The sequence below is a fragment of the Arachis hypogaea genome, chromosome 20 (genome assembly GCF_003086295.3).
Source record: "Arachis hypogaea cultivar Tifrunner chromosome 20, arahy.Tifrunner.gnm2.J5K5, whole genome shotgun sequence".
Lineage (NCBI taxonomy): Eukaryota > Viridiplantae > Streptophyta > Magnoliopsida > Fabales > Fabaceae > Arachis > Arachis hypogaea.
In genome coordinates, this window is record NC_092055.1 from 14673653 (window position 1) to 14736059 (window position 62407).

A 62407-nucleotide genomic window follows, 5' to 3' on the forward strand; every position below is an offset into this window, starting at 1 on the left:
AAACTCTTGAGCAACATCCTTGACCACATTCAGCAGAGTGGATTTCTTCCCAGTGGAAATGGAAGTACCCTCAGTGGAAGGAGCAGAAGAATCCTCAGGGACATAGTCATCATTTTCATCATCTAGGACAACTCTTTCAGATCTAGTGGGTCCTTTGTTCTGTTTCACTGAACCACCTCCCTTTAGATATGAATGTCTATTTTCATATTTCTCATTTGTCAAGTCAACACCAAAATACTCAAAAATACAAGTTAGAAACATGCCATAAGGAAGAGCTTTGTCCTTTTCACTTCTAACAGAGTCAAACATGTATCTAACCATCAAATATGCAAATGAAATTTCAGTTTTGGTGAGAAGGGCATATAAAACAAGAGTATCAGTGTAGGAAACCCTTTGATATGAGCCGCTTTGAGGCAGAAGAATATGATTGACTATTCGGTGCAGTTGAGCACGCTCATATCCTAGGGCTTTGTGAGTGGGTGTAATGCCATCTATTAAAGAGATATGTTCACAAATACTAGCCAGGGCATCATTGTAAGAAACACCAACTCCTTCATCCCACTTAACTGACGTGTAGGCACAGGGCCCAACATCAGTATACTTCAAAGCATCACTGATGGTCTCATTGTTTAAAACGATATCTCGACCCTTGACATACGAATGAGCAGTGCCCTCATGATAAGTCATGTTTGCATAAAACTCTTTGACCAACAAGGGATAAACAGGTTTTTTGATATAAAAAAGGTGATTCCAGTCCAGAAAAATCAAGTTATCAACAAAAGGAAAACCTTTTCTTTTCAAAGATGGCAAATCAGCGAGAAAAGAGGGACATAGGGTACGATACTGGATAACCTTCTCATAAAAATCATTGTTCATGGCAGATTTGAATCTATAAGGGTTATAGTTCGAATGAGAAGTCAAAAAGTGAGCTTTGTGATCAAAAGGTCCAATGTCTGGTTCTTTAACATTCTGGAGAGGGACTCGAGTGTTACCTCGTTGAGATCGCATTGGAACCGACCTGGATTTTGGTTGTGTTGGTTCGGTTATGGGTTCCTCTGTCGCCTGACGTTTGCCTTTGGAGGAGCCAGGCTTTGCTGAACTTGGTTTTGAGGAGCCAGGCTTGGAAGGTGTGGCCTTTGGTGGTGGCGTCGGCTTGGCAGAGGCAGGGTACCTTGGTGTAGTCTTGGTTCGTGCCATGGATGCTGTGCGAGGAGGAGAGGTAGGAGGAGAAGGAGAAGGGGTAAAGGTGCGGTCTTGAGAGCGAGTGGAAGGCTTTGTGGGTAGCTTGAAGATCTTTTCACGAGGAGGCCTTTTAGGAATGGTTTTCTTCCTCATTTGGTTAGTGTCAGTCTTTTGAGGGAAGAGAAGCAGTAAAGTGAGTGGGAAGAAACCGAAGAGTGTGTGGAGAAGTTATGGAGGGAAGAGAGGGAGTGTTGGTAACCGTACCCAAAAAGCAATTTTCCAAAACCATGCAACTGCATCACCATTTGAAAAGACTTGAAAAGACATGACCTCATTCAAAAAGATTTTATTTGATTTTAAAAAAAATAATTTTAAAATTTTTAAAACAACAATATTAACCTGAAACACCCTTTTGGGCCAAAATTAGATCCTCTTGAAAAACTTTTGGGCCACAAAACCTTTATTGAAAACTTTTCATGAAACACATAAGTCATCAAAAAACTAACACACAAGATTGTAACATTCATATTTGGGCCTTGAGGTGATTTAGATTTAATGAAACATATAGGACAACCCAGATCCGAATTGAGGTTGGTCCAGATCAATTTTTCACTTGAAGCAAGCCCAGAACACGTTGACATGAGGGAAACGTTCATCACCTGCCCAGAATTGTCTCATATCTGTTTATGAGACAAAAAGCTCCAGCAAATACATTAGCATTTTTCAAACAAGGAATCATAACTCAAAATTCCTAAACAAGTCCTAAGCATGCAGAATCTATCCTCAGCTAATGGTTTTGTAAAAATATCTGCTAATTGCTCCTCTTATTTAACAAATTGAATACTAATATCCCCCTTTTGGACATGTTCTCTTATTGAGTGAAATTTCACTTCAATATGTTTAGTCCTAGAGTGCAAAACTGGATTTTTGGAAATATTAATGGCACTCATATTATCACACAGCAGGGGAATATTTTCAGCCTTTAATTTGTAATCAGCAAGCTGTGTTTTTAACCATAAAAGCTGAGAACAACAAGAAGAAGCAGCTATATACTCAGCCTCTGCAGTGGAAAGAGCCACTGTTGGTTGCTTCTTACTTGACCATACATTTAAGGACTTCCCAAGGAAGCAACATAAACCGGAAGTGCTCCTTCTATCAACTCTATCACCAGCAAAATCTGCATCACAATAACCAACTGCAGAAAAATCATCAATCTTAGGATACCAAAGACCAAAATTGGATGTGCCATGAACATATCTAATGATCCTTTTAACTGCAGAAAGATGTGACTCTTTTGGTTTGGATTGGAACCTAGAACACAATCCAACGCTTTGCACAATATCGGGTCTAGAGGAAGTTAAGTACATAAGAGAGCCAATCATTCCTCTATACCTAGTCTCATCAACATCTTTCTCAGTTTCTCCCTTATCTAATTTAGAATTAGGATGCATGGGAGTTCCCATGGGTTTGGCATTTTCCATACCAAATTTCTTAACTAATTCCTTGGCATACTTCTCTTGATGAATGAAAATACCTTTTTCAGTTTGTTTAATTTGCAGCCCAAGGAAGAAATTAAGTTCACCCATCATACTCATGTCAAATTCACTTGTCATGAGTTTTCCAAATTCAGAACAAAGGGATTCATTAGCTGATCCAAAAATAATGTCATCAACATATATTTGGACTAGGATAAAAGAATCATTAGAATTCTTGATAAATAGAGTTGTATCAGTGGTGCCTCTTTGAAAACCATTTTTCAAAAGAAAAGAGCTAAGTCTCTCATACCAAGCTCTAGGAGCTTGTCTTAAACCATAGAGAGCTTTAGATAGTTTGAAAACATGATCAAAATGCTCTTTATTTTCAAAACCAGGAGGCTGCTCCACATACACTTCTCTATCTATCACTCCATTCAAAAATGCACATTTCACATCCATTTGGTATAATTTAAAACCACAAAATGCAGCATAGGCTAAGAGAAGTCTTATGGCTTCCATTCGGGCAACAGGGGCAAAGGATTCATCAAAGTCGATTCCTTCTTCTTGGTCATATCCTTGTGCCACCAGCCTTGCCTTGTTCCTTGCAATGCTACCATCTTCTCCCAATTTGTTCCGGAATATCCACTTGGTGCCGGTCACTTTCTTTCCACTTGGCCTTGGAACCAACGTCCACACTTGGTTCTTTTCAAACTCAAGAAGCTCATCCTCCATAGCTTTAACCCAAGAAGGGTCACTAAGTGCTTCCTTGACGTTTTGAGGCTCTATTTGTGAAAGAAGGGCAATGTTTGAACCTTCATTTGCCTTTCTAGTGGAGGACCTTGTTTGCACCCCATGAGAGACGTCCCCAATGACAAATTTCTCAGGATAATTCTTCAAGAATCTCCATTCACGAGGTCTGGTGGACTTGGAGGCAGATTCAGTCACCAAGGGATTCTGTGTGCTGCTGTCTGCAGAATTTCCTTCAGATTCATGAGACAAAATGGAATTGTCTCTTGAATTATCATCATTTGCTGTTTCTGGTTCAGCTTGTCCAGAATTCTCTTTTCCATGATTCTGAGCATTCTCATCCTCCTTTTGAGCTTGATTTCCTGCATCAACATCTTCCAAAATGCTTTGCACCAAGTTAGTATCACAGAATGTAACATGTATGGACTCTTCAATAATTCTAGCATCTTGATGATAAACCCTATATGCTTTACTAGTTGTGGAATATCCAACAAACAAACACTCATAAGCCTTTGGATCAAATTTTCCCAAATTTTCTTTGTTATTTAAAACAAAACATTTGCATCCAAAGATGTGCAAGTAATCTAAGTTTGGTGGGTAGCCTTTCCAAAGTTCATAAGGGGTTTTCTTCAAAAAATTCCTTATGATTGTTCTATTTAAAATGTGGCAAGCTGTGTTAACCGCTTCAGCCCAAAGGAATTTTGGAACATTGCTCTCACAAAGCATGGCTCTTGTCATTTCTTGTATGCTTCTATTTCTTCTTTCCACAACACCATTTTGTTGTGGTGTTCTTGGACAAGAGAAGTTGTGAGATATTCCAAATTCCTCACAAAAGGATTCAAACAAATTATTTTCAAATTCAGTTCCATGATCACTTCTTATAGAAGAGATTTTCAAATCCTTTTCATTTTGAATTTTCTTGCAAAAAGGTTCAAAGGCCGAAAAGGCTTCATTTTTGTGTGCAAGAAATAAAACCCAACCAAACCTAGTGTAGTCATCCACAATTACTAAACCATAATGTTTACCACCTAGGCTTTGAGTTCTTGTTGGACCAAATAAATCAATGTGTAGCAACTCAAGTGGTCTTTTAGTAGAGATGTCTTCCTTTGGTTTAAAAGAACTTTTTGTTTGTTTTCCCATTTGGCAAGCATCACAAGTGATGTCTTTGTCAAACTTTATCAAAGGAAGACCTCTTACTAATTCTTTCTTTACAAGTTTGTTTATTTGAAACATACTTGCATGGCCCAATCTCTTGTGCCATAACCACTTTTCAGATTCTTTAGAGTGAAGACAAGCTACATTTTGATTCTTTAGTTCATCAAGAGTAAGTCCATACATATTATTGAAACGCTTGGCAATAAACATCACTTCATTTGTCTTTTCATTAACAACACAGCATTCAAGCCTTTTGAAAACAACTAAATATCCCAAATCACACAGCTGACTTATACTTAAAAGATTGTGCTTTAAACCACAAACTAAAAGTACATCATCAATGAAAGTAGATTGCTCGTTACCTACTTTTCCAACAGCAATGATTTTACCTTTACCATCATCTCCAAAGGTCACAAAACCTCCATCATACTTATTTAGTTTGATGAAGTAGGTTGACCTTCCAGTCATGTGCCTTGAACATCCACTATCCATGTACCACATGTCCTTTTTGTTCTTGGATGCTAGGCAAATCTGCATGATGAGATTCAAGTAGCCTTAGGTATCCAAATTAATTTGGATCCTTTGAAGTTAATCCATCTTGGTTGCCCAAGTGCATTGAAATCACAAACAATATTGTAGACTTTGTTTCCTACAACTCTCTTTTCAATGAAGCATTGTGCATATGAGTGACCAAATTTCTTGCAATTAACACAATGATTTTCTGGTGTGTGTTGCTGAAACTGATGTGAGTTATATTGCTTGAAATGATTAAAGCTTTGAAATTTTCTGGTTCTTGGAGGAGATGCATTTCTTTTGACAAACTGATTTTTAGTAAAGTTATTCCTCTTTGCAAAGACATTTTCACCAGAATTTTTTTGAATATTTTTGCCTTTCGAAAATGAGGTTTTGTTGTAAAAAGTTGGTTTCTTGAAAGCAGCCTCATTTTTCGAAATATAACCCAAACCTGGCCGGTTTGAACTCGGTTCAGTTTTTGGTGAAGGGTCAGTTTCACTTGTGTATACTTCATCAAATTTTTCTTCAAATGTTGGAGCATTTTCAATACCAGATTTGTTTGGTATGGTTTTGGTATTTGATGAAGAAGCCACAAACTTTATAGAGGAAATATTAGAAGATGCATCTTCCTTGGCTATGTAGCCTAAACCAGATTTTTCAAACAATGGTCTTTGACTTGCAAGTAATTTGTCCAAGTTACTAGAACCTTGAGCAAATTTTGCTAAGTCACTATTCAGCCTTTTAACCATATCATTTAATCTTTTATTTTCAGCAATTAACTCATGTGAAGGATCCACAATATGCTTTCCTTTTAATTTTTCAAGTTCAGATTTTAGAAATCTGTTTTCTTCAATGATGTCCAAAGCATATTCAGTTTCCTTCACTTTTTCTTTTAAAAATTCATTTTCAGCTCTTAACACATTTCTTTCAGATCTGCATTCATTGTATTTATCAAGCAGTTTTGATGTGTTTAAAGTGAGATCATCAATAATAACATGCAAGTCCTCAATGGTCAAATCATAATAGTTTACCTCATCAAGATTGTTGTTTCCAGCCATGAAGCAGTCTTTGTCATCTCCTTCAGATTCTTCTTCTTCATTTGAGTCATTCTCAAGATCCTCCCAAGCTGCCATGAGTACTCTCTTCCTTTCCCTCTTGTCTTTGTCCTCCTTTTTGAGCTTTGGACAGTTTGACTTGAAGTGTCCAGCCTCCTTGCAATGATGGCATGTCACCTTGCTCAAGTCCATCTTTTGCTCCTTTGAACTTGAACCCTTGTATTTGCTCTTGCTTTTCATCATCCTTCTAAATTTCCTAGCAAAAAACAAAAGTTCGTCATCTGAAATACCATCACTAGACTCACTCTCTTTTGGTTCTATTTGTGACTTGAGGGCTATTCCCTTTTTCTTTGAGTCTGTGTTTGTGTGTGTGGCTTCATAGGCAAGGAGTTTTCCTCTCAGCTCATCATAGGTTATGGGACTTATGTTGTTACTCTCGGTTAGGACAGTGGCAGTGTTTTCCCACTCTTTTGTGAGGCTTCTGAGGAGTTTTCTCACCAAGGTTTGTTCTGCATAGTTTGTACCCATAGCATCAAGGTTGTTGATTATGATTGAGAATCTCTCAAATGCTTCATCAATGCTTTCTCCATCCATCATGCTAAACATCTCATACTCTTTTCGCAGTATATCAATCCTCGTTTCTTTGACTTGTTTAGTGCCTTCGTGTGTAACCTGGAGTTTTTCCCAGATTTCTTTGGCTGTCTTGCATCTAGACACCTTCCGGTACTCTTCAAAGCTGATAGCACAGTGAAGAAGGTTGATTGCTTTAGCGTTCAGCTCTATCTTCTTCTTGTCATCTTCATTCCATTCAGCTTCTTCTTTCGGAGTCACCACTCCATCAGCACTTGTTTTTGTTGGGATCTTGGGACCACTCACAACGATCTTCCATAAGTTGTAGTCAATGGATTGGATGAAGATCCTTATCCTTTCTTTCCAGTAGGAATAGTTCTTTCCGTTAAAGAAAGGTGGCCGGTTGTTTGACTGGCCTTCAGTGAGGGTGTAGGCAATTGTGGTTGTGCCCAGATTGTTCGCCATTGGATCTTTGCTCCAAGCGGTTAAGCTTGATTCTTGAGACCTTAGCTCCTGATACCAATTGAAGGTTGTGGTAGGCTTAGAGAAGGGGGGTTGAATCTATGCCTTCCTTTTAATTACTGTTGTTACCCTTTTTAAAACAGATTTGCAATTCTGATTCTGTTGTAACTTAGCAGCGGAAATTTATGAGACAATTTATTTTTGTCTCATGAATATCAGAAAACAGAACACAGCAGAGAAGAGAAAAGCTAACACCAGCATGTATCCTGGTTCGGTTGCCTTGTGCTATGCAACCTACATCCAGTCTCCTCCACAACTGTGGAAGAATTTTACTATAGTAAACAGTATTACATACACCAATAACACAGGATTGACCCAATCCTTTCACACTCAAGTTCTAACCTAACTTGACATTGGCTATGCTAATACCTAACTATACCTCTTAGTGCTAACCCAACTAAGAAAGGGATACCATTCAGATACTAGATACAAGACACTTAATCAACCTAAAGAAATCAGAAAATAACTCTAGGCTTTTCTCTCAAGTGTATCTCTCAGCCTTTTTCCACTCATGGCTTTTTCTCAAGCTTTCTCACAATGCCTTTTCTCTCAAGAAATTACAGAAAGATAAGCTTAGAAAAGTACATTACAATCAGTAAAACATGAAGGAGATTGACTTCATTAACAGCCTCTGTGCTATGCGAAAAACCAGATTAGCAAGCCTCTGATTCAGTTCTTCATACTGGCGGAATGCACCTTTGATTAGGTTACACTGTCCAGTTAGTTGAACTTCTTCAAAGAGCTCTCTCAGAACAAACACCTCAGGTTCACTGGTTTTCTCTCCTTGCCTCTGAATGAACAGCAAGCTCCTTTTTATCTTCATGCATGTTCTTTGGTTCTTCATCCAAGGTCAACACCTTGAGCCTTGAGCTTCACCAACCCACAAGCTTACTTTTTCTTCTTTAACATCAAAGAGTAACCTTTGCTTCTGACTTTTCCAACTTGACCGAAAGCCATGAAGAGGTAACCGAAATTGTCTTCCAATGGTCAACCAAATCTGAACCCTTGAACACCAGCTTGGTCCCCAAGTTTTGATTAAGACCGTAGATACACAGCAGAATAGGGCAGAGAACAACTTTCCCTTCAAAGCCATTTTCGGATAGAGCAGAGAGTAGGGAAGAAAGGATGAAGATTTGATGCATGCAAGATGAGATGGATTACCTTTCTTAAGCTTGATTTAGCTTGGGATTTCTGTTTTAGCTTCTGTGCTTCAAGCTTCAACTCTCTCTCTCTTGCTTCTTTGGTTATTGGCTTATGGAGGAAGCTTTTCTTCTCTTTCTCTTTCTTACTTTTCTGAAGTCTTGATGTGACTTGATTAGAGAGGAGAGGAACGTTGCCTTGGTTAAGCAAAATGGAGGGAATTGTTTGCTGAAACAAAATTGGGCTTGGATCGGGTAGAGATATGCTTGGCTCATTTTAATTTCTTAAGCTTGCTTCCTTTTGGGCTTTGCTTGATTTACCAGCCCATCAACCTTGTTTTGTTTCTCATTCCATTTGGGCTGTAATTCACATTTTGGCCTGCAACATATAATAAATAATTAGTTAATAAGTAGATATAATTAATCAACACTAATTATTTATTTTGCTCAAAAATAATGTTTGTCATCATTAATTAATTTAGTTAATTTCTTAACTCAACATATATATAGAGTAAAAATAGTAGAGAGAAATAGAAAAATGGAGAGAGGTAGATGAGAGAATTTAGGAAAGGAGTTTATTAATTTTGAAAAAAAAATATTTTCTCTCAATTTTAATAAGAGTGTCATGTGACACATTTGATTATTAAATTAGATAGTAATATATGATACATATAGAAGCATAATGAACTAAATTCTCAATGACCTATTTGTCCTTCGAACTTTATTCTCCTTCCAGCGTGGCACCGTAACGGACACCTGGACACTATTTCAGCCACGTCAGCCAATTTCGTTTGGTGTATGAGAGGCAAATAGACGGAAAGACTAAATTGTCCTCCGTTTATTAAAGTCAAAACTTTTTTGTATTTAAATTTTTTTAGAGATGTATTTGTCAAAAATTTAAAAAGTCAGTGACTTATCTGTCTTTTTTCCATACCGTGTATCACATTCATCAAGTTCTATCTCTAATTATATTTGTTGATCTACGTATATTTATCAAATATTTACTTGTACCTAAATATTTTAATAAATTTTAATATATTTTATAATTTCTTTATTTTCTGACATTTTTCTTGCAACCTTGATATGATTTTGCTGTGTTCTTATTTTGTTCAAATTTTGATATTTTGCTCCTGAAAAAAAGATCAACCTCTTTTTCTATAAAAAAAAATGAATGCTAATTTATATAAAATTGTTTGAGGTGTTTTATTCAATTTTTTATACTAATTTTAATTTTTTATTTATTATAATAAACTATATTTACTATTTTTATTTTGCAGATTTTTGTAAATCTTTCATTCTTTTCATAAAAAAGTAATAATAATATTTTTTTATATTTCACATTCTTTTATTCTTTTTATATTTTCATTATCCTTAATATTTTGCATATAATTTATAAAATATTTATTTTTTACTCTATTATATATAAATTTTCTTTTTTTTTTTTTGTAAATTATGTTTAGAGTTAAATTTTAGATACTATAGTATTATGCATGATTAAAACTTATCTATTTTTATTCTTCGTTGTGCATGTTGTTGATTATTGCTTATATGAATAATTTAAAAAAAAAATGGTGATATCAAAAGGGAATTTATGTGGTGTAGTAGTCTAAATTTTTAATAAATTGAATTGTATAGTTAATACCTAAATTTTAGATATTTGGATATTTTATTATTCCAATTCATTGTAGGAAATAAAAAATTATATTATTATACTCAACAAAAAATGAACTTTTATTTATTTTTTTAAATAATTATTCAATAATATTTCAAAAATTATTAAATTATGCAGTCTTAAAATAATAAATTAATATGAATATATATTTTTTGTTCCTCTCTATTAAATTTATCTAAATTATTATTTTTCAATAATACATCACCGTTTCTTACTATTCAAATCAATAATAATAATAATAATACATATTTTTTTATTAATAAAAATAGCATGATAAATTGTATAATGTCTTTTGAACCACTAATTTAAAAGACAACTTTCTTCTGATTTTCAAACTATTTGCCATTCAAGTATTTTTTTTCTTTTTGCTCACAATGCCATTGACATGATGGTAACTTTTTCACAACTCACTTATTTAGGGTCTTTGCATCTAATACAACATGATTTGAATTTTTTTAATTTTCACTATACTGTATAACAAAACAAAACAATAAACCAAATTCACCTTAAACCCATATGCAATTGGCCTACAGAAACCGAAATAATGATTGGATTCACTGTCAAAAAATGAAGCCCAATACTTCATAATCCCGTTTGAGTTTAAGCATTCCACTGAACGTTAAGCCAAGCCAATTTATAGTGTTGCGCCTTTGAAGCTGTGCCCCAATTCACCGACAGGCGACAACCCACCCACATGTATCACGAGGACGTCAGAAAAAGAATATCTGTAAATCTGCTTCTGTACCATAGAACAACCCAAAACAAAATACTTAAAAACTTGTGGTTTTATTCGCCTAAGTCGAACTAATATAGATGCAGATTTTTAGATTTATATTTGACTCAATTTGAAGAGCAAATTATTAACTCTCTTTACCAACTCAAACAATAGATTAAAATAATTTTTGTGTGATTAACTCTCTTTACTTTTTTCAATATAAAAAGGAAACAATCTAATTATTTGTCAAAAGTATTATAAAATAAATTAATTTTATATTTTATAATTTATATGTGTAACTAAAAATTATTTTTTAATATGAAATTTCTAACATTATAAAAAATTTTATATTATAATTGATCTCAATAAAGAAAAAAAAAATTATATTCTTATGTAGTAATATGATTTATATTTATTTATTTAAAAAAAAGTTACACTCGTCTTTGTAAAATATTGTATAGTAAAAAATATTTTATTTATTTATATACTGATATGTTCTATATTTATTGAAGTTCATTAATATTTTTTTAATAGCATTCTTTGATTTTTATTTAATAAATTTAATGGTTTATTAAAAAGGTGTTTGCTACGGTACGATGATAAATTAATACGTACCGATACATTTAAAATATGGACAAATAACAATTAAACAAGTGGAATTTATTTTCCACGTCAGCATTTAATTTTTTCTTTTTTAAATATATAATATATCACCACTTTTACTAAAACACCCTTTTAATTAAATAAAAATAAAAAATAAATTTTATTTAATTTTAATGAAAAGACTTAAACATCCTTCCTTTATTTGATTAGACAAAAATACCCTTTGAATACCTCTATCTTAACAGCTTCTCCCCTAAACCCTAGCTTCTCCACCACCGCCGCAAGGACTGCCGCCGTCCGTCGCTCTCAGGCACTACCATCGTCGTCTGGTCGTCCGTGCTTCTTCCTCCTTCAAGAATCGCAGCTTCTTCTTCCTCGACCTCGGCGCGTCAGTTCCTGGTATTCATCTGCTCCATCGCGCTCTTGCCGCCGTCCGTCGGGCGCTCAGTCACCATCGTCTTCGTCTGGTCGTCGCAGATTCTTCCAACCCACCACCGTCTTCTGAGTTGTGTTCGTCGCCTGGCCTCTGTCTCCGTCACGATTCTGCCCCCTCTTCTCAGACTGCTCAGTAGAAAAACCCATCTCCATTCCAGTTTCCTTCCTTCGAGTTCAGAGAGCAGAAGCTCAACCAAGAAAAAAACCTTAGACTTCGACGGTCAGTATGTACCCGAAGCCATGCATCATATCCCTCCAACTCCTTCCATGGCTGCTGCAAGAGAAGAAGCTGAGAATGTTATGTTTGGTGCTTTAGATAATCTCTCTGCTAATACAAAGATTAAGCCTAAGGATATTGGTGTTCTTGTTGTGAATTGCAGTTTGTTTAACCCAACTCCTTCACTTTCTGCAATGATTGTGAACAAGTACAAGCTTAGGGGTAACATTAGAAGCTTCAATTTGGGTGGTATGGGTTGTAGTGCAGGAGTTATAGCCATTGATCTTGCTAAGGACATGCTTCAAGTTCATAGGAACACTTATGCTGTTGTTGTTAGCACTGAGAACATTACTCAGAATTATAGTCATTTATCAGCTATATAATCACTGCAATCTTGTATAAATCTGACTATAGTTACTGTTTTTCTAACTATGGCTACTGACAATGTTGCTTCTTAGGCTTATCTGTGGATTACGGCCACATACAGAGAGAGTAGAAAAGGTGGTGGGGATTGGCTTTCAACCTGGACTAGACCCAGGAAAGGTAAGATGATCTTTACTAATTTTTGCTTTCTTTTTCATATAATGGTGTCCGTCTTGGTAGGAATTCAATAACAATCTATGGATTTGATATGAAAAGGATGATGAAATTATGTTGTATTTGTGTTCCTCTTTAGATTGTTAGTGCTTCTCAGGCTGGAGATATTCAATTCCTTGATATAAGAAATCATAGTAGCGCCTATCTTACCATTGAAGCTCACCGGGGCCCACTCACAGCTTTAGCTGTACGTAGACACGCTCCAATCATTGCCAGTGGCTCAGCCAAGCAACTTATTAAAGTTTTCAGCCTTGAAGGAGATCAACTAGGCACTATTCGATACTATCCTACCTTTATGGCTCAGAAAATTGGGTCTGTCAGCTGCCTTAATTTCCACCCATACCAAGTCTTGCTTGCTGCTGGTGCTGCAGATGCATGTGTCTGTATCTATGCATACTGGTAAGGTGAATTTCTGCTGAATTGCTGGTAGTGTATGCAACTCATTCATTAGCCTCCATGTTAGAAGGGATGCACCTGACTGGGAGTAATCATGCGTATTTATTGGAGGCTTTGTCAAATAATATGATCTTCGTAAATGTGTGTAAATAATTTTGTTTATTATTATTTTCCATTCCAATGTTGTGTTATATCCCAATCCGCCTTTAATTTGTAAATTTGTTAGCAGAATATGTAATTTAGTTTGCTGTGGGTGGTGTGACTGCTGAGAACTGAGGCATATTCACTCAAATATAATCTTCGAATTGGGGGAAACCTTGCCATGGTGTAATTTCATTCAAGTTTGAGCCAGTGTGCTGTTTTAGTACGAGACTAAAATTTCAGAATTTTTAGCTGCCGTGTTGGCATCTTCTAGTACCCAAAATCTCACTGTTTACACTGCATAGAGAATCGATAGTCTAATTTAATTTTCATCTAGTAACATTACGGTATGACTATAAGTAATCTAATAGCATGTCATTACACAATAGATTATAGATTTTTGTTTATTGTTTTGTAACCAAATCAGCTTACCAACCAACGAGTCAAATGTGTCAAATTTCATTTCAGTTTAAGCTTTTAAAGATCAACTTACTGAGGTGTTAATGATCGAGTTTGAATTGATACAATAGTACAGTTAGCCTTCACTTGGTTGTTGTTAATTAGTTCATGGTTACCTACCATTGACCGTTGTGGTGGCTTTAGTTGTGTAGCCAGTTATTGGAGCTACCTGGGTCCATGTCAGCTGACAGACAGATACATGACATGGAATTGCACAATGGCAAGTCGCAACTTGTCAAGGGTAGCCTCTGCCTTTGCCTCTAAAGAAGTAACCTTAGCTGAAGTGGTGAGTTTGACATAGCAATGGTGAGCTTCAAGCACTCGCGCAGTGTATCAGGATGGCACCGTTGAATGATTTGTTGCTTATTCAAAATGTTGCGTAGCAATTCTAACGAAAGTTAGAAAAATAAACACGTACAACAATTAGCTGTGTATAGAAAGAATGTTATACGCACGTAATTAGCATCTGTTCAAAACACCCAAAAAGAATTCAACACATTTGAGATTGAAATTAAGGTGAATGCTCTCAATATGCACAAATGTTAAAAATTTCCGTGCCAATTATAGTGGTCAAAGATCAATAAATCTTAAAAATGAAACCACTACCAGAAAGAAATCTTTTATCAAAGAATGCTCCGAAGTCTATCGTCTGAGGGAACACTCAAAACTAATGACTTTATGATCTACTCATAAGTAGGAAACTGCAGCTGAATCAATCTAAATAACTTACATAACCTTAAAATAAATAGGAAAAAAAAAAGGTATAAACCATATCAACATTGCATGCTTTTTACAATAATAGAACTTCACTTGCGCCCTCCAACCATGCCAGGTCCCATTGTACCTGACATGCCGGATGACGTTCCACTACCAGTCATCTTCACCCTTCCATCTGTGTTTCCAAAAACATTCAAATCTTCAAATAGTCTGTAAGATGGAATAAAGGGCCGTTGTCCGCTGCCGGTACTGCCTGGGCTCCTTTGGCCGAAATTTGCCCCCACAGCAGATTCAGCACCATTGGAAGGAAATGTAAAAGGCCCTGTTGTGTTGGCTTGAGGATTGGAGAACAAATTGGTAGGAGATAAATGGTTTTGATAGTTGGGATAACCCGGTGTTGAGGCCCATGGTGGTGGAGGGTAACTTCCCAGGTACTGAATCTGCTGATTTTGAAATCGTTGCTGCTGTGGTGGAGCTTGAAAGTGCTGTGGTGGAGATTGTAACTGTGGTTGGGGTGGGGATCGGACCTGACCCTGGAAATGTTGGGGTTGAGGTTGGGCCTGGAAATGTTGGGGTTGGGGTTGCAAATGTGCGTGTGAGGGTTGATACTGTGGTGAAGCGCTATATTGAGGATGCTGGGACTGCAACGGTGGCTGAGTTTGTTGTTGGAATGGTTGTGATTGCTGGAACTCAGTTTGTCGATTAAGTGATTGTTCGGATTCATACGAGGGTGGGGTCTGCAAAGGTGGCTGATTTTGTTGTTGGAACGGTTGTGATTGCTGAAACTGAGGTGGTTGATTATGCAGTGATTGTTCGGATTCATACGAGGGTGGGGTCGCAGACTGGGAGCGGGACTGAGACTGGGGTTGATACATCTGTTGCTGTGACTGGACTTGAGGTTCCGACGGCGATTGAGGCCTAGCCCATGGCGCGACATAACTGTTGTATTGCTTATTCCCAGGATATGTTTGGGGAGCATTAGAATACCCCTGTTGTGGATGGATTGGCTGTTTGATGCATTCCTTCGACAGAGGTCGCTGATGACGTATAATTTTCCTGTGGAGTCGATGGTGTGAGGGACAAAGTGAGGCTCAGCAAGTCAATAATGTCCTGATCCTTTCCAGTACTAACTGGTGCAGGTGGATCGGGAAGAGCTAATGCATTGGATGGAACAGTAGTTGAGGAATCTGCCACATGTGACGTCACACTCATTGACGCCGCCGACTAGGATTCACAGCTTGAAGCATGTTACTCAACAGGTCCATAACATGGCGCATGGATTCCAAACTTGACAAACTATGAATTATAAAAAAAATAAAAGAAGACAAGGAAAAAGGAGAGATATTTTAGTTTACACAAGTCTGGCGACAGAGGTCAGCACCAGCGGTTGGCAACATAGTGAAAAAATTGAAATTTCACCTCAAAGTTTCTATCTCTGTTGCCATTGTTTCGTCAAGTGTTTTTGAAGAACCGCTTGGCATCCCATATCCAGCATGCATACTTCCTGAAGCTTGATGGGTAGGAGGTGGAGTAAATATTGGAGACGCATCTAAAGAACGCTTTGGAAACACTACTCCCGTTCGCTGCCATTTATAAAGTCCAAGAGAGTGTGCTGGATATGATATAAAGGTCATTCAATTATTAATTAAATGTACCTTTGGCAGTTGGCCTTACATATATCAATGCCATCTACATTTGAAATGTAAATTGATTGCATCGAAGGGAATAATAATAGGTTTAGCAAGGGGAACAATTCATGCTAAGCTTTGTAAAAGTTATATAACCCAACCATGAAATAGAAGAGAGGAAATACCCCCAAAATGTCAAGTTAATATCAATTTTCAGTCTAGCATTCAGCTCTGCATGTACAACTATAACGAGGCATGATAAGACTTTTTCAAGAAACTCTGTTGATATAGTTACCTTCAATTCCTCATATGCCCAATAGTACTGAGGATACTTTCCACCAGGCCCGCCAAATGCCTCTTGCCATGAGTCCAGCAATACTAAAATTTTATCCCTCACTTGCATATGTGCCTAAATTATCATCAAATGAATTTCAAATTAGACAAGATTAACCACAGTTAAACAGCATTAATTCAAGTTGCCTCCAAGATGTTGATTGATTGGATATATCATCCTACATCCAAATAGCATCAATACTAAGATTGTTTGGATAGGTGTACATCATCTATGTTTTGGTCGATCAATTAATCCAAAGAGCAAAACCTGAACAATAGGAGCTTTTTACTTTGCTATGAAATACGACCAGAAATATTAATATTTGAGCCAATAAGACAAGAAAGAGAAGTGAATTAAGTTGATGTCAAATTATTTGGCAACTGAATCAAACTACATCATATTGATGGATCAATTTTACTAATAGACCACTAGTTCATAGCAATAAATACACACTCACCAAGGGTCAATAATGCACAAGTGAAATCACATATGCAACTTAAATAAGAATGATTCTCAAGTTTCTATCTGACACCACCTTACCTTCTTCTTTACAATTTTGATCATCTCATCCAATATGTTCCTCTCAGCAATTTGAAAGTGGACCTGATCACCACAATTCTTCACCATTGTCTCCAAAAGCTAGAAGAAAGAAAATCAGAAACCATAAATCAAGCTCCAAAACAAATAAATTTGACATCAGGTACAACAGAATACAGAAACAATCAAGTTGATAAGTCTACCGCATTAAATTATATATATAAAAGGCTCAAAAAGCTGTTGAAAATCAGGAACTGTTAAATTATATCAAGACAATAAAACTACACTACAAGTAGATAAGTCTACCGCATTAATTGCTTGCTGAGCTTTCAAGGATTTATGATGAGAACTTCAAGGAGAAACCAGCAACGTATTAGTCTCTCAAATTACCCATAGCACAACAATTTCTAACTACAATGGGAAACAATGAAAATGGAAATACCTTGAGAGAATAGCCATGTTAAATGAAGAGAATGACTTCAGATCCTGGAATCAAATAAAGCATATAAGAGACATGAAACTAATAACCACCCAGAAAGACAATTTAAGGAAAATGCTTGATCATCACCGTAGTCCAAATTTATCAGAAAATGAAAATAGAATTGAAATTGCAACCAAACAGGCCCTAAAATCCTGTTTTCTGATTTCACTTTTTCCTTCACAAATCTTAAAAATAAAGAAGATTGAAAATAAAAACTGAAAATAGAAACAGAAATGCCAACCAAACATGCACTTTCTTTCCCCTAGAATTCGCAAACACACCCTAATAAAACACAATAAAACTCACACAACCAGCTATCTACATACCTGTACTGATCTATTGGATAATAATGAACCTAACTTCCAAGAAGGGATCGTAGAAGATGATCAGCAGCCCCATTAACCTGTCATTGATAATAAGAATAACCAAGGTCAGATATGTACTAGTAGACCATTATCAACAAGCTTGAGAGAGAATAAAACCTTCCAGGATGGTGAGTCAAAAGCCAAGAAGACAGCTTCTTTAAATCGATCCTTATAGCGGAGTATTGCCAGACCGCCAAAAGTGATGCCAACTGATAATATTTTTAATTGATAAACTCTTATAAACTGATAAACAAAACCAGTCATTTAACATCCAAAGGAAATGCTCAAGTAGGGCTAGTTCGAACTACACATAGATCCAATCCATGCCCTGAATTTCACAAACACTAAAGTAATGCATCAAAGCAAAACTCCATGAAAAGAAACATATCAATAGCATCACAGTCACATTAATCGCATTATTTGACTTTTCTAAAGTCAAAACCAATCCAAAACATATTAAGATACATAAACAGCATACAGACAGAAAATTCACAACCACCTTCTTATGCAAGGAAACAGGCAAGCATTGTTTATAAGCCTAAACCAGTACAAGTCATGTGATGATAAATAAATATTTGAGCCTTAATCATTTAAAGAATCATTTAAATATTCGAAGCTCAAGCGTGGCTGCACGATGGAGGAGAACGACGTTGCGACAGTGGCATCAAATAATTAATACAAGAAAGAACAAGCAGAAGGAAAAAAATCACCCTAAGAAGAAGAAACGCATAATTGGCACAATTTATCAAGCATACCAATAATAAATATTCAATCATCTACTTATCTAGTTAATTCAATTCATCTATTTTTTTGTTAAAAACAAAGATGAAAAAATTATTTTTTCTAAAACAAAAGATTGGTCATAATCAAGGTCCATATTCTTGTGAGAACTTGTGTAACGCTATAATTTCACTTATTAAAGCATGCCAAACATCTCTCCACATTTCACCTCCCAAATCAATGAATTCTAGTATCCTGCTATTTGAACAAAGCATACTTATTGTGAGCAGAAAAAATGGAAACAGCAGAGTCAAAAAGTGCAGACCCTAAAGGCCCAACCGTTGCATTCTCTACCTTTAATCCTTGTTGTGTAAGATCCATTCTCATGGCTCTCTTCTCTCCCAATAAGTCAATTACTGGAATGTGTATTTGAAGTTATCAATAGAAAAAGATAATGATCCCTTTCTCCTTGCAGAAGAACTATTCTAAACCCCTCCTTCTACTCATAATGAACAAATAGAAGTTCTAACAAACTTTTAGCAAAATTTTCAGCATAATTTCAATAAAGATTAATAAGATTTTCAGCTAATCACAATTTTAGCAAAATTTAAGCACAATTTTAACAATCCAATAGCCTTAGGTGTTTCTTAGTTGAAAAAAAATCCAACAACAATACAATATCACAACAATACAATCCAATTACAAAATCACAGTAAACCACAGCAACTCACTCCAACCCAGTAATCTCAAGTCTCCAACAGTCAAAATTATTCAACAATTATTCAATTCAGTAACAAGTCCACAGATTAACTAACAACAATTATTCAGCAATTATTCAACCAGTAACAACAGCAAGGTTCACAGATTAACTAACAAGTAACAAGAATTATTCAACAATTATAGTTTAAAAAAATTAATACCTAGAACTAAATGCCAGAACAGAGCAGAGCAGATCAGTAGCAAGAAAGGAACAGGGCACGACCGAAGGGCTGACGCGATGGAACAGAACTGGCATATGTCCTCCTTAATCATCACCTAGTCCTATTCTGAGTACTATGTATGCTAACTTGTAATAAGGTTCAATGGTGTTCTGCAAAATTTGCTAGAAATCCAAAAGCTTCAAAATTATGTTAGTATAAGTAATCATAGTTGCCATCTTTACACGAAGATTATAAGTGAAAATCGATAGATTGATTTGATATATTTGACTAAATTGTTACGAAAAATAGTCACCCAAAATTTAATCACACAAGAAAGTAGTGAATTGCAAGTTGTACACGCAAAAAGTACTAACATTATAGAACCAAGAGAGATTCAGAAGAATTGAGAGGCAACACATTTCCAAAACTCATTGGCAAGCCACTTCATTGTAGAATTAACTAACAAGTAACAAGAATTATTCAACAATTATAGTTTAAAAAAATTAATACCTAGAACTAAATGCCAGAACAGAGCAGAGCAGATCAGTAGCAAGAAAGGAACAGGGCACGACCGAAGGGCTGACGCGCTGGAACAGAACTGGCACCGTCGAGACAGTGGCTGCGCGACGGAGGCAGAAGGCGAGGCCGGCAACGGTGGCTGGACGTTGAGGAACGGCTACGAGAGATGGATGCTTCGGTGCTTCCTCCAAGCTGCGTTCGAGTTCTCTTCTGTCTTCTCTGCGTTCTTCAGTGTGTTCATTCAGAGAACAGAAAAAGCAATAATCAGAAAAGCATATAGTTCCCTTATGTTCGCGAGAGAACAGAAAAGCAATAATCAGAACTACGTTGGTCTAACATTTCAATTATCACATTATGCCAAGTTAGAACCAAAGTAGATGGCATTGGAAAACATGCTAATAAGAAAGAATAGAAGAACTTTATATATAATAGCAAATCGTGTTCTTTACTTGCAATAGGCTATCGAGTGGTCCTGGGTGAGTGGGTGGTCCTGGCCTGCTGGGTGCGATTTGCGAGTTGCGAGGGACTGAGGGTGGTGGTGGGTGCGACTTGCAAGCGTGGTGCCGACCTGCTGGGCGCTGGGCGCTGTCTGTGTGCTGCAGTGCTGGGCTGCTCTGTCCGCGAGGAGGTCCTGGGTGGGAGCAGTGGAAGGGCTGCGCTGGGAGGAAGGTGGCGGTGGCTGCGAGGTGGTGGGAGGAGGTCTCTCACCGGCGATGGGAGTTGCAGAGAGCGAGGCTGTGAGACCTAGGGAGTAGGGAGAGAGGGGCTAGGGTTCATTTGGGAGTGGGGCTTGGGGGAATGGCCGAATGGGGGTTACTCGGTTAGGTTTAGGTTTCGTTCATTTTGGGGGAGGGGGGTTTGGTTTTTTTTTTGTTTTTTACCTGACCGGTTCGGTTCGGTTCGATTGGGGTTTTTATTATCAGAACCGGTTTTTGATTTTCGGTTTTTTCGGTTCAGTTGATCGATTTAGTTCGGTCCGAGTCGGTTTTGTACACTCCTACTGGTTAGGGTTCCTCTAACCAACGGCACCGTTTTGAGCAAATTTTAGAAAACCGGTAGGGTCTCGGTTCGGTTCGACCGACCGATTCTCGACCGGTTCGACAGTCCAACAACGGTTTTTGAATCTTTCGGTTTTGATATATGACCGATTCGTTTTTGTACCGGTTCACGGTTCGACCGACCGGTTCGAACGGGTTTTCAGAATCTTGGTCTGAACTGCTTTTCCCCTCATTCACGAATTGACCGGTTTGACCAGTCAATTCGAACCGTTTTCAGAACTTTGCGTTTTCCCTTATTCCAAAAATCTGGCCAGGTGACGGTTCGATTTGACCGACCAGTTCTTGGCCGGTTCAACAGTTCAATTGTGGTTTTTGAAATTGGGGGTTTTAACATTTGTCCGAGTTGTTTTTTGTAGCGGTTCATGGTTCAACCGGCCGTCCGAACCGATTTTCAAAAGATAGATTATAACCATTCTCTCATGTTGTTTTTATTTAAAATGCTTAATATATTTTAGTATCAAATTTTCAATTAAGCTTACAACACAGAAGTGGTTCAAGGAATCAAAATGCTAGAATAAAAATTAAGCTTCACGTAAATTCAACTAAAATCGAACGAAAGACAGAAACATTAATTTTCAACAAGAGTCCATAAAAAATATAGTGCATAATAATTTTTTAAGTAAAAGAGATCAAACTAACAAGTCTTAGTAGTTAATATAATCTTAACATGACTACATGACAACAATAAGTATAAACAAAAGGCCTATTCAAACATCAGCAAAAAGCAAAATTGCCGAAATGGGAAATCTAAATTCAAACTTTTGACTATAGCATAACCGAATATTTATATAAAGACAAAATAAATTATACAATAAAGGCATATAATTATATAAATACTATTTTTTTATTCCAATAAATTACTATTGTCTAACATCTAACTCAATTTAAAACAAATGAAATTCATATATTAGAATAAAAATCACATAAAAATATCTAAATATACAAGAAATTAGGTATCTAAATATTAGGTTTTTTAAAAAATAAATAGAAAAGGTAACAACCCACTTTAAAAAAATAAATATACTATATAATAAATCCTTAAAAAGGGAACCAATTATATGCTAACGTGATTCTTGCATTCATGGTCATGATCATGATCACATTTTCATTTTTGTTAATCTAATGTGGTTAATAAGGGCATGAGGTAAGATAGAACCTGTTTTTGCTATTCTTGCTGAGATTGGCCGGTGTATAACTGGTCCGCCGGTGAATACTTGTAAGCTCGTCACTCCCCGACGCTCAAGTCAGTAAGTGTTTAAGAGGTATAAGAATAATTCTATGAATATAGAATGTAAGACATGATATGCAACTTATAGAATTTATCATGTTGCTCCCATGAGATTAGATATAGAAGGTTCTTTTTATAGGCATAGAATTGATGAATGATATTCATGTTATGACGGTTTGGTCATTAAGATTGAAATGATGGTCATTAAGTCGGTAATGAAGGTGTCGGTTACAAGCAAAGAATAAATGATAATTAACGCCGAGTTATAACTCATAATGCACAATAAAGACCAAGTTATAAGGTGACGGATCACAGCCCCCAAGCTTTGTCTGCCGATCATATGATCCAGGCTAAGCTTAGAAAATAAAATGAGTTATAACGCCCAAACCTAGGAGACCAATTTAGTATTTTACCCTTAAATATATTAGGATATTCGTTACTAATGGTATGTGTTTTAAGAATGGCATAAAGATTTAATTCTCATTGGAATAAATAGTGGCTCACGATCCATTATTAGCCAAGTCAGGAAATTAAAAACTCAACCAATGAATGTCACAATTAAAGCTGATAAATGGGTCATTTCAGTTTTACTTCCAAGGATAAATTTGTGTTTAAGTTCTTCACTACAAGACAAATACATAATGAAAACCGGATAGTACAAAGAAACATGGTATTCTATGCTAGTACAATGGAACATGTGATAATTTTCCTATACTATAATCGGTATAATGATAATGGCTGCCCAGTTTGGGTAACTAACTTAATTAAGTTCCTTTTGATAAAATAACTTAAACAATAAATGACTCTGTTAAAAGTAACTTATTTTACTCTGTTAAAAGTAACTTATAAATAAGTTATTTTGTGTTTGGATTTTTAACTCTAAAAGTGCTTATTTTATAGAAATGTGATGAAAAGTAGAAGTATTATGAGAGAAGTAATTTTTTTTAACTTCTCTATAAGCTCCTAAATAGCTTCTTAGAAAGTTGCAATTTGGTTTTGAAAATTGCACCCGACATTAATACTACTTCTTTTTATAAGTCAAAAGTAAAAAAAAGTTAATTTTAAAGTTTTCCAAACGGAAAGTAATAGCAGGACAGCTTTCATTTTCAGTCTGATCTTTTCTTTTTTCCGTGTCCTTTACTCCAAGCACTGCTCGTACTATGTATACTAAAGAGTTTTGCAATTTTTCCCCCTTTTTTTTGGGTTGAGGTTTTGTATTATTGACTATTGTTTCGGTGTAAAGGTTGCACTTTTGTCGTTTCCATTCTTTGTTTCGTTTAAGTTTTCTTCCATGTTTTAATTTTGTTTCTACCACTTTTAAATTTTATATAAGTCATGGTAAAAAAAAAAAGTAAAAAAGAAAGAAAATCTGTTAATAGATAGGATCAAGCTCACATGTGTTAGCATATTTGAATATATAGTATCTTTTAGAGATAATCTATGCATGCAAAAGTTGGAAATAAAAAACTTTCTTACACCTCTTTTTCTGGTCTATATCAACAATGTTCTTTTGCAAAACACTACATATCACACCTAATTTTACAGCAAACAACCATGATTAACCTTACACACTAATTGTATATTTAGCTTCCTCAAGAGCTATCTACACACCATTAGTATTTATTTAGTATTTTCTAGTTGATTGATGCTTACATGCATCCATATCATTATTTATGAGTAATGTTATATCATCAATAAATATTATTATTTTTTGTCAGTATTTAACTAGTAATAATTTAGATTCATATTTATAAAGGTTTTGCAAATAAAAAAATATATAATTTATATTTATATTTATCAAAATTTATATATATGAATTAATAAAATTTGTATTCATATTTTTTTAAATTTGTACACATAAATAAAATTTATTTTTGAAAACAATTTAATATTTGTATTGGTAAAATAATAACCAAAAATACTAAAAATTGTTGTCCCAAATTTTTTTGTATACTACAAAAAAAATTTAGAACATGACAATTTTGTAAAAATATATAAACATATAATAGTTTATTGGATAGAATGACTTATTATCACGATCCATCTATTTATTCAACAATAATAATTAATAATGCATATGTTAATTAAAATTCAAGATATCTTGAAGCTTCAAACTAACCTGGTGGAAGAATAAAATTTCTCCGTATTCTAGAGTAATAATACTAATTCAAAGTTATTTTGTAATACATAAAGAAATGAAGAAGATGAATGAAATCGGCTATATACTTGTGTGCTATACATACTACACACATATCATATATTTAATATGGTTAATTGACTAAGATGGAAGGAATAGGATAAAAAGAAAGAGAAAAAAAAAAAAGAGTAGAAAGTGTAAAATTAAATTAAATGTGTGTAAGCATCAACAATTGTTCATTGTTTGTAGATGTCTAATTAAATTTTATATATAGTATATTTATTTTTTTAAAGTGGGTTGTTACCTTTTCTATTTTAGTATTTTTTAAAAAACCTAATATTTAGACACCTAATTTCTTGTATATTTAGATATTTTTATGTGATTTTTATTCTAATATATGAATTTTTTTTTTTTTTAATTGAGTTAGATGTTAGATAACAGTAATTTATTGGAATAAAAAAAATAGTATTTATATAATTATATGCCTTTATTGTATAATTTATTTTGTCTTTATATAAATATTCGGTTATGCTATAGTCAAAAGTTTGAATTTAGATTTTCCATTTCGACAATTTTGCTTTTTGCTGATATTTGAGTAGGCCTATGTGACTTATTATTAGAGAAGTAAAAAATGACATTTACTTGAATTCCAGCTATAGGTTTTCTTTTTTTAGCTAACATGCAAGGACGCTAACATGCAAGGACGGTGAGATTTCTGAAAGCCTCAGGAAATGGAAATGTAGTAAGTAGTGCTTGCCTTATAGTTGTTCAAATTACCAAGAAGTCTGTTTCATTTATGAATTGGTAGCATAGTATTAGTAGCTTTTCTATATATCTTGCTTGTGGTGTCCTCCACCCTTCACCCTATTAAACTCATAAGTCATAACAACAACCACACCATCGTCACCACCAAAATCACTCTCACTTCTCTTACTCACTAGTCACCACACTCTCTCCGCCGGTCGTCACTCGTCACTCTATCTCCTCGCCTCTGCTTCCTCCGTGCATGTGCCTCCTCCGTCTGTGTCGTCCCGGCCGCCTTGGCTCCGAGCCGCCGTGCCTCGCCTGAAAACTAAAGAAATCTAACATTAACCGCCTTTCTACAACAAACATTCAATAGCAACACGAATCACTCATAAATCTCTCACAAAACCTTAAATCGAAGCCATTGTTGTTATGGAGATGACAAGAAAAGACAAGGCTGCAATGAGAACGGAAACCACACAGTCTTCGTGTTCGTCTTCCTCATCCCATCATCTTCCTCGTCAAAAGAGAACCAAACTCCACCATTACGGATCGCATCAACAGGTGATTGTATTCCATCCTCTCTTGCATGCAGCTCTATTTTTTATTAAATGCGTCTTTGGACTTTGGATACCATATACCTGTAACAGCCCAGACCACCCGCTAGCACGATATTGTCCGCTTTGGCACACAAGGCCTCACGGTTTTATTTTTGACGATAGGGATGCTAGCGGGTGGTCTGGGCTGTTACAGATGGTATCAGAGACAGAACCCGGATGATGTACCAGCGAGGGCGCTGGGCTCCCTTAGCGGGATGGATTGTAAGGCCCACATCAGTTGGGGAGGGGAACGAAGCATGCCTTATAAGGGTGTGGATACCTCTCCCTAGCATGACGCGTTTTGACGAGTGAGTGTGGGGAGCTTCGGCTAGCATCCCTATCGTCAAAAGTAAAACCGTGAGGCCTTGTGTGCCAAAGCGGACAATATCGTGCTAGCGGGTGGTCTGGACTGTTACAGATGGTATCAGAGCCAGAACCCGGATCGATGTGCCAGCGAAGGCGCTGGGCTCCCTTAGGGGGATGGATTGTAAAGCCCACATCGGTTGGGGAGGGGAACGAAGCATGCCTTATAAGGGTGTGGATACCTCTCCCTAGCATGACGCGTTTTGACGAGTGAGTGTGGGGGCTTCAGCTAGCATCCTATTGTCAAAGGCAAAACCCTGAGGCCTTGTGTGCCAAAGCGGACAATATCGTGCTAGCGGGTGGTCTGGGCTGTTACAGATGGTATCAGAGCCAGAACCCGGATCGATGTGCCAGCGAGGGCGCTGGGCTCCCTTAGGATCGTGATTTTTATAAGAATCGTGATTTTTAGAAGAAAATAAGAGTTGAAATAGTAAGAGTAATAAAAATCACGATTCTTATAATTTTGTGTGACCATCTATATACAGTAGACCAGACAACTATAATTATCTAACAAAATTAATTTGTATTTATTGCACTCAACTTGAATAAGTAAGAAATTATCTTAGTTTAATTTAGTCTTTAATTCACATGATTTGAATTTAGTTTAATTTATATGATTTGATTTGATTTAATTATTAGTTAAAAATATCTTAGTTACCTATTTTATTCATAGATTTATTATTTTAATGAGTAATAAATTAATCAAATTAATTAATTAGTACACACAATAAATTTGGTTTAATAAGCTAAAAAAAATAGATTAAAAAATACTCACAGAATATTAAAATAAATAAATTAGAAAATACTACCAAATTAAATTGATATAAATTATAATAAATTATATGATATTTAAATATATCAATTAGTTGATACAGTTAGTTTATCGTAATAACTTGTATTTAATGAGTTAAAAGAAATAAATCGAAAAATACCCTCAGAAGCATGTCACCTCAGCTCCATCATTAAATGCAGAAACTCGATTTTTATATAATAGAATAGATAGATTATTATGTACTTACCATCCTGATTAATCTAGAATTTATTATCATTATTATTATCATATTTAATTTATAAAAAAGTAAATTAATAAACACGTTAATGGGCTTGTTTGGGTGAGCTTCTAAAAAAAATCTTTTTTTGAGTTATCTTTTTTTAAAAGATTTTATGGAAAAGTAAAAGTAATTTTATGTTTGGATATCTCATGCAAAAAGATCTTTTTATTTATCAATTATGTTTGAGTATAACAATATAAAAGTAATTTTTTGTTTATTTATTACATGAAAAACATCTTTTTTTTAAGGAAAAAAGATCTTTTTAAGAAAAGATGTAAATTTCAGCTTCTCAAAAAATATGTTTTTTTTTTTTTATTTTTTTAGTACTTTTATTTTTATTACTCAAAATTTGCCAAACACACTAAAAAATAAAAAAATATCTCTTTTCACTAAAAAAAATTTTAATAAAATAATAACGTCCAAACAAACACAATGTCTATTAATACATGAGTATATCATAATATATTAGGGTTTAATAATTTAGGGTCTTTATACTGTACAGATGAAAATTTGTACAGATTTACAGAGATTCTATTTTAACTATGGTTTTTTTGACATGTGTCCATCTTTTGTCTTGTAAATGAAAAGTTGGCTCATGGCTTGGCTTTGAAGCCTGGAAATAAAACAAGCCTATTTATTTCAAAATTTGTGTACAGTTCACCTACAATATAGTTCACCTACAAATACATTGATTTTTATACAAGTGTCTCAATAATTGATAGCATTGTTTATTTTATTTTGTTAATCTAAATAACCCAATAATTTTTTTCTTAGTATTTTATAATAATTTTGATCTCACATTTAAATATATATTTGACATTTTTTTTACAGACATATTAATAAATTCAAAATTTATAATGTTAGAATAAATAAAATTATAATATAACATAATATTTATTATTATAAATACTGATTTGATAAAAATTATTTTAAATTATAATTTATATTATACAAAGTATTGGAATAACTTGAACTATAGATTTTATATTTATAAATCTAAACGAATATAATAAAAAAATTAAAAAATATTAGATGAATAAATTATTTTTATAATCAAATTCAAAAAGTTTTTTTTTTTTTTCTTATGTGCCTCCTCCTTATTGTTAATATTGTTATTATTATTATCACTCACAAGACTGCCCTTTTCTTATTCACTTTATTTCTTCCTGTTTATGACTCAACAGTCAAACTTTGACCAAACACCACAGGTTATGATTAAAGAAGCCATGCATGATCTGATCGTACCAACAAAAAATGAGATTATGGATAGACCATCCAACGGTTTATTTTTATTTATTATTAAAACATTATTTTCAGCCTAAAATGTAGCAATTAAGTTGAAAAATGATTTTCAACCACCAGGGCGAAGATGAAAATGAAACTCCTCAAAGACCACACTAATCTCTCTCATTAAGTTTATTTTCTTTCATTTTTTTAAGTTTTTTTTTTAAGTAATATCATATCAGATTATGGAATATTTTAGGGATATTGATGGTTTGATTAATTTAAAAATTAAACCAATTTTTTAGTTAACCAAAAATATAATTTTAGTTAAACAAAAATATAATTTTGGTTAATTAACCAAATTAATTTTACATGATAAAATCAATTATTAATCGATTTGTAAAATTTAAAACCAATTTTTATATAAAAAAAGGTTTTAAATTAAAAAAAACAGTTTTTATATTAAAAATCTGATTTTTACATTAAAAAAATCGATTTTTACACTAAAAAACTGATTTTATTTTAAAAATTGGTTTTTATACCCAAAAATCGGGTTTTACATAAAAATTAATTTTTTTTACGTATAAAATCCAAATTTTTACCCTTTTTTTATTTTTATCGATTCAATTTAAAAAAAAATCCATAATTTTTAATTACCCTACGTTTATTTCATCATACGTTCGTTGTTGAATTAATTAGTTTATAGGGTTAATAGTCAATTTCGTCCCTGAAAGTGTCCTCGATCTCCATTTTCGTCCCCGAATGTCAAAATTAATCAAAAACATCCTCGAAAGATACCCGTGTTGATCACGTTCGTCCTTCCGTCTTCTGGGTTGATGAGATGGCAAACGGCCGCTTACGTGGCACGTTAACTGCCAAGCTGGCAGTGTAGCAGGACGACGTCGTTTTGGTTGATGGAGGCAGTGGCATTGAAACGTCGCCGTATTGTGTTTTGAACAGGTTTTGAAACGTTGCGATGGCTTACCCCTGTCTCATATCAACCATCGCTCTGTCTTTCGCTCCAAAACTTGTCGTCTCCCACAAGGCATGCCCTAAGTGTGGAACCGAATCTCTGTACCACCCTGACAAGGATCGTTAGTGCTGCTAGACGAATACAGTGGAAAGGCTTTGGCCGTTGAATGCGGAGTGGGTGTTATACTGGAGCAGCATTGCTAGTAAAAGAAGGCATTGAGACATTGAGAGGTAAGGATTGTACTCATAATATCATTTCTTACTTATTCTGTGATGTGGTGTCTTGTTAATATGGTGGTGTTACTGTTCGTCTGGTTTAGGGTTTATTAGTGTTGTTTTAGCATTTTCGTATATGAGATTGTGTTACTTTGTATGGCTCTGTGACAGTAGTCAGTGATGTTTGAATTTAGTGATGGTTCTGTTGCATGTTATTTTTTTTGGGTGAAAGGTTGATTGGTACCAACTGAGTGTAGTAGGTGGTGATTGATACAGAGCAATTGTTGCTGGTCATATTTGTTTATGTTGTTTTCGTGTTTGTTTGTTATTGTAGATGGAGGGTCCTCCCATGACGTTTGTTTTTCACCATGGTGGGTTGTTTCGGACGGGTGAGGATGGTGACATGGTTTACGAACCTGATAACACAGAGGTATTGATGGGTGTTGAGGGAGACACACTTGATGTGTTTTTCGTGAGGGGTTACTATAAGGAGCTGGGATACATTGAGGCTGGCAATTGTTGGTGGAAAGTTCCTGGAGTTCCAATTCCATCTGGGTTAAAGAAGTTGGAGACAGATGCTGACTTGATTGCAATGTGCAAGGATTGTAGGAGGAACCACCACTTGATCAACCTATACTTTGAGGACTGCATCTCACAGCCCTGTGTAGTGGACAACAGAGGGGAAGGTCTACCTCTCCTGGAAGCAGGAACTAGTAAGAAGAAGAAGTTCAGTTCCCAGGCCAAGATGCAGCACTCCCAACTTGTGAAAACTCCCACAATGAACCACCCTCAGCCAAAGAAACCAAGCTATGAGCCCACTAAGGCAGCCTCACAGCCCAGTAGGCCCAAAGCTCAGCCCAGTAAGCCCAATCCTCAGCCCAGGAAGCCATCCTCACAGCCCAGTAAGCCCAATCAGCCTTTTTCTCAGCCCACCAAACCAACACATCAAGCCTCAAAGACCACCTGTCAGCCCATAAAGACTCCCTTGCAGTCAACAAAACTCCACCCTCAACAAACCAAAAGCAACAGTCAGAGGAAGAAAGTCCCACATCATTCCAAAACATCCTCTCAACCAGCCAAAACGCCAGAAAGTAATAAGAAGAAAGGAAATACCAGTGCATGCAGAGTAACAAGATCCGGAAGAACTGTAAGAGAAGGTCCCATCCAGGATGAAGATTCTGACTCTCATGACTCGTATGAGAGTACTGAAGATGAGTTGTACAAGCCTCCAAAGGTTGTAGGAGACAGTTTATACAGCAGTGAAAGTGATAGTGATAGTGGAAAAGGCTCACAAAGAAAGCAAAAGCAAGCTGAAGCAAAGGAGAAGCATAGGCCTCCTAAGTCTAGACTAGCAGATAAAGAAATTGACACTGATGACTCAAGTTATGAGGGTTTCGAAGATGAAGAAAGCTCTGAATCTGGTAAGCTCTTAATCTGGATTGCTATTGTTTTAATATTTCATTTGGCCAAATTTTAATGTCTTTTATGTTATGATTTGGTAGATGCAGACGAAGATGATGATGATCTTGGAAGTTTCTCAGATCCTGACTCATGGCATTCAGAGGATTCAGGGAAGGAGTTAGACTCTGATGAGGAGACCCCTCCTGTTTATCCCCAGTACAATGCAAAAACCAAATTTGGAAACCTGAAGTTTGAGGTTAGTATGACTTTCAAATCAAAAGCTGAATTTATACAAGCCACTAGGGATTACACTATCCAGTGGGGCAGAAATATATTATTTACCAAGAATGATAGAGTTAGGGTTAGAGCTGTTTGTAAGTTAGATGATTGTCCCTGGGTGGTTTATTGTGCTTGTAACAGTAAAGATTTGTCTTGGCAAATTAAAACGCTTGTTGATAATCACACCTGTCCTAGAAAGAGGAAAAATAGGGCTGCAACCCAAACCTGGACACTTAGCAAGCTAGTACCCAAGCTTAGAAAGCACCCAACTATGAAGCATCGAGAGGTGTATGATTGGTTTGTCCGAAAGTGTAACGTGTACCTCAATAGCACATGCATCACCAGGGCACTAAAAGCTGCTAGGAAAATTGTAGAGGGTGATGAGATAGCCCAGTATGGTTTGGTGTGGGATTATGCAAACGAGTTACTTACTAGCAATCCAGGATCCAGAGTGCAAGTTGGTGTGATCCCAATGCCTGAGAGTCCTCCACTATTTGATCGGTTCTATGTGTGTCTTGATGCTTGCAAAAGGGGGTTTAAGGCAGGTTGTAGACCTCTAATTGGATTAGATGGCGCCTTTCTGAAGACACTACACGGAGGACAAATTCTGACAGCTTGCGGACAAGATGCTAACAATCACATCTTTGTGATTGCATATGCAATTGTCAGTGTGGAAAATAAGGATAATTGGCAATGGTTTCTTGAACTGCTTCACAGTGATCTAGGTGACTATAGAGAGCACAAATGGTGCTTCATCTCAGATATGCAGAAGGTAATAATTTCTGTAAGGACTAATTTGATTTACTTATTATTCTTTGAAGGACTAGTTTGATTTAATGAATTCAAAGTTGAGGACTGAGATGATTTAATATCTTTTCGTGTTTGGTCTTTTGGTGCAGGGTTTAATCCCTGCTGTTCAGGAAGTTTTCCCACGAGTTCACCACCGCTTCTGCGTCTGGCATTTGTGGCGGAATTTCTCAAAGCAGTGGGGTAGTTCTGAGTTGAAAGACCTTGTGTGGGAATGTGCAAGGTCAAGGACAACAACTGAATTTGATAGAAACATGAAGAGAGTTAAATTGATCAACGAGAAAGCTTGGCAGTATCTTGATAAATGGCCAAAAGAGGCATGGACGAAGGCGCATTTCAGTGAGGTTCCAAAAGTGGATAACATATGCAACAATTCCTGTGAGTCATTCAATGCAAAGATCAAACACGAAAGGAGTAAGCCTATCCTGACCCTGGCTGAGGAAGTAAGGAGAGTCATCATGAAGAGTATGGTTGATAACAGAAAGAAGTTGCAGAACTACCAAGGAATTCTCCCTCCTGTTCAGCAAAGTAGGTTGGAAGCTATGACGGTGCTGTCCCGTCATTGGGCTCCTCAGTGGTCTGGTGATGAAAAAGAGGAGTTGTATGAGGTACATGGCTGGCCGACGAATATGGTGGTTGACTTGGGCAAGCACACATGCACCTGCAGGTTTTGGCAGCTTACAGGTAACAACTTTCTTCCCTTACTTAATTAACAATGTCTTCATTCATGATATTATAGTTACTGTATGAATTTGTTTGGCTTCATAGGAATGCCGTGTATGCATGCAATATCGGCAATACAAGATAAGAATGACAAGAGACCTGAGGAATATTGCCATGAGTGGTTAAAGATGGAAGCATATAAGCGTACCTACTGTTTTAATGTCAATTCGGTTAAGGGGCAGGATCTATGGGAGAAAACGCCACATCCATCCCCAGTCCCACCCCCAGTGAAGCCTAAACCTGGGAGGCCAACAAAGAAGCGAAGAAGGGACAAAGAAGAACAACCTAGTGGGTCAAAGACAAAAATGAAAAGAAAATACAACCCAATCCGGTGCATGTACTGCGGTGAGGTTGGACACAACAAGAGAGGGTGCGCAAAGAAAAAGGCTGTGGATGCTGAGGAACATGCAAAGCAGATGCAGCTACAATTGGCAGTTGTTACCCCTGCTCCACAAGGTTCTGAACCCCAAGTAAACCCTTCTCCTACTGATACTGACATTGGTACACAAGCTGAGGCACCTATGCCTTCACTTCCATCACCCACTCAGGCTGACTCAGAGAGTGACAGCAGTGACTCGGAGTGCATCCCACCAACCCAGGAGCCCCTTAAGGTAGTATCATATATCATCACTCCTAAAAAAATTTGGATGTAGCCTAATCATGTAAGAATCTCAGTTGCTACTAAATCATACAGGATCAATTGATTGGTAGGCCACCTAAGTTGCAAGTGATCAAAAGAAAAGCAAGGTCAATTTCCTCCCCAAAGCATATTGCAACTAGATCTGTGGCTGTTTCTGTTGAGACCATTAAAGGGACAAGCTCCGGAACTGCTAAGCGGCTGGAAAAATTCATGACCTTTGTGCCTACTCCAGTCTTCAAGGCTCCAAGGAAGAATGATGATAAAGTTTGAGTTGTTAGGAATGTCTACTTGTTAACTCATTTTGTGTATGAAATAACATTCTGTTTGTTGCTTTTGTTTTGTGTGTGGTAATTTAGTCTATAGACAATGTATTTTGTCAGCTAACAATCTTATGACTTTGTTATGCTATTTATGTATTAAGACAATGTGACAATTAGCCATCAATGACAAGTTACTATTAAGCTTACTTATTATCTTCATTTTGTTTATGCCTCAACATAATTCATGTAAACACAGAATTAGTTCCACAGTTTATAAAATTATCCACAGTTGACAGGAAATTGCTTCCAACTTCAAATAACTACTCTCATTCAAATCAACAATTTCAATACATCATTACATGTTCATACAGCATAATCTATTCATTTAGAATTACATAAGAAACAACAAATTATCACAACTACTACAAACAGCAAAATCATTAGCAGTTTCAAAGCTCTAACTTCAGCTTCCACAGTGCCCAACTTCCATGCCACCTTCACCCGCCATTCATCATACTCACCTTCAACCTCCATATCAGCTCCTGCATCTTTCTTTGTACCACACACACCCACTACTTCAAATTCATCATCATCAACCCACTTAAAATAATTGCAGTGACTGCCCTTCTGCAATTTCATATGGGAGTAAACCAAAAAATCAGAGAACACCCAACAGAGGATAAGAACATGAAAAAGCTTTAACTTCCTTTACCATCACTCACCCGGTACCTTGGACTTGCATGGAACAATCTATTCGGGTTCTCCGCTGTCCCAGATTTCTTAATCACAGTCTTCAGCCCACAGAAACATGATCCATCATGAGCATTCACCCTCCTCCTTCGCATCGAAACACTCGATCCATGACTGTCGTGCGATGCATGTGACAAACCGCCACCACAACCACCATCTCCTCTCTCCATCGACGCAGCCAGCCAGGGATTACGTCTCCTAGTTACCTCTACTGCCACCGAAAGTGATCACCTCGAAGTATTTATCGTTCGTTTTGGGATTAGGGTTTATAAACTCGAAGGACTAATTTGATGGCTTAACCATAACTTATCTTGTCAGCAACAACATCCTACACCCTGGCGTTGGCCAGCTTGGCAGTTAACGTGCCACGTAAGCGGCCGTTTGCCATCTCATCAACCCAGAAGACGGAAGGACGAACGTGATCAACACGGGTATCTTTCGAGGACGTTTTTGATTAATTTTGACTTTCGGGGACGAAAATGGAGATCGAGGACACTTTCAGGGACGAAATTGACTATTAACTCTTAGTTTATATGAATAGTTAATATGGTTAAAATTCATTTTTCCAAAGCTTTATATATATAATTTATTTCCCGTACCACGTATAAATTGCACTAAGTGATAAAGGTTGGTTTTTAATTTTCTGGTCAACATATTCTCACAACCAAACCAACTGACCTAAGTACAAGTTCCTTGGCTTTTAATTAATGTGTACCGAAAGGCTGTTGCGTTTAGTTGGTTGCAGTAGTTGCAACAGCAGGTTTTACTAAACAGCAGGTTTTTGAACGATTAAATTTTTTTTTAAGATATATTTTGAATTTGAATTTGAATAAAATTTTCACAGCCAAAATCTTCCCCCTCTCCAACTCCCCAAGACACATGACATCTTCTGCATCTTTTTTTGTTTGGCATTTAGCAATGAGGTAGCAATTATTACCACCAACCCACATCTCACCTACTCCTCTTCTCTATCTTGGGTCCCGATACAAATTTACATCTGTGGGGTGAAAACTGAGAAGAAACTCAGACTTGAACTAATCAAAAATTTAGAGAGAAAGGTGAACTATCCTTTTTATCATTTTTTCTTTTCCTTTCTTAAAAAATTTTAAGAAACGTTGTGTTTTTCTTTATTTGTTTTATTTTATTTTTTCTAATTTAACATCAGTGTGTTCTAAACTTCTGATGTAAAGGACAATGTTTTGAGAAAAAATTTTCAATTTCATGATGCATGAGTTCTCATTAACGAAACCATAGACAACTCTTATACATTAATTGCTAAGGAGAGGACTTGACTAATTCCTCACAATATATGGAAATGCATTCACTTCCGTTTCTTTATTTTTTATGATTTATTTTGACCTGATAAGCTAATAAGTAATGTTCCATGTAGAACTCAGAAACATTACTTATTAGCTTATCAGGTCAAAATAAATCATAAAAAATAAAGAAACAGAAGTGAATGTATTTCCATATATTGTGAGGAATTAGTCAAGTCCTCTCCTTAGCAATTAATGTATAAGAGTTGTCTATGGTTTCGTTAATGAGAACTCATGCATCATAAAATTGAAAATTTTTTCTCAAAACATTGTCCTTTACATCAGAAGTTTAGAACACACTGATGTTAAATTAGAAAAAATAAAATAAAACAAATAAAGAAAAACACAACGTTTCTTAAAATTTTTTAAGAAAGGAAAAGAAAAAATGATAAAAAGGATAGTTCACCTTTCTCTCTAAATTTTTGATTAGTTCAAGTCTGAGTTTCTTCTCAGTTTTCACCCCACAGATGTAAATTTGTATCGGGACCCAAGATAGAGAAGAGGAGTAGGTGAGATGTGGGTTGGTGGTAATAATTGCTACCTCGTTGCTAAATGCCAAACAAAAAAAGATGCAGAAGATGTCATGTGTCTTGGGGAGTTGGAGAGGGGGAAGATTTTGGCTGTGAAAATTTTATTCAAATTCAAATTCAAAATATATCTTAAAAAAAAAATTAATCGTTCAAAAACCTGCTGTTTAGTAAAACCTGCTGTTGCAACTACTGCAACCAACTAAACGCAACAGCCTTTCGGTACACATTAATTAAAAGCCAAGGAACTTGTACTTAGGTCAGTTGGTTTGGTTGTGAGAATATGTTGACCAGAAAATTAAAAACCAACCTTTATCACTTAGTACAATTTATACGTGGTACGGGAAATAAATTATATATATAAAGCTTTGGAAAAATGAATTTTAACCATATTAACTATTCATATAAACTAATTAATTCAACAACGAACGTATGATGAAATAAATGTAGGGTAATTAAAAATTATGGATTTTTTTTTAAATTGAATCGATAAAAATAAAAAAAGGGTAAAAATTTGGATTTTATACGTAAAAAAATTAATTTTTATGTAAAACCCGATTTTTGGGTATAAAAACCAATTTTTAAAATAAAATCAGTTTTTTAGTGTAAAAATCGATTTTTTTAATGTAAAAATCAGATTTTTAATATAAAAACTGTTTTTTTTTTTAATTTAAAACCTTTTTTTATATAAAAATTGGTTTTAAATTTTACAAATCGATTAATAATTGATTTTATCATGTAAAATTAATTTGGTTAATTAACCAAAATTATATTTTTGTTTAACTAAAATTATATTTTTGGTTAACTAAAAAATTGGTTTAATTTTTAAATTAATCAAACCATTAATATCCCTAAAATATTCCATAATCTGATATGATATTACTTAAAAAAAAACTTAAAAAAATGAAAGAAAATAAACTTAATGAGAGAGATTAGTGTGGTCTTTGAGGAGTTTCATTTTCATCTTCGTCCTGGTGGTTGAAAATCATTTTTCAACTTAATTGCTACATTTTAGGCTGAAAATAATGTTTTAATAATAAATAAAAATGAACCGTTGGATGGTCTATCCATAATCTCATTTTTTGTTGGTACGATCAGATCATGCATGGCTTCTTTAATCATAACCTGTGGTGTTTGGTCAAAGTTTGACTGTTAAGTCATAAACAGGAAGAAATAAAGTGAATAAGAAAAGGGCAGTCTTGTGAGTGATAATAATAATAACAATATTAACAATAAGGAGGAGGCACATAAAAAAAAAAAAAAACTTTTTGAATTTGATTATAAAAATAATTTATTCATCTAATATTTTTTAATTTTTTTATTATATTCGTTTAGATTTATAAATATAAAATCTATAGTTCAAGTTATTCTAATACTTTGTATAATATAAATTATAATTTAAAATAATTTTTATCAAATCAGTATTTATAATAATAAATATTATGTTATATTATAATTTTATTTATTCTAACATTATAAATTTTGAATTTACTAATATGTCTGTAAAAAAAATGTCAAATATATATTTAAATGTGAGATCAAAATTATTATAAAATACTAAGAAAAAAATTATTGGGTTATTTAGATTAACAAAATAAAATAAACAATGCTATCAATTATTGAGACACTTGTATAAAAATCAATGTATTTGTAGGTGAACTATATTGTAGGTGAACTGTACACAAATTTTAAAATAAATAGGCTTGTTTTATTTCCAGGCTTCAAAGCCAAGCCATGAGCCAACTTTTCATTTACAAGACAAAAGATGGACACATGTCAAAAAAACCATAGTTAAAATAGAATCTCTGTAAATCTGTACAAATTTTCATCTGTACAGTATAAAGACCCTAAATTATTAAACCCTAATATATTATGATATACTCATGTATTAATAGACATTGTGTTTGTTTGGACGTTATTATTTTATTAAAATTTTTTTTAGTGAAAAGAGATATTTTTTTATTTTTTAGTGTGTTTGGCAAATTTTGAGTAATAAAAATAAAAGTACTAAAAAAATAAAAAAAAAAAAACATATTTTTTGAGAAGCTGAAATTTACATCTTTTCTTAAAAGATCTTTTTTCCTTAAAAAAAAGATGTTTTTCATGTAATAAATAAACAAAAAATTACTTTTATATTGTTATACTCAAACATAATTGATAAATAAAAAGATCTTTTTGCATGAGATATCCAAACATAAAATTACTTTTACTTTTCCATAAAATCTTTTAAAAAAAGATAACTCAAAAAAAGATTTTTTTTAGAAGCTCACCCAAACAAGCCCATTAACGTGTTTATTAATTTACTTTTTTATAAATTAAATATGATAATAATAATGATAATAAATTCTAGATTAATCAGGATGGTAAGTACATAATAATCTATCTATTCTATTATATAAAAATCGAGTTTCTGCATTTAATGATGGAGCTGAGGTGACATGCTTCTGAGGGTATTTTTCGATTTATTTCTTTTAACTCATTAAATACAAGTTATTACGATAAACTAACTGTATCAACTAATTGATATATTTAAATATCATATAATTTATTATAATTTATATCAATTTAATTTGGTAGTATTTTCTAATTTATTTATTTTAATATTCTGTGAGTATTTTTTAATCTATTTTTTTTAGCTTATTAAACCAAATTTATTGTGTGTACTAATTAATTAATTTGATTAATTTATTACTCATTAAAATAATAAATCTATGAATAAAATAGGTAACTAAGATATTTTTAACTAATAATTAAATCAAATCAAATCATATAAATTAAACTAAATTCAAATCATGTGAATTAAAGACTAAATTAAACTAAGATAATTTCTTACTTATTCAAGTTGAGTGCAATAAATACAAATTAATTTTGTTAGATAATTATAGTTGTCTGGTCTACTGTATATAGATGGTCACACAAAATTATAAGAATCGTGATTTTTATTACTCTTACTATTTCAACTCTTATTTTCTTCTAAAAATCACGATTCTTATAAAAATCACGATCCTAAGGGAGCCCAGCGCCCTCGCTGGCACATCGATCCGGGTTCTGGCTCTGATACCATCTGTAACAGCCCAGACCACCCGCTAGCACGATATTGTCCGCTTTGGCACACAAGGCCTCAGGGTTTTGCCTTTGACAATAGGATGCTAGCTGAAGCCCCCACACTCACTCGTCAAAACGCGTCATGCTAGGGAGAGGTATCCACACCCTTATAAGGCATGCTTCGTTCCCCTCCCCAACCGATGTGGGCTTTACAATCCATCCCCCTAAGGGAGCCCAGCGCCTTCGCTGGCACATCGATCCGGGTTCTGGCTCTGATACCATCTGTAACAGTCCAGACCACCCGCTAGCACGATATTGTCCGCTTTGGCACACAAGGCCTCACGGTTTTACTTTTGACGATAGGGATGCTAGCCGAAGCTCCCCACACTCACTCGTCAAAACGCGTCATGCTAGGGAGAGGTATCCACACCCTTATAAGGCATGCTTCGTTCCCCTCCCCAACTGATGTGGGCCTTACAATCCATCCCGCTAAGGGAGCCCAGCGCCCTCGCTGGTACATCATCCGGGTTCTGTCTCTGATACCATCTGTAACAGCCCAGACCACCCGCTAGCATCCCTATCGTCAAAAATAAAACTGTGAGGCCTTGTGTGCCAAAGCGGACAATATCGTGCTAGCGGGTGGTCTGGACTGTTACAGGTATGTGGTATCCAAAGTCCAAAGACGCATTTAATAAAAAATAGAGCTGCATGCAAGAGAGGATGGAATACAATCACCTGTTGATGCGATCCGTAATGGTGGAGTTTGGTTCTCTTTTGACGAGGAAGATGATGGGATGAGGAAGACGAACACGAAGACTGTGTGGTTTCCGTTCTCATTGCAGCCTTGTCTTTTCTTGTCATCTCCATAACAACAAGGGCTTCGATTTAAGGTTTTGTGAGAGATTTATGAGTGATTCGTGTTGCTATTGAATGTTTGTTGTAGAAAGGCGGTTAATGTTAGATTTCTTTAGTTTTCAGGCGAGGCACGGCGGCTCGGAGCCAAGGCGGCCGGGACGACACAGACGGAGGAGGCACATGCACGGAGGAAGCAGAGGCGAGGAGATAGAGTGACGAGTGACGACCGGCGGAGAGAGTGTGGTGAGTAAGAGAAGTGAGAGTGATTTTGGTGGTGACGATGGTGTGGTTGTTGTTATGACTTATGAGTTTAATAGGGTGAAGGGTGGAGGACACCACAAGCAAGATATATAGAAAAGCTATTAATACTATGCTACCAATTCATAAATGAAACAGACTTCTTGGTAATTTGAACAACTATAAAGCAAGCACTACTTACTACATTTCCATTTCCTGAGGCTTTCAGAAATCTCACTGTCCTTGCATGTTAGCGTCCTTGCATGTTAGCTAAGAAAAGAAAACCTATAGCTGGAATTCAAGTAAATGTCATTTTCTACTTCTCTAATAATAAGTCACATAGGCCTACTCAAATATCAGCAAAAAGCAAAATTGTCGAAATGGAAAATCTAAATTCAAACTTTTGACTATAGCATAACCGAATATTTATATAAAGACAAAATAAATTATACAATAAAGGCATATAATTATATAAATACTATTTTTTTATTCCAATAAATTACTATTATCTAACATCTAACTCAATTAAAAAAAAAAATTCATATATTAGAATAAAAATTACATAAAAATATCTAAATATACAAGAAATTAGGTGTCTAAATATTAGGTTTTTTAAAAAATACTAAAATAGAAAAGGTAACAACCCACTTTAAAAAAATAAATATACTATATATAAAATTTAATTAGACATCTACAAACAATGAACAATTGTTGATGCTTACACACATTTAATTTAATTTTACACTTTCTACTCTTTTTTTTTTCTCTTTCTTTTTATCCTATTCCTTCCATCTTAGTCAATTAACCATATTAAATATATGATATGTGTGTAGTATGTATAGCACACAAGTATATAGCCGATTTCATTCATCTTCTTCATTTCTTTATGTATTACAAAATAACTTTGAATTAGTATTATTACTCTAGAATACGGAGAAATTTTATTCTTCCACCAGGTTAGTTTGAAGCTTCAAGATATCTTGAATTTTAATTAACATATGCATTATTAATTATTATTGTTGAATAAATAGATGGATCGTGATAATAAGTCATTCTATCCAATAAACTATTATATGTTTATATATTTTTACAAAATTGTCATGTTCTAAATTTTTTTTGTAGTATACAAAAAATTTGGGACAACAATTTTTAGTATTTTTGGTTATTATTTTACCAATACAAATATTAAATTGTTTTCAAAAATAAATTTTATTTATGTGTACAAATTTAAAAAAATATGAATACAAATTTTATTAATTCATATATATAAATTTTGATAAATATAAATATAAATTATATATTTTTTTATTTGCAAAACCTTTATAAATATGAATCTAAATTATTACTAGTTAAATACTGACAAAAAATAATAATATTTATTGATGATATAACATTACTCATAAATAATGATATGGATGCATGTAAGCATCAATCAACTAGAAAATACTAAATAAATACTAATGGTGTGTAGATAGCTCTTGAGGAAGCTAAATATACAATTAGTGTGTAAGGTTAATCATGGTTGTTTGCTGTAAAATTAGGTGTGATATGTAGTGTTTTGCAAAAGAACATTGTTGATATAGACCAGAAAAAGAGGTGTAAGAAAGTTTTTTATTTCCAACTTTTGCATGCATAGATTATCTCTAAAAGATACTATATATTCAAATATGCTAACACATGTGAGCTTGATCCTATCTATTAACAGATTTTCTTTCTTTTTTACTTTTTTTTTTTACCATGACTTATATAAAATTTAAAAGTGGTAGAAACAAAATTAAAACATGGAAGAAAACTTAAACGAAACAAAGAATGGAAACGACAAAAGTGCAACCTTTACACCGAAACAATAGTCAATAATACAAAACCTCAACCCAAAAAAAAGGGAGAAAAATTGCAAAACTCTTTAGTATACATAGTACGAGCAGTGCTTGGAGTAAAGGACACGGAAAAAAGAAAAGATCAGACTGAAAATGAAAGCTGTCCTGCTATTACTTTCCGTTTGGAAAACTTTAAAATTAACTTTTTTTTACTTTTGACTTATAAAAAGAAGTAGTATTAATGTCGGGTGCAATTTTCAAAACCAAATTGCAACTTTCTAAGAAGCTATTTAGGAGCTTATAGAGAAGTTAAAAAAAATTACTTCTCTTATAATACTTCTACTTTTCATCACATTTCTATAAAATAAGCACTTTTAGAGTTAAAAATCCAAACACAAAATAACTTATTTATAAGTTACTTTTAACAGAGTAAAATAAGTTACTTTTAACAGAGTCATTTATTGTTTAAGTTATTTTATCAAAAGGAACTTAATTAAGTTAGTTACTCAAACTGGACAGCCATTATCATTATACCGATTATAGTATAGGAAAATTATCACATGTTCCATTGTACTAGCATAGAATACCATGTTTCTTTGTACTATCCGGTTTTCATTATGTATTTGTCTTGTAGTGAAGAACTTAAACACAAATTTATCCTTGGAAGTAAAACTGAAATGACCCATTTATCAGCTTTAATTGTGACATTCATTGGTTGAGTTTTTAATTTCCTGACTTGGCTAATAATGGATCGTGAGCCACTATTTATTCCAATGAGAATTAAATCTTTATGCCATTCTTAAAACACATACCATTAGTAACGAATATCCTAATATATTTAAGGGTAAAATACTAAATTGGTCTCCTAGGTTTGGGCGTTATAACTCATTTTATTTTCTAAGCTTAGCCTGGATTATATGATCGGCAGACAAAGCTTGGGGGCTGTGATCCGTCACCTTATAACTTGGTCTTTATTGTGCATTACGAGTTATAACTCGGCGTTAATTATCATTTATTCTTTGCTTGTAACCGACACCTTCATTGCCGACTTAATGACCATCATTTCAATCTTAATGACCAAACCGTCATAACATGAATATCATTCATCAATTCTATGCCTATAAAAAGAACCTTCTATATCTAATCTCATGGGAGCAACATGATAAATTCTATAAGTTGCATATCATGTCTTACATTCTATATTCATAGAATTATTCTTATACCTCTTAAACACTTACTGACTTGAGCGTCGGGGAGTGACGAGCTTACAAGTATTCACCGGCGGACCAATTATACACCGGCCAATCTCAGCAAGAACAGGTTCTATCTTACCTCATGCCCTTATTAACCACATTAGATTAACAAAAATGAAAATGTGATCATGATCATGACCATGAATGCAAGAATCACGTTAGCATATAATTGGTTCTCTTTTTAAGGATTTATTATATAGTATATTTATTTTTTTAAAGTGGGTTGTTACCTTTTCTATTTACTTTTTAAAAAACCTAATATTTAGACACCTAATTTCTTGTATATTTAGATATTTTTATGTGATTTTTATTCTAATATATGAATTTCATTTGTTTTAAATTGAGTTAGATGTTAGACAATAGTAATTTATTGGAATAAAAAAAATAGTATTTATATAATTATATGCCTTTATTGTATAATTTATTTTGTCTTTATATAAATATTCGGTTATGCTATAGTCAAAAGTTTGAATTTAGATTTCCCATTTCGGCAATTTTGCTTTTTGCTGATGTTTGAATAGGCCTTTTGTTTATATTTATTGTTGTCATGTAGTCATGTTAAGATTATATTAACTACTAAGACTTGTTAGTTTGATCTCTTTTACTTAAAAAATTATTATGCACTATATTTTTTATGGACTCTTGTTGAAAATTAATGTTTCTGTCTTTCGTTCGATTTTAGTTGAATTTACGTGAAGCTTAATTTTTACTCTAGCATTTTGATTCCTTGAACCACTTCTGTGTTGTAAGCTTAATTGAAAATTTGATACTAAAATATATTAAGCATTTTAAATAAAAACAACATGAGAGAATGGTTATAATCTATCTTTTGAAAATCGGTTCGGACCGGCCGGTTGAACCATGAACCGCTACAAAAAATAACTCGGACAAATGTTAAAAACCCCCAATTTCCAAAACCACAATTGAACCGTTGAACCGGCCAAGAACTGGTCGGTCAAACCGAACCGTCACCTGGCCAGATTTTTGGAATAAGGGAAAACGCAAAGTTCTGAAAACGGTTCGAATTGACTGGTCAAACCGGTCAATTCGTGAATGAGGGGAAAAGCAGTTCAGACCAAGATTCTGAAAACCCGTTCAAACCGGTCGGTCGAACCGTGAACCGGTACAAAAACGAATCGGTCATATATCAAAACCGAAAGATTCAGAAACCGTTATTGGACTGTCGAACCGGTCGAGAATCGGTCGGTCGAACCGAACCGAGACCCTACCGATTTTCTAAAATTTGCTCAAAACGGTGCCGTTGGTTAGAGGAACCCTAACCAGTAGGAGTGTACAAAACCGACTCGGACCGAACTAAATCGATCAACTGAACCGAAAAAACCGAAAATCAAAAACCGGTTCTGATAATAAAAACCCCAATCGAACCGAACCGAACCGGTCAGGTAAAAAACAAAAAAAAAAACAAACCCCCCCTCCCCCAAAATGAACGAAACCTAAACCTAACCGAGTAACCCCCATTCGGCCATTCCCCCAAGCCCCACTCCCAAACGAACCCTAGCCCCTCTCTCCCTACTCCCTAGGTCTCACAGCCTCGCTCTCTGCAACTCCCATCGCCGGTGAGAGACCTCCTCCCACCACCTCGCAGCCACCGCCACCTTCCTCCCAGCGCAGCCCTTCCACTGCTCCCACCCAGGACCTCCTCGCGGACAGAGCAGCCCAGCACTGCAGCACACAGACAGCGCCCAGCGCCCAGCAGGTCGGCACCACGCTTGCAAGTCGCACCCACCACCACCCTCAGTCCCTCGCAACTCGCAAATCGCACCCAGCAGGCCAGGACCACCCACTCACCCAGGACCACTCGATAGCCTATTGCAAGTAAAGAACACGATTTGCTATTATATATAAAGTTCTTCTATTCTTTCTTATTAGCATGTTTTCCAATGCCATCTACTTTGGTTCTAACTTGGCATAATGTGATAATTGAAATGTTAGACCAACGTAGTTCTGATTATTGCTTTTCTGTTCTCTCGCGAACATAAGGGAACTATATGCTTTTCTGATTATTGCTTTTTCTGTTCTCTGAATGAACACACTGAAGAACGCAGAGAAGACAGAAGAGAACTCAAACGCAGCTTGGAGGAAGCACCGAAGCATCCATCTCTCGTAGCCGTTCCTCAACGTCCAGCCACCGTCGCCGGCCTCGCCTTCTGCCTCTGTCGCGCAGCCACTGTCTCGACGGTGCCAGTTCTGTTCCAGCGCGTCAGCCCTTCGGTCGTGCCCTGTTCCTTTCTTGCTACTGATCTGCTCTGCTCTGTTCTGGCATTTAGTTCTAGGTATTAATTTTTTTAAACTATAATTGTTGAATAATTCTTGTTACTTGTTAGTTAATTCTACAATGAAGTGGCTTGCCAATGAGTTTTGGAAATGTGTTGCCTCTCAATTCTTCTGAATCTCTCTTGGTTCTATAATGTTAGTACTTTTTGCGTGTACAACTTGCAATTCACTACTTTCTTGTGTGATTAAATTTTGGGTGACTATTTTTCGTAACAATTTAGTCAAATATATCAAATCAATCTATCGATTTTCACTTATAATCTTCGTGTAAAGATGGCAACTATGATTACTTATACTAACATAATTTTGAAGCTTTTGGATTTCTAGCAAATTTTGCAGAACACCATTGAACCTTATTACAAGTTAGCATACATAGTACTCAGAATAGGACTAGGTGATGATTAAGGAGGACATATGCTTGAATTGTTACAATTGTGTATATTACATTCAACACAGATTTACATATATTAAACTCCAAACTAGCTGATATGGTGATAGTCGTAGGCTGCAGCAAGTCTTGGCTGACTTATTGATTTGCATCAATTTTACGCCAACCAGAGGTCAAGTTGTTGTTGCAGCCTCTTTAACGAAAGATCAATTAGGCAAATCAGTTCATTTGGCTTACTTGGAGATAAGGTAATTGTTCCATGCATACTATATATTCCTTTGTTGTACCTCAACTTTATGGGAACAAGAAACTTGTGACATTCCCACATGTGATCATCTAACTACTACTTAAGTGGTTCACTGATTGTTTTTGCTATCTTTGCAGCATAACACATGATGGTGTTGGTGTTCCGGAAACATTGCTGAACCAAATGTTCGGACGAGACGGACAAGAATCCGAGGAGGGTATTAGTCTGCTCATCAGCAGAAAGTTGCTGAAGCTCATGAATGGAGACGTGCGGTATCTGAGAGAAGCTGGCTAATCATCTTTCATCTTAACAGTTGAACTGGCTGCTTCCCAAAAATTGATTGCTTAAAGTTATAGGAAATAAAGAAATACTATCAGTTTTTGTGCATCAGAAAAGCAAGTGTGCAAGAAATCACTTTTCTTGTACAACATACCTTAAGAGCTATGAAGCACGGACACTTTGCTGAGTTGCCGTGTCTGCGTGTCGGACACATTTCGGACACGACACTCACGGACACTCGTCCGACACGCGTGTCTGCTGTGTCCAAACCGTGTCTCAATAAAAAATAAAAAAATTTTCTCCGGACACACTTGGACACACCTAAATACCATCACGTGTCAGCGTGTCCGATCTTATTCTTAATATATATTTTTAAAATAAATTTAGATATAATATATATTGTTATTTATTAAAACAAAAAATATTTTAAATACTTGATATAATTAAAATAAGACATTAAAAATAATTTAAAAAATTAATTTATATTTTAATATCAATAAAATATTAATATATCATTACGGTTTATCTAAAAAATACTGTATATTTTATATGTATACGTGTCCCCGTGTCATGTAAGATTTTAAAATTTGCGTGTCGGCGTGTCCCGTGTCGTGTCGTGTCCCATATCCGTGTCAGTGTCCGTACATCATAGCTTAAGAGTAAGAGTAACATAGTCTCAAGTCTTAACGCTTCTGTAACTCCTTGTACGGTACGGTGTATATATGTATGAATCTTCACGTTATTCAGCTATTCACATAAACTATTATATATTTATATTACTTACTCTTCCTGCAATTTTAGATTATTTAAGAAGCATTTTTAGTAATCAAACATTAAACAAGTCTCTGAAATTGCTGTTATCCACTTATCCCGTCTTCACATGCTTAGCTTAGACGAAAATCTACTCAAATTAAGATGTTTTGCCCCAGGGGAATATACACAGATGAATTTGGGTTAGTGGCCCAACATCACTAACCATTAGTTAGTTTATTTTGTGAATTCACCATTTCATATAGCCGGAAGAATATGTGTACGGCCAGTTTATGCCTCTATTGAGTAGCATATAATTAACATTGGCCCATACTTTAGTTACCAACTCCCTTGCTTTTAAATATAATTGGAGGAACAAAGCTATTACGAATCAATCTTTAGGACACTGACAAAGAAATTCCACCTTCCGCTTTGGCTGTATGGCTTTTTATTTGCAGCAACTTTATAAAACTATATTATATATTAGGATATGATAATTAATCAATCTGTATAACTAGTTTTGATTAGTGTGAATAAATAAAAAATAGTTATTTGTATTGTAGTATCTATGACCTTAGCGGGTTACATGGTGCCACGATGATAATTTCTAATAATCAAGGCAGGTTTTTTCTACTATTTTGACCATACTAGCTACATTTCTTTGTGCTGCTAAATATTGGGAGATAAGACACGGAAGATGGGGTTGGGTTATTTGTTTCCATCTATCCACACCAATATGATAGGAAGTGTAATTATTAATATTATTATACATTATTTTAATACCACCATGGTTCAAATTCAATGAGATTAATTGGAAGGTTATAGAAGAAAGGGAAAGAGAGTAAGATGAGGCATAGGAGGCAATAACTTTAATATTCTTGTTATTATAAGGCACTGATAGATAAGCAACAAGGAGTAGCACTGTTGAGAACTAGTAAGTCAACACTGAATAATACACCACACACACACACACATTGTGATTAACAAAAAGAACAAAGCATGCTGATAGCACCTTTCAAATTCCAATTATAAAAGAAATGAATATGTCCCATTATTTGCTTTTATGAGTTTTCCAAACATACATGATGAATTGTGAGGCAACAAAGAGAGATTGAATGAGAGAGACAAATACACAAAAACAACAGAGACATTATTAAAGCATACATATACCAATCAAGTATATATCATTCCTACTATAACAATTACTTCTTGGGAGCAAGCCTAGACTTGATTTTCTCAATCTCCTTGGTACCAACCTGGAATGCCTTGGTCAACACGTTATCCGGGACCGGTGGGGTGGCAGCAAACAAAGTCAGAGGAATAGACTGTGTTCCAGGCAATTGGCTGTTGAAGGCTGAAATAACTGCAGCAGGTTCATTGGCATTGTTCTTCTGGAAATGAACCAACCCTTTTGGGAAGACAAAGATCTCACCCTTGTAGATGGTCTTTGATATGAGAACATTGGATGTTGTTATGAACCCAACATCAAGTTGACCTTCAAGAACAAACACAATCTCAGTGGCACGTGGGTGTGTGTGGGGTGGGTTGAGTCCACCTGGGGCATAGTCAATGCGTGACAGAGACACACCAAGTGTGTTCAATCCTGGGATCTTTTCAACGTTGGCTCCTGTTACAATGGAACCGAAGGTTGTGTTTGCTGCCACACCTGGTTTTGCTAATATGTTTGATGAGAAATCAGATGCATTCACTTTTGCAGCGTCTTTACACGTGAATCCATTCACCTTAACACCTGTTTTTTCAATCACACACTACCCATGTCAACCAGCCAATGATTTTTGAGATCTGGGATATGTTTAATCTACTTAAAAAAAATGAACTTTTTATGTTGTGTTAACAAAGAAACCTTAATTAGTAGTCATATGCAAGTGGGTGCACCATATTATGAAAAAGGAAGCAATATTAAAGTAGTTGGTAGGCCTAATAGTGAGTTAGTTGGAGTTAATTGAAAGAAAACCAAAGGATCAAATATAATGATTATTATGTTGTTGTTGTTCCAGACACACATATCACAAGAGAATAGAAACATCAAAGGAGAAGAGATAGATAGTGAAATATAAGATATACCAGATGCAGTGTCTGCAACACAGAGGTCTTGAAGAGCATCAGGATCTGATGCTGAGGTTGAGGCTAAAACCAGAGCAAAAGTCATCGCTAACACTGACCCTATGAACTTCATGGTTAACTATGAACCCAAGAATGAGGAAACAAAATTGGGTGGGATGAAAGGAAACAAAAAAGAGAAGAAGAAAATGTGTATTGCTTTAAATGCTTTGGGCAAGTTGGAATGAGTTAATGAGGTTTTCAGTATTTATATAGATAGGCACAAAGGTGAGAAGAAGACTTAGAACAGAGACAAAAGGATGATCATGAGTTGAATTTCAATACTGAATGAGTTTGGAATCAAAGCATGCAATATGCCAATTCTTAAAGCATTCCAATCAATTAGCATTGCTTTCAATTCCCCTTCATTCTAAACAAACAAACTAACGAAGTAACAAATATACTGCCATGGAAAATTTCATAACTTTTGAGAGCATAAGATATGAACAGACCTGAAAGCAAGCTGCATCAACTAATGCAAAGAGAGAGATTGAGAGCCAGGCATTGAGTCCCGAAGGGAACTGTCTTCCCCTTGAAGCAGCGAACCCGATGAGGAGGAACCCGGCAGGTATTAGCCGGAAGGCTGACACAAAGAACGGGCCTGTCCTTGGAATCACCTCCTTCATAGCCACCATTGCAGTTCCCCAGAAGAAGAACGGTGATACCAGCACTATCAATTCCCAAAGCCCTTCCGCAAGGCACTTCAATGATTCACCTTCTTCAATCCACACACAAGATAACTTTAGTTAAACAGATTTCTTTTGTTGTTGACAGTTATTAGTTAGTAGTGTGGTCCGTTACTGACAGTTACAGACTTACAGTTAGTTATTAGTTAGTTAGGGAAATTGTTACTAGTTCATTTTGATTACAGACTGATACCTTGTTCCTTATTGTTCTCCGAAGATAACGATACGGCGCCGTTTTGTCCCTGTTCTTCATTGGCAAAGGGTGCAACGCACTCGATGTCTTGGCCGGTGCCGACGCAATCTACGGCGGAAGAAGGAGGGGGATCTTGGAAGTCGAGCTGTTGTTGTTCGGTGCCGGTGGGAGTGCAGGAGACGGTGAATGGAACCGAGCTGCGCGACGGTGCTTTCAAAGCTGAAACAGTAGCTGCACGATGGTGGAACAGAGCTGCGCGATACCAACGGTGGCTTCGAAGCTCGTTTCGGCGACGGCGGCGGAAGATGGACGGAGGTGAGAGAGTGAGATCGATGACGGAGAGAGGAAGAAGGAGCTCGAGGGTGATGGGAGGGATTGGTTCGCGTTTAGCCGGTGTGTGGAGCTAAGGTTGCTGGGTTGGGTAATTGACTAGGGCATCCCAGCAAAACAATGGCGTGACGCAGAGACAGATAAGAGAGATCCAGGAGCAGAGAGAGAGGATAGGAAGAGGAGAGAAAAAGATGAAGAAGATCGAAACTTTTAGAGGCGTGAACGATGAAGGTTTCTAACCTACATAAAGAATAATTTTAATTTTTTATTTTTTTAATATGTTTTTATTTTGTTGTTTCAATTATTTAAAATTATAAAATTAAGATTAATTAAATTTTAAAATTTAATTAATTTAAAAGGATATTTTTATTTAATCAAATAAAGGAATGATGTTTAAGTCTTTTTATTAAAATTAAATAAAATTTATTTTTTATTTTTATTTAATTAAAAGAGTATTTTAGTAAAAGTGGTGATATATTATATATTTAAAAAAGAAAAATTAAATGATGACGTAAAAAATAAATTCCACTTGTTTTATTGTTATTTGTCCATATTTTAAACGTATCGGTACATATGAATTTATCATCGTACCGTAGCAAACACCTATTAAAAATGGCACATCTACTCTCACAAGTTATTTAGATTTATTTTAGAGAATAAATTGTATCACACTTTATAGTAAGTTGTTTCTATTTAGGATTTTAAGATTTAGCATTTATAGTACATGACTTAGGATTTAGTATTTAATGTTTAGTATTTAAGGTTTAGAATTTTGAGTTTATTAAATTTAAGGTTTAGAATTTATGATTTAAAGTTTAAAATATAGAATTTAGGTTTATTTAAGGTCAATTTTAATGTTGTGTTTGTAATTTGGTATTTGTTTGAATTTAGAGTTTAGTTTATTTAAGATTTGATTATGATGTTTTTGTAATTCGAAATTTGTTTGGGTTGTTACTCTAAATATTGAATTTAGTTTTAGACAAACAAGATTTTAGATTTTTTGAATATAAATATCGAAAAGATAATGCATGAACCATTAAATTATGTATGTTTTGTTGCAATTATTTTTTAATTTATTTAAAAATAAGTTGGAAAAAGATTACATTTGAAAAATGCCTAGTTGAAATGAAAAAATAACTAAGTGTGCATAATGTTCTTTTTTTTTTGGTCAGATGGATTAGACAGCCTCTAATTCTAGGCATTACTCATGTATTCCACACTCACACACACTACATGAGTTCATTTAAGGGTTCATTTTTTCTCTCATAGGACTTGAACCCGGGTGCAGCTACTTGCGAGGCAGCAGATCCTACCACTAGCACCAAGCCTCGGCTGCATGAACAATGTTCTAACAGCAGCTATTTCAAGCACTTCCTCTTGCTCCAACACAAATTAACCCTTACCATACAATCTTATAAGCAAGCTCAAAGAGCCCAACAAATAGCTGGATAGAAACGACCCAAAAAAATTCTGTTACACAGAAAGAAAAGCCGCCTAAGCCGAGCCTCTATCAAGTTTTGCAGATGTAATATTGCTGTCAACTTGCTCCCTGACACCACACATCCACAACACGTGTCGGTAAACCATACATATATGTATATTTGCAATCTGTACCCTAAAGTGACCCTTTTGTTTTTTGTCTAATATTTTTAATATATTGTCTGTAACATTCTTGACTTTGTCTCAATTATTATATCCCTATTAAATATGTTCTCGTCAAATATCTCTAACTATTAATGCAGCAACCTCAGATGTTGTGGATAAATTATGTCTTTGCATTAGTATTTCTTTTGATTATTAACCTTAATAACTTAATATCACTATATCTATTATATTATTTTATGTAAAATTAAAATATGCTCTCCTAATTTAATATCATATTATATATTTGTTCTTAATATTGTCCAAAATTAAATTAAAATTATGTCTAAAGTCTTAACACTGTAAACAAAATATAATTAATATTTAATATTTTAATAATTAAATACCTAAAATTTGAATTGAGATCATGTTCAAAGTCTTAATACTGTAATCAGGATATAATTAATACTTCAAATTTTAATAATTAAATACCTAAAATAAGTTAATTAAATAACAATAATTAATACCTAAAATATTAAAAAGGAATTTTTAATAAATGTGAGAAATTAAAATAAAAGAATTGATAAATAACAATAAATGTTATTATTATATGAAAAAAGAATATTTTTATTTGGAAGGAAAAAAGAATAGATTAATAGTCAAATTCGTCTTTAAAAGACCACTCATTCTTTAAAGAAACTACTCAAATGAAGATACTAAAAATATCTTTTTATGGAGATGCTTTGTATAAAAATGTAATTTATTTATTTGGCCACACTTTAAATAAAAGCAACACTTTTATATCATATCAAAATCTAACCCTACAATTCATCATTCAAGGGTCAAAAAAAAAATTTCACATGAAGACAATTATAAAATCTTCATTGGAGTACCCACCTTCTTTAAATTAGTCTTCAAATGATTTTTTTAGTCATATTAGTCATTAAAAGATAAAACGTAAGTCAAATTGCTCATTCCGTTAGTTAGATGATGACGTGGTAGATTAATGCCACGTGTCATAAGATGATTGGTTGACGTGTCAAGTCAGTGACACCTAGCATGCCACGTGTCAGTTGATATGTAAAAAAATTATTTATAATCAAAATAGCCCCTGAAAATTTGGAATACGAATTCCGATTTACAAATTCGGATTCAACATTCACATCTCATCCTCCATGGTTCAAGGTTCACAGTTCAGCGTACATTGTTACGATGTCCTTCCACCAAAAGAGATAAACACATCAACTGCGAAGTCTGCGATTAACAATTCCAGGTATAGTGTTTACGGAATTTGGTTCTCCGGCTCCTGGACCATGGTTCATCATTTTTACGGTTGCGAGTTTTCGGGTTCGGCTTGCAGGGTTCAGGTTCCAGAATTAATCTTGTCATGTACTATCCCAAAAAGGAATAACCAAATCAACTGACTTTTTACGATTCAGAATTTGTCTTATAGAAATTTGTCTATATCGTTTAATCTCTCACAGTATACGAATTGTGTTTTGTGGATTAAGGTTATGATGTTCGTTCCTTGGGTCTTTCAGATTTGGGGTTCAGGACTCATGGTTCATGTTTCTTGGCTCAAGTTCAGGGTTCAGCGTTTACGCTTTCGTGTTTACGGTTATAATGTTATGGTTTAGTGTGACGATTTAATTTCAACACAACGAATTAACAACTCATTTGCATTATTCATAAATCTCATCTTCATTTTGTCTCGTCCTTATTTCTTCCACTGTTTCATAACTTTCACTCAGAATACACTGAAGACCAACTGTTTTCTTATTTTACTCTACGCATCAACAATTCTATTTTCACATCTGAGGCATATCCACATCCACTCTAACCAAGTTAACTTTTTCTTTTACCTTCTTTTAATTAACAGTAAAATTTAGAAAAAAAATAAGACACCGAAACTGAAGGATTACCATGTGTTCATAACACACAGCGGAAGAAAAGAAAGTAATCCTAAAGATCTATTTTGTGCTTAAATTTTATTCCAATAATTTAATATATAGATCAGATCTAAATACCTTTAGACACTTTAGTAAAAATCACTTTCTCCTTCGATGGTACAAAGGCGCTATGCGTATCCACACCGAGACCAACCTTTGTTGTCAACTCCTTGATTAATGGACATCTGATCTAAATTGAGAAACCTCTTGCAACTCTTTGCACGCCATAAAATTCTTCTCCAAGAATCAGACTCACATACGTTTATGTGTGTAGAGGTAAATGAATAAAAACCCTTGTTTTTTATTCTCTTCTCTGTTCCCTTCCTCTACTCTTGGCATACATATATATAGTATGAGATTTGTTACTGATTTTAAATTTGATTCTCAATTCAAATTTAAATCATATCTTGTTATTTTAAACTTGAATCTTTCAAATTTATGAATCATATCATAATTCAATTTAAAACAGAATTAGTTAGGATCTCATCCAAATTTAGAATTCAAGTTTAGAAATAGAATAACTAATTATTCTCAAATCTCATATAATATTCTCAATTATCATACTATTATTATATTTTTGGTGCTAGCAAAGAATATAATAATATTCCATTTAAATTAATATAATTATTTGTTTGATCAAATCAAAATAATAATTAAATAATTCTACAGCAAAGATTAAAACACTCGTTAGTGTGTGACCCCATAGGTTCAATACTAAGCGGGTAGTAAATTAGTCATACTAAATTTACTAATCAAGGTTGGCGTCTAGCAACACTCCTCAACAACCCGATAGTATGAAGTAATATATTTTTACTAAGAACCTTAGAAGAACAAAGTATAATTTCTTCCATCTTTCCAGCTCTTGGTTAACCCTTAGAGTATGGTTTAATTGTGAAACTCTAACTTGTTACCATTATTATAATGAACTGTGAATGACTTAAGAAACTCATTCCTTTATTCATTCAATCCCCTTGGCCAAGGTTTTATTCATCTCAGTCATTATAATCATAGAGCTCAAACTCTTTATCGAGAGTTGACAGATTCCTTATTGACTAATCATTAATTCTACAAGTACTTAAATTATACCCAATATCCATTCAACTAGCACCCTAGGGTATTAGGTGTCCGGAATCAAAGTATAATAAATACATTGTTAATTACTATGACAGTCGCAGGTCAAAGGAAACTCTATTACTATGTTCATCTTGAGAATATCCTATTGACAAATATACGGTAATTATAACCATTAGGAATTCTCAAAGTGAGTCAGTTCAATGGTTATATCTCTATATGCACCATCTATATATATAATTTAATAAATGAGATCTATTAATCTTCATCCAATGAAGACTATTATATATATATTGATCTTTCCGAATTATTAATGTCCTTTTTAATAATCTTATGACCAAGAATAATTTAAATTAAATTATAAAAGATTTATCTCTCAATATTATGATCACTATCACAATGATAAATCTCTAAATTTAATCAAGGACCTTATTATATTAACATTTTAATATAATAATAATAACAAATTATTTGACACATGATTGATTGGATTGTGGTCATACTCCTTATTCCCAACAGAAACACAACATATTGGACTAAGGATTTTGCATTCAGTAATTATAGCGACAATCAGTGAGGTTTGCATAAAAAAATTTAGATTGCGGAACAAAAAGTAGTATATAAAAATATTAAAATAATTTATGTTTCTAAACCCTGAACCCCAACCTTAACCTCTGTTCTCTAGACCTTAAATCTTAAAATTCAAACTCTAAATTCTAAACTCTAAAATATATTATCTTTAAAAGAGTTTTTCATTGCAATTTTTTGACAATATAGACTGGTCATACCTCTATTATTAATACAACCGTGTCTAATCACATATTAAATATTTGTTAAATCACATTTATCATATTAAATTAATAATATTTTTTTTGCCTCATATATATACATATTTTGGTCCATTTGGTCATAAGCTCTTCAACTATATATCCTTCATAGAGCATCTTTTTTCCTGCCCATAAAACCGGATACATCACCCAAGGCCTTCATTTGATTACTTTTTTATTCTCGGGCCCATTCATTGCAAAGGCAAAGGCATTCAGTGGTCCAAATATCCATTTGGGCATTGTCCAAAAAAAATTAAAACCAAACGGAGCCATATACCGTTCTAGCATAGGAAGCTCGACTCTCTGGTAGGTTCTGTACAAACTTTTTTCTGCACAATTCCACGCTGCTCTCACTCTCATGGCTCATGGACACGTGTTGTCACTGTCTTCTTCTAATGGGAATATCTGTAAATCTTTAAACACTTGCATCTGTACCTTATAATTTCCCTAAATGTAAATATACAAGTTGGAGAAATTAATTTGAGAGCGAGAGAATGAATAGTAATAAAGTAGTCAATGAATTGAATACAGTGTATAAAGTTATAGGTCATGTATTCCTTACTCCTACTTTTATGTAGGAATATAATTAACCATTATTAAAATAAAAAAAAATTTAGAGAGCAGTAACTTTTGTATTTTGTGGCCAGCACTTAACCATCAAAAGAAAAGTGAGTAATCTCTTACCATTGGATGTAATCTCCCACCATTAAAAATACTATTGATGGCCAATTGATGGTTACAAAACATGAAAGTTGCTGGCTCCCTAGCACTCCTCTTAAAATAATTATAAAATATATTCTTTTTTTTTTTAAAAATTAATAATTAAATATTGACCCCTCTAATTTTTGTCTTTAACACTTTTTCTTCTTTTTCTTTTAATTTCAGATTCAGAGAAGAGAAGCATGTTTGCTAGGGTTTTTCATTCAATTTCAATCACCGCCGTTCTCTCGTCCTCTTCCTCTGCTGTATCTCTCGTTCGCCAATCCTCACTGCCGCAACATGCCTTAGACGACGCCGCAACCTGCTTCCGCCGCCGCTGCCGTGCAAGACGCTGCCTCAACGTTTGGAGGTTAGTTAATCATTATGCCTTTTCAATTCATGGATGCCTTTTCTCTTCCTCTCCCTCTGTTGTCTCTCTCGTCTGCTCATCTACGCAACGCAACCCGTATTAGCTAAAAATGGATGTGCATGTTGGTTTTGATATGTTCTATCCTTGTCTTGTTGATTGCATAAATTGTGGGGAGTGAGGGACCTACATTTAGAGTTTTTTCTGCTCATTCACTCACTTGGATTTGATTTGCAATGATTTTGCAGGAACCGGAGTGCTAAAAATATGTATGGTTATGCTGCAGAGGAAGCTTTTGGGTAGGATGAGATTGAGCTGATTGTTGACCCAGGAATTTTGCCTTGGCTGATGATACTGTAGTGAAAATACTGTAGGGATAGAGTTCCTCTCCACCGTTGAATTCAACGCACTGCAGTTTCGCATTGTCTTCTGACACCGTAAGCTCGAAAAAAGATTAAGAATTTATGTGATTTTTGGTGTTAGAGGTTCTGCTTCAAACGAAATCTAGCTCCTTTCGATGTTGAATTTCAGTATTCCTAATTGTTGTTCTTTTTAACTGTGACTGTGAATGAACTATATACTTTGCATTATTCACTATCACTGTAAATTCTGATTCTGAGACATTTTTTGACTTTTTACAGTATATCTTAGATTCTTATTTGACTTGGGCGTGCTATGTGTTAATCTTTTCCTAGTTAATGTGCAGTGCAATGGTTATGTGGTGTGGTTGTGTACAAAGAACAAATGATTGTGCTTTTTTAAATGGGGAATACAATTGATGTGAATCTTTATGTCAATAATTAGAATTGTTCATCCATTCAGAGGCTCTAATTTGTGGCGGTTTGAGTTGTGGAGGTCCTACTCTTTTCATGCTGCATTTTCTGAATGCTACTTGAAAATGTTTTGTAGAATGCGGACTAGAGAAGAAAGTGAGAAAATGGCACTACAGGATTAAGCATATGTTCTGAGTTGTTTGCTCATGCTCATGTCTTTCCAAGATGATTGTTGTGGTAAAAAAATTCTATTTTTGCTAGTGATTTTCTTAGTCTAGAGACTTAAGAGAGATTTGCTGCCATGGGCAAATGAATTCCTTAGTTGTACTAACATTCATATGATCGGCCCTCTTGAACCCTTTGGTGGCTATTGCCAATGCTGTTTAGTTTCAGAATTTGTATTTAGAGTGTGTTTGAAAACTTTAATGAAATGGAATTGAATTAAATTCTAAAAAGAATTGATTTGCAATTCAATTCTCACCCCATTTCTTAAATTTGAAATACAAAGAATTAAATGGAAAAGGAATGGTTAAAATATATGTAATATTATTATGTTACTCTCATATTGAGGGAAGGGAGAAAATAAAAGAGAAATGAAAATATTTGAAAAATCAAATTATGTTAGAGTTAGTTTAGATATTTTAACTTTAAATTCAAATTTCATTAGGTTGGATTTGTGATTTATTTTGGGTTTGAAGATGAGAATTAAAATTCTCAAAAGAGTTTAAATTCATGTAATTTTTATGTTTTAAAAGCAAGAAAAAGAATTTAATTCGCAAGAAAATTTTAATTTTATGCTTTCTAAATACATTCTTAATCTTTATTCTTACTTACACCAAACAAAAAAAATCTTTATCCTTACTTCATCCCGCATTAACAATTAATAGAATATCAATCCAATTTCTCAATCAAATTCAACAAAAATATCATTAGCCTTAACAATTTTGTAAGAAAAAACTTGAGGCACTGTAATTACCATAAATTGATTAAATTCCTTTCCTAAGAGTTTAATTCACGATTGTATTGAAGTGACAATCCACTATCTAAACAAGTGTAACTCAATTATGATAATAACACTGTTGCCTCATTCCCCAACTGACGGTAAATCATACATACATATACAAAGTACGTCAAGTTCCCGTATGTTTTGGCCGAAAGCTCCCCTACAGTTGCTGAGGTTTGGAAATCATTTTCAGCAACATGGTAATCAGGTAATGACATTCAATTTCAATGGTTTGAAATGGGGGAAATGTCTAGGTGAAAGCTTATAAAAGCAAGAGAACCAATAGGCGCACAAAGAATAAATCCATTTTTATACATAAAATTATGCCTAATAGATTTTCATCTCATATCATACTGTAATAGTCATCTTCATCACTCATCCCCATAAAACACAATATGGCTAATACAAACACGAAGAAAGATGAAAGCTCCGTTGCAAAATCAATAACACCAGAATGCTTTAGAATGCTTTAAAATGCTTGGAATGGCAATGCTTCTAATAGTTGAGAATCCAGTCAAGAACTTGGCTAAATTCACCTAGCTGCTCCATCATTCATCAGACCACAAAACAAAAAGTTGAATGATTAATAACCTTGGTTCGGTATACAATCTTATCTTTTTTTCTTTTTAAATTTTTTTTCAATTAATGCTTGAATAATAATAATTTACCTGCTATCAGATTCAGAAAATACAGAAGAACCATTAGACCCCGCGAAGAACAACAGAGGCATTGGGAGTAGCACATATGTTATAGCTGCAAGAAAACAAAACACCAAATGTAATAACAAACCAGGAATGTTCGGTCACATTAACATCTCATTCCCTTAAATCTTCAAGAAATAAATAGAGAGATGCTTTATCTCACCACTTAGCATCGGTCACCAATTATTATACAAAGCACATGCCTATCACATAACACAGATGCAACTAGATAAGCAACAATTACTTTGTTACCAATAAGATGTGATGCATTTATTAACAATGAGAAGAACACAGACCAAAATTTGCAAGACAATTCTCCCAGAGACTAAGATTGCCAAAAAGGCAAGTTTTTCCGTGCTCAAGCAAGAACGCAAATATCCTGGTAAGTCTGCCATCTCCAACTCACCTCATGTTACACGTAAAAAGGGCTTGAGCAAGAAATCTCATTACCATAATGCTATATGGATATTAAATTAGAAGAAAATACTAAATCAAAACCAATTCTAATTTCTAACAAAGCTGTCATAGATAAGATGAAGGTGTAAATCAACTATACTGATATTCAAAAGTTTGGTTTTATTCTATCACAGTGCCTGTTGCATAAGCACAGAAAAAGAAAATCTAGTGATTTGAGATCAGCATCAGGTAAGTCTAATGCAATATTAAAACAACAAAAACAGCAGCAGCAGCAGCTATGTAAATTAATGACATAACGAAGAGAACAAAGGCCATATTTTTTATGAGATAGCTAAAATGCAATATGATTTCAAACCTAATTCACCTAATAGACATTACATTGTTTCAATCATAATTTGCCATACAAGATATCACTTCTCTTTATTATTGAACAAGTGAATGACATTTTCACACCTTTTCACAAACAAGCCTTTGCATATCTGAGATGGTTTAAACATATAATAGTACCTAAAAGTCAAAAATCCAATCTCACATATTTTTTACTCTAAATTCAACAAGATCAAACTTGCATTAGCCAAATGATTGATTGATACCCAGAATCCATACAACAATCTGGTCTAGATGACAGTATGTTCAAATATAACTAAATTCACAGATACAAAAACCCAGAGTTAAAAGCGAAGGCCATGGAAGCAAATCTTATGAACAAGCACAAGAGTAATGGCAATTTTGTTCTCTCAGATAAAAGAGAGCAAGAAACTAACAATCAGCAAAATAGAATCAGAAAAGATGATACACTATAATCCCTAAAATTGAAAGGAAAGGGTTCAGCCTGCAAATAAGTGCATGCGATTAGGAACTACATAAGCACAGCAGAATCCAATATGGGAGAACAATAAACTCTAATAAAACCACAAATTAATAAGAGATGTGGAAAAAGGTTGCAGATAGAAGTGTCAATATAGTTGGCCTTATAGGGTTTTGGCCCTATTTTATAGGGCCAGCAGAATAAAAAGCCCTATAATTAATAGGGTCAAATATTTAAAAAGTTCTTAGGGCCAAAAGTCCTAGGACTAACCCATGAGCTATCTAATTCTTTTTTCTTTTTTTTTACATCCTCTATTTCAACAACACATATAAAATTTATTAAAAATTATTTAATCTGTTCTATCTCTTTGTCATTTTTATGTGTAGAAAATAAAAAAATTAAAAAATAAATGTTAATAATATGCATTGATCATATTAAAAGAATAAAAACTGTACAATATAAACTATAATGGCTGACAAATCTTTTTTTTATTACTTTTATCAAACTTATAATCCTCGTTCTAAAGATATAGATCCATGATTTAAAAGAATGGGAACTGTACAACAATAATGTAGAGCACATTTTATATTATATTTTTAATATTAGTCGATTTCCACGTGTTGGAAAAGAAACAAATGCCAAGAAGGAAAAGAAGCCATACTCTAAAATTTTATATTATTATTAGGTAGCTTTTCTCTAATAGTCGATCTTCATTAATAGACATAGAGTTTATCGTTTTGCATAAATCCAGTGAAATAATTGCTTGGCTGCTTGCTATTCACAGAAATGATCATTGTAGCAGTTTGCACAAAAGAAAAATTGGTGATTCATTTTTTCATTGAATCCAATATATAGGCACAAACATTTAACATTAAGATCTGTTTTCATCCAATATTATCATTTAGCAATATTAAAAGAAATAAAAAAAACTGAAGGAAAGTAATTAGTATAGCACGGAGTAATGACATTAAGATCTGTAATGTGAATTGTAGAGGTAATTCTTTGAGGCTTGTAGGGCCAGCCTGTTTTAATTTTTGTTGAGAGGACTTAATTAGGGCTAGGGCTTACAAAAACATGATTTTGTAATTATAGGGCTGTGGGCTAGAATTATTTTGGAGGGTTTAGGACCAGGCACCAGCCCTAAAATTTTTGGGGGTGGGGGGGGGGGGTTAAGAAACTCATACCTGAAGAGTGAAGAGCTTAAAACGAAGTAGAATTTTTGGTTGTAATTGAAAGGAGATATATGCATCGGTGAGGTTGATGTGTACGGACTCAGACTTGGGTTGTTATTTTTTAAATTTTAGGTTGTTTTGTTTGGGTAGTTATTTTTTAAATTTGAAGTTATTTATTTAGGTTGTTATTTTTTAAATTTTAAGTTATTTACTTAGGTTACTTTTATTTATAAATTATAAATTATTATTTTTTTAAGTTGTTATTTTTTAAATTTAAGTTGTTTTACTTAGGTGGTTATTTTTTAAAATTTAAGTCTGTGCACACCAGTACGTTGGTTTAAATTCACCACATACTCACGATGTGTAGTCTTGAAGTTACCCACATTGCATCCACATAAGTAAAACAACTTAATTTTAAAAAATAACCCCATAA

The 62407-nt window shown here is 34.5% G+C and overlaps 4 protein-coding genes and 1 pseudogene across 7 annotated transcripts; 2 read left to right on the forward strand and 3 right to left on the reverse strand.

The window, feature by feature from the left end:
- Positions 1 to 10415: 10415 nt before the first annotated feature.
- Positions 10416 to 13308, forward strand: LOC112784822 (3-ketoacyl-CoA synthase 9). The gene is made up of 3 exons (XM_072230945.1): positions 10416 to 10421; positions 11613 to 12543; positions 12677 to 13308. Exons 1-2 carry the CDS (start codon positions 10416 to 10418, stop codon positions 12381 to 12383), a joined length of 777 nt encoding a protein of 258 aa, XP_072087046.1. The 3' UTR covers positions 12384 to 12543; positions 12677 to 13308.
- A 773-nt stretch (positions 13309 to 14081) lies between these two features.
- On the reverse strand, positions 14082 to 20701 carry LOC112785487 (TOM1-like protein 6). Of its 3 annotated transcripts, XM_072230642.1 has the most exons (11): positions 20264 to 20701; positions 19806 to 20040; positions 19296 to 19492; positions 17773 to 17864; positions 17617 to 17693; positions 17252 to 17295; positions 17116 to 17158; positions 16813 to 16911; positions 16234 to 16347; positions 15730 to 15893; positions 14082 to 15606 (listed from the first exon to the last, which is right to left on the reverse strand). In XM_072230642.1, the coding sequence occupies exons 6-11, from the start codon at positions 17266 to 17268 to the stop codon at positions 15519 to 15521; spliced, it is 525 nt and encodes a 174-aa protein (XP_072086743.1). In that variant the 5' UTR covers positions 17269 to 17295; positions 17617 to 17693; positions 17773 to 17864; positions 19296 to 19492; positions 19806 to 20040; positions 20264 to 20701; the 3' UTR covers positions 14082 to 15518. The 3 variants fall into 3 exon arrangements, with proteins under 3 accessions (XP_072086743.1, XP_072086742.1, XP_072086744.1); XM_072230641.1 differs by having other exon boundaries at positions 19296 to 20040; XM_072230643.1 differs by lacking the exon at positions 17116 to 17158 and having other exon boundaries at positions 19296 to 20040.
- A 20957-nt stretch (positions 20702 to 41658) lies between these two features.
- LOC112782546 (uncharacterized) lies at positions 41659 to 47305 on the forward strand. Its single transcript, XM_072230946.1, has 5 exons — positions 41659 to 41668; positions 41789 to 41853; positions 45271 to 45611; positions 46171 to 46248; positions 46385 to 47305. The coding sequence occupies exons 1-5, from the start codon at positions 41659 to 41661 to the stop codon at positions 46539 to 46541; spliced, it is 651 nt and encodes a 216-aa protein (XP_072087047.1). The 3' UTR covers positions 46542 to 47305.
- Positions 47306 to 48302: 997 nt separating this feature from the next.
- LOC112782545 (rhicadhesin receptor) lies at positions 48303 to 50852 on the reverse strand. 2 transcript variants are annotated; one of them, XM_072230644.1, is made up of 3 exons: positions 50277 to 50852; positions 49362 to 50115; positions 48303 to 49026 (listed from the first exon to the last, which is right to left on the reverse strand). In XM_072230644.1, exons 2-3 carry the CDS (start codon positions 49471 to 49473, stop codon positions 48479 to 48481), a joined length of 660 nt encoding a protein of 219 aa, XP_072086745.1. In that variant the 5' UTR covers positions 49474 to 50115; positions 50277 to 50852; the 3' UTR covers positions 48303 to 48478. The 2 variants fall into 2 exon arrangements, with proteins under 2 accessions (XP_072086745.1, XP_025680770.1); XM_025824985.3 differs by having other exon boundaries at positions 49362 to 50112; positions 50277 to 50824.
- An 8108-nt stretch (positions 50853 to 58960) lies between these two features.
- On the reverse strand, positions 58961 to 60919 carry LOC112784153 (vacuolar protein sorting-associated protein 55 homolog; annotated as a pseudogene).
- Between the last annotated feature and the right edge of the window lie 1488 nt (positions 60920 to 62407).

Coding starts and splice junctions, on each gene's coding strand:
- LOC112782546 (XM_072230946.1), top strand. Junction 41,854..45,270: donor AGAAAAAGAGGTGTAAGAAA/GTTTTTTATTTC, acceptor TTGAAATGTTAG/ACCAACGTAGTTCTGATTAT. Junction 46,249..46,384: donor TTGGCTTACTTGGAGATAAG/GTAATTGTTCCA, acceptor CTATCTTTGCAG/CATAACACATGATGGTGTTG.
- LOC112785487 (XM_072230642.1), bottom strand. Junction 16,348..16,812: donor TCAAAATTGTAAAGAAGAAG/GTAAGGTGGTGT, acceptor ATGATAATTTAG/GCACATATGCAAGTGAGGGA. Junction 15,894..16,233: donor GGGCATATGAGGAATTGAAG/GTAACTATATCA, acceptor TATAAATGGCAG/CGAACGGGAGTAGTGTTTCC.
- LOC112782545 (XM_072230644.1), bottom strand. CDS start 49,473: ATGAAGTTCATAGGGTCAGTGTTAGCGATGACTTTTGCTCTGGTTTTA. Junction 49,027..49,361: donor TGTTGCAGACACTGCATCTG/GTATATCTTATA, acceptor TTGAAAAAACAG/GTGTTAAGGTGAATGGATTC.